We start from the raw sequence: 70,786 nt of genomic DNA on the forward strand, positions 1-70,786 counted from the left end.
TATGATTCCGATGAAGATAGGAAATCAAGTGTAGGGCTCCTTGGTGAAAACATCGATTTTGATACTTGTAGCAATACATATATCAACGTCAATGGATTCAGAGAAGAGAGAAACCCAATCAAGCTGGAAGATTGTCTAACTGGAAACCCTGTCAGTAATGTTTCAGGATCTACTGTATGTCTAGCTGCTTGCACATCTCAGATGCCTGAATACTATCCAAGTTTGACGTGCTCGTTTTTTCGATGAAGGGACACGAACTATCAAGGTGTTACAAGTACAAGCACCAAATAAGGAACGCCAGCAAACTTCAACGAAGAGCAGATCGATTAGCAAGGAAGCTGAAACTTGCTCAGAAGACCGCCGAGATATGTAGGATCTTATCTTCGTCTAAGAAGTTGGTTTCCAGGGATAGAGTAAGACCATTTGAAAAGAAAGTATGGTCGAATCGTTTTGATAGACAGAAGTCTGAAGATTCCTCCCTTGAGGAAAAATATGTACAAATCGTTGTTCATCACAACACAACTTGATTGTGTTGTTGGGAAAATCTTGTCTCATGTGCCTGACGAAAAAAAGACAAGATTGAGTGTTGATTCAGGCTTCAGTAAAGTTTTTCATTCTTTTCTTAGATATGTTATTTTCTGTCTATCAAATAAAATAAAGGGTTATTATCGACAATTCTACTCTTTATAGGGTTTTAGAGTTGGGCGTATACGAACCTGTCAATAGGTTTCGAACCCTACATTCCTTTTTCCTTTTTGACATCCTATATAAGATTGCTTGTTGAGTTAAGTGATTCAATCATACAAATTCAGTTGTTTATAACTGTCCTCAAAGCACCATGTCAGATGGAAAGGATATCAACATGATTTTTAAATCCTCAATCAATGAAAAAGAAAAATCTCATGTTCCTAAGTCCCTGAAAAGAAAAAGAAGGAATACAAGAAATCCCAGGTTGTGCCTTCTAACTCTCAGAAGTTTTCCGATGTTCTTGATGAGTTGAAGGAAGTAAGAAAGGAGATTCGTGAAATAAAGGCTTTTGTATCAAAGTCCGTAGAAATTCAGAGAGCCTTGGTACGACATAATCAGCCAAGACAATTTGTTGATATAAACTCCTATCTTCGTGAACCTTATGTTCCAATGGCTGTTGACAACAAGGAGTTTGGGAATGATGTTGAATTTCTCAAAGGCATTGTCGCCTAGGATGTCTTCTTTTTGGATTAGTTGGAAGAATAACTAGTGCTTTGAATAGCGACGATTGTGACTACACATAGCTATTTTTGTTTTCATCTTCTTGTGTTATTTTTTTAGGTTTATTGGTTATTAAATTCTAAAAATATTTGGAGGATGATGTTTATTGCAATATTTTAATGGTTTGTGATATTGCAATATTTTTATGGGATATGTATTGTTTACATCCGTGAACTTGAAGGTCCCATATTCTAGTCAAAAGTAAAGTCGTTCATGAATCGGTATTCTTATTGATGAAAGGACGAATGGACTTTTGACATATACAAAAGTTAAGCCTATGTAATCATTAATTTGACGGAAAATAGGATAAAATCTTTTGTTCAACAAGGATAAAGTCTATTATGTCGTTATGATGGAAAATAGAATAGATCATTGTATGTTATCCACGGTATTGGTCTTCATTGATCCATTTTATTATGTTTTACCGTGAAGGCTCCATTGTGTGTCTTATGTTGAGCACCTTACAACTAAGTCTATTTACCTTGGCTTTGTTGGTTGTTCCATAAGATGCTATATATTTAGTTAGTACTCCATAAGTTTTATTTCTTATGTTGAGTACATGTACGGTTAAGGTTGTCATATTCTATGATGAACTTAGTCGGGGTTCCATAAGTTCTCTTATGTTGAGCCCAAAATAATTAAATTGATTAATTCGATGATTAGTTTGGTTATTTGTATTCCAATAAGATTAATTATAGGTTATCTTGTAATTAATCTAGTTGAGTTTTCATATATTCCACAAATTCTTGTGTTGAGTATATGAAAGGCTACACTATAATGTTCTTTGGTTAATGTAGTCATTTATTCCGTAAGGTTTTCCTTATGTTGAGTATTTGAACGGTTAAGTTAGTCATCTCCGTGTGATTGACTTAGTCATAGCTCCGTGAGTTTACTTATGTTGAGCACTTTTAATTAAATTGATCACTTTTATGGTTTCATTTAGTTGCGTATTCCGATTTAATTAAACATGGGTTTACTTGTGATTAATTTGGTTGAGTTTTGGATATAGAAAATCATTCATATGGTTTTTGGTGTCCAATAAAAAATCCTTCTTTTCTTTCGAAATTAAGGTCGCTCTTGTTGTTCTCTCGGAATGACATCAAATGGGGGAGAGTTCTTTTGAACTTGTGCTTAATGGTAATATCTTGTGGGGAGTGCGGCTGTGGAATTTTATAGGGATTATATTGTATCTTAAAACTCCTTGATGAATGATGTTAGCTTCGGCTATTAGATTGCATCTAAATTAAGTTGGTATGCATTTTTCTTTTGGTCATGAAATGTCTCTTGTGCAAATTTCATTATGATCCCATTCTTGTACCTTTGCCAATTTTTTGACAAAAAGGGGGAGAAATATTGTAGTTCACACTACAAAAACATATAGTTTTCGGATCATTGTGTAAGGGGTACTGGTTTCCATGATCGAGATGGAGTATTGACTAAGGGGGAGTGATACATATCATCGTAGTATTATTGTTAAAGTCGTGATACAATTGGACTTTGATGTTATATAATAATACTATGACACTATATAATAATGATCGAGAATCTCGATTTCTCTCATTGTTATAGCTACGGATCTTCAACAACGATGGTGCTAAACTTACAACCTTTGGGATCATTTGAGTACTTGGAAGGACGAAGATTTCAAGGAACGTTGAAGATTAGACTATGGAATAGGAGCCACAAAATTTTATCTTTTTTGTATTCCATATGTATTAATAGTTTTGTCACTAAAATTGACAAAGGGGGAGATTGTTAAAGCATAGCTCGGTCAACCTCGCATGCGTTGCTATCTCAAGCATGTTTGTCAATGTTAGTGATCAAAACTATAAGTCTTGATTTCTAGCCTACATAGCTAAGTCTCGGACTAGGATAAAAAAGTGTAGTTGAGCTCAAGGACTTCATGGCAATTCATCATACAACGACGAAGATCTATACAAGGAACCGTGGAACTTCATCAACAAAAAGGTATGTGGAGACTTAAACTTATCTATCACTCAAAATTCTATCTCTTTTGTCTCCTACTTCTTATGAGAAAAAAGTCGTATGCTATATAGACTAGATCATACACATTTGACATTTTGAGCTGAGCATTCATTGCTTATCTTTTATCTCGAAATCGTGTGTTGGTAAAGCGTTTTGCTTTGATCAAGTTTATCTTCACCTAGTGACGAAAGTCATGAAAAGTTTCAATCACTTTGAGAATTGCTCTGACGTGAATCGGTCTGTGAATAACGGCTACATAGTGTCCTTTGAGAATGTCTCAATGATTGAAATGAGAGTTTAGATTACATAACCATGTATTCCTTGAACCAAAGTTTTCGAACTTTGTTGATCAAGAGAAATCGGGAGGATTGTGGAATTGGCTTTCCAAGTCCGCGAACCTAATTCACAGACTCAGTCCACGAACTGGCGGAAGTTCTCTTTCCGAGATTCTCTGTTGAGTTTGGAAAACTCAACCGATTAACTTAAGTCCGCGAACTTGTTTGTGAACTTAAGAAGTTATGATCTAAAGATGTGCTCTGAACATGAAACATTAAATTACTAAGGAATGCTTTATGCAAACCGTGGCTATAATGTTCATGAGTCGATTCAATCGAATCGAATCATCTTTGTTTCAATTGTGTCTTGTGTAGTTACATAAGATCTCATAGCAATTGATCAACTCTTTAAATAGTTCATTTGAGTCAATTGAACCTTGTTCTTCTTCACCATAACTAGTTCAAATGACTCAAATAAACTAGTTAAAGAGTTGTTCAATTTCTATGAGATCTTATGCAACTACACAAGACACAATTGAAACAAAGATGATTCGATTCGATTGTATCGTCTCATGAACATTATAGCCACGGTTTGCATAAAGCATTCCTTAGTAATTTAACGTTTCATGTTCAGAGAACATCTTTAGATCATAACCTCTTAAGTTCACAAACAAGTTCGTGCACTTAAGTTAATCGGTTGAGTTTTCCAAACTCAGCAGAAATTCTCGGAAAGAGAACTTCCGCCGGTTCGCGGACTTAGCACACAAACGAGTTTTGGAAAATTCAGCAAAAATTCTCGGTCGAGAACTTCTGACTGTTCGCGGACTTGGAAAACCAATTCCACAATCCTCCCGATTTCTCTTGATCAAAAAAGTTCGAAAACTTCGGTTCAAGGAATACATGGTTATGTAATCTAAACTTTCATTTCAATCATTGAGAAATTCTCAGAGGACGCTATGTAGCCGTTATTCACAGACCGATTCGCGTCAGAGCAATTCTCAAAGTGACTGAAACTTTTCATGACTTTCGTCACTAGGTGAAGATAAACTTGATCAAAGCGAAACGCTTTACCAACAAACGATTTCGAGATAAAAGATAAGCAATGAATGTTCAGCTCGAAATGTCAAATGTGTATGATCTAGTCTATATAGCATACGACTTTTGTCTCATAAGAAGTAGGAGATAAAAGAGATAGACTTTTGAGTGATATATAAGTTCAAATCTCCACATACCTTTTTGTTGATGAAGTTCCACGGTTCCTTGTATAGATCTTCGTCGTTGTATGATGAATCTCCATGAAGTCCTTGAGCTCAACTACACTTTTCTATCCTAGTCCGAGACTTATCTATGTAGGCTAGAACTCAAGACTTATAGTTTTGATCACTAACATTTACAAACATTATTGAGATAACAACACATGCGAGGTTGACCGAGCTATGCTCTAACAATCAGGCTCGCGAATTTCTATCTGTTTGATTTGCTGATTACATTGAGAAACAGAGATATAACTCTTGGATGTATTTTCCTTGATTGAGTCTGACTGTCTAGTTGATTCTCTTGGAAATATATTGGAGTTGGTTCATACAGATTGCCTAAATGAAATATTGGGTGGTTGTTAGACCCCTGCTTTTTCAAATTAAATATGCATTTCTTAATGGAGATTTAAAAAGGGAAAGTCTTTGTTGCTCAAAATAAAAGATTTGAGGATATATTATTTCCAGATCATGTTCTTAAGCTCGAAAAGGAATTATACGGTTTAAAACAATATCCAAGAGCTTGGTATGATATGTTAACATCCTTTTTACTTCAAAAAGGATTCTCTGAAGGTGGTGCTGATAAGACTCTTTTCACCAAATGGAATGGAAATAATGTACTTGTTGCACAAATTTATGTTGATGACATCATATATGGATGCACCTCAAAAAGTCTCACATATGAGTTGCTAAATCTTATGAGTGGGGAATTCAAAATGAGCAATGTTGTAGAACTATCATATTTTCTAGGTTTGCAAATACAACACAAAAAGACAACATTTTTCTTTCTCAAGAAAAATATGTCAGGAATTTAGTTGAGAAATTTGAGCTAAAGGGTACAACTCCTATGGCAACACCAATGGTAACTACTAGAAAACTTCAGTCTAGTCCGGGTGAAAAATCAGTAGACCAGAAACTGTACCGATCCATGATAGGATGTCTGTTGTACTTGATTGCAACAAGACCAGCTATTGCTTTCAGTGTGGGATGTTGCACTAGGTTTCAAGCAAACCCTAAAGAATCACATCTAAAAGCTGTAAAAAGGATCATAAGATACGTTAATGATACCTTGGATTATGGTCTATCGTATTCTATGGATACGAATAACATCCTTGTTGCCTACTCAGACGTCGATTGGGAAGGATGTATAAAAGATCGCAAAAGTAGATTTGGTGGTTGTTTCTATGTTGGTCAAAACCTTGTAGCCTAGCACATCAAGAAACAAAACTCACAGTCTCTATCAACCTGTGAAGCAGAATACCTTGTTGTTGATACTTGTTGTACTTAACTTTGTGGATGAAGCAAATGCTCATTGACTATGGTATAAATATTCCAACTATGAGTATTATTTGTGATAACTCAAGTGTTATTCGTCTAACAGAAAATCTTGTTGAACACTCTCGTACTAAACACATAGATATTAGATATCATTTTATTCGAGAATTGTATGAGAATGGAGTCATCAAACTAGAATATGTTCCTTCTGAATGAAAACTAGATGATATTCTCAAAAATCCATTAGACCATGCAACCTTTGAAAATCTCCGGAAGTCTATTGGTATTGTTAAGGTACATTAGTACTTTTCGGTTTTCAACTTTTGCTATTGGCACGCATTAGTTAAAACCGATGTAACCTTTCTCTGGTAAAGGTTTCTTTTGTTGTTGTTCTTTTGTTCTTGAGAGAGGATGAAAACACACTGGGGGAGAGTTCTTATTTGAACTTGCTCTTAATGATATATCTTTCTGGGGATAAGAGGCTGCGGAATTTGAGGTAACAAATTTGTTAGTTAATCGTTTTCCTGTTTAAGAAAAGCCTGTTTATATTGCATATATTTTGCTTTTGCTTAACCAAATTTCGGTACAATTGATATGTTCCATCATATTGTATATGAATGTGTGTGTGATTCAATTGTTTCCGGTTAAGAAAAATTGTGATAATTTATTTAGCTTATTGTTTGATATCTTCTTTATTGTTGGGCACCAAGTGTTTTTGCTTAATGAATTTCGGTGCAATTGCGGTGCTATAATGTGTTTGTTTGTTTCAATTGCTTCCGGTTAAGAACATAACTGTGAAAGTCAATTTGTTTTGGTTTGTATGTATTTTTTAAGGCATGACAAAATACATGGTCAGTTGTTTAGTCCAATTAATTCCGGATAAGAGAAACTAAGTTAATTCTGATCTTAGTTAGACTTATTATCAAATTGGAGGATTCGGTTATTCAAGTATCATTGAATGCCTTGACAAGAAAAACTAGTTAACTAACCTAGTGCTTGTCTTGTCTAAAGTGAAAGTTATTGTCTGAATAATTAGAGCCTGATGAGAGAAATAAAGTTAATTCTGATCTTTATTTTGGTCTTGTCGAATGAACCGATTGCATATGTGTTTTGAACTATAAATCATTTTAGTCAATCGGTCTAACAAGGGAATTAAGTTTCTTAGTCAATTTGTTAGACTATTGTGGAAAATTGCTGCGGGCAATTGTTTCCTTGATAACACATTAAATTACTAAAGTGGTATGTGAAACCTTCATGCTTAACTCTTATATGTTGTTTACAAGTCTTTTAGGTTTGTAAGATCCTTTCGGTTTGTCCTTTATTTTCTCGAACCTTTGTCATTTTGTGACAAAAAAGAGAAGAAATATATGGAGTACACAAGTGATTTTTAATCACTAAGGGAAGGACAATTGTGCTTAAAAATTATATCTAACAAAAGAGTAAAGCATTGACTAAGGAGGAGAAACATATCATATTGCTGTGTAGTAATTCTTACTAAAAAAGGGGAATAACAAAGATGTTCGGATTGAATATTTACCTAGCTTACCTTTAGGGGGAGTAAAAGCTTTTGTTATTCAAATATCAACAACGGCATTTATTGATTGAATATATGCAGGGTATTGTGTTGTTGAAACTTAGAATCAAGCGTATGAAGAATGAGTTATTTTGTAATTCGTTTAGCTTCATATGTAATAAGAGTTTTGTCACTAAAATTGACAAATGAGGAGATTGTTAGAGCATAGCTAGGTTGAACTCACCAAGCGTTGGTATGTTAAGTTTGGTTGTCATATTTTAGTATCAAAACTCATCTAGAGTCACTTGATTAAATACTAGAGTCAACTTCGTTTAGGTTAGACTAGAAAGTATATGAATTTTGTGACATACATGTATTACTACGAAGACCTGATGAATGTGAAGAAGCAATGAACTACAACGAAGACATGATCCTTCCAGTTAGGTTAGTAATATTGACTTGAACTGTTTGTTTCCTAACGTATCTTTCAAGTCGTGCTATATTGAAAACATAACTGTAAAGCAGTATATACTGTACATATTGTATAATACTCTAGTTATGCGACATAATAGTATGATCATAGTATTAGGGAATTAGACTATGAAGTATAACACTTATCTTTTGTACTTCGTAGATATGACATCGACATAATCTTGTATATATTTTTATGATTATGTGAATGGGTTATGGTGAAGATTTCATCCTAGGAAACAATGTTTTACATTAGTTTAAACGAAGTACATTCATGAAATTTCTTCGTGAATCGAAAGGGAAATCATTAGGCTTATTGGTCCGACTATTCATTGCAAATCTTTGGATGACCAATATGTGTGAGATAGTAGAACCGATCTTAACCTAGGTTATGTATCTTGGTATAACTAATCACAATGGCTCACTTTTGATTTGGTATGACCGGTTTTTGTTAATTGGTGTAATCAATCATAAGTTATCACCATGTGATGGTATGATCGATCCTGGTAATTGGTGTGACCGATCCTAGTAATTGGTGTGACCGATCATGAGTGTGTATGACCGATCCTTGTAATTGGTGTAACCGGTCCTGGTAACTGGTGTGACCAATCACAAGGAATACCATGTGTAAATGGAACTGATCCTTGTAACCGGTGTAACCGATCCTAATGACTGATGTGACCAACCACAAGTGTTTCCATATTTAGGTATAACCGTTCCTAGTGATTGGTAGAACCGATTGAACCCGTGTATGTGATATAGGTGAACCAATTATAAACTTGTTTGGAAGTGTGGTATAACCGATTCCAAGAATGCAAATCCATGTAAATATGAAATAAGGATTTGTAGTGAAAAGATATCAACATACTTTGAACACGAGAAGTAACTCTTATCATTTATTGTTCAAAGATATCATTAGTACTCAAGGTGATCACGTGCCGAAATAAATTAAGAATCTTCTAATTAAGGTTTTTGGTTTTATATGCTTTAATTACCAACAATTTATGCATATCTCTAGAGAATAAAAATTAGAAATATGCATTTACTAATTAAAGATTTCTATTAAGAGATTCTGGAAATATAAGACAAGCATTTATTGGAATTGTGAAAATCGAATTTTGCCATTCATTGCTTATCTTAAGAATACTTTCGGTTTTGGAAATTCCTTGGTGTCCAAACATCTTTGGTCTATAAATACCTAAGTTTGCATTTCTAGCAAACTATCCTAAGAGCCGTCCAAACATCAATATGTTTTGTTTTTGGTGGAGCCGTCTATTCGAAGAGGAAAGTATCCTAATTAGGTGAAATCTCATACGACTGCTCATTTAAAGACTTCTGTGGGATCAAGAAGATCTACGAGTACCGTTGGTGGGAAACTAGACAATTGCAATGTTATTAGTTTTCAATTGATTTGATTGACTAACGGTTGTTGAAACTTTGATTGCACCTAGTTTGTTGATGCTGGAGAATCTTCTCTCTTGATATAAGATTCACTCAAACTAGATCGAAGTATCGAATGGATCTTTAGAACTATTGTTAGATCTAAAACCATCTTGTGATAATCCATTGTTAACAAACTCCGTTCTGTGCGTGATTGATCAGAAGAGATTCAAGTGGTGTTGTGTAGGTTATTGAAGATTAAAGAAGATTTGAAGACGAAGAAGATTTTTTATTGGTTTTCGTATCTTGTGAATTGTGTGCACAAACCTTGGTCGGATGGGATCCAACTAGAATCCGATCTATTCAATTGATTAGTTGCGTGAAATCTACATTCTCAATATATTTCTTTGAGATCTATTTTGATTGAGTGTGAATCTATACTTGATTATTTCGGTAGTTAAAGTTAGATTGAACTAACCAGACAAAGGAGTTTATTAGAGTAAACGGAAGAGCCTTTGCAAACGACTCATCTAAATCTTGTAGCAAGATTGGTTAGAGTGTTTACCAAACAGATTCTTCCTTTGCTGTTTGGAATACGATCCAAAGGACTTGCTATTCACGTGCGTAACTCTAGAAGTCGAAGGCGCGGGGACGCCGACGAAACTAAGTAGCTAGGGGTAGTATGCTTGGTCTCAACTATACGAAGTTGGTAGGTATTATATTTTGTATAGCGGCTTAATTCTGAGAGTATTCAAAACTGGACTAGGTCCCAGGGTTTTTCTCTAATTGCAGTTTCCTCGTTAACAAAATCTTGTTGTGTCTTTTACTTTGATTTTTGCATTATAATTTTTATTATTATTAAGTAAAATACACATATACGTTAACTCTGCATTATTTGATAGTGATCCTATACTGTTTGGTTATTACAGAACCTATTATCAAGTAACAAATTTGTTGTAGTATTGTCTCGATATTATATCCATATCCAATCACACAAGTTATCTTGTTGTTGTATTGTCTCGATCTCGCATCCATAGATAATCACACAAATAACCGAATTTGTCTCGAATCTGTCCATAGACGATCACATTCGGTAAACGACTTATCGTTTGAAAAAAAGGATTCTGGTGTATTTGGGTACCCTCATCTTTTTAGTACGTATTTGATCTTAGTAGATACATCCATCTTATTGTGATTGATTACGAGACTCGTTTATTGTAGAATTCGTATCTTGAAAAATAGATAACATGTATAATTACTACTTGGTAGAATTCCGATTGGATTATTTAGATACAACTAGATTGCTATTGGATATTAAGTTTTGAGATCGTCCAAGTATTCTTCTTAACAATCAGGTTCATGGACTCTATGTTCTATACACATACTGATTGAGAAGAGGTAGAGACGTAAACTCTATATACATATTGTCAAGGATCATTCAATTGGTCTACTTGCAGTTGTATTTTATTTTGTCCATACAGGTTGCCGAAAGAAAAAGATGGTGGTGTACGTGGTACCCGTGCGTCCTCTATACTATTATTATCAAAGATCCTCAAAGGCTGGGTATCAAAATCCTCGTTGATCAAATGTTTATTATCGACCTCTGGCATGTCGGAATTGTTTAAAGCACCTCCCAAAATGAGAATATGTTTGAGAAAGTGCTTAAAATACCTCTCATATTTGAGGTGGTATTCAACGCACTAAGCAACAACTAGAATTTTGCGCATATTTGACAAGTTGTTTGAGTAGGAGTTTAAAACACCACCAATGTATGAGATAGAAATTTACCCATCGTGGGAAACACAAAAGATCTTATTTTAAAATAGTGTTTATCATTTTAGAATAATTTATACCCACCTGTTATTATGGATGTTTTATAGTGTAGATTAACTTTCCATGATTCTCATATATAAATTTTCTTAATTTATGTTTGTATGGTTACTTGACAATCTAAATTATAAATATACCCGTTTTTAACGAATTCAGTTGGGGTTCTATCCCTAAATGGAAAAGTATTAAGGGATTTGTCCAAGCCACCAAAAAACCTAGTTAAATTTTCAATATTAGTCATTGACTTGTCAAATTCTCATCTCTTAACAAATCATCTTCATGTTATTAATCAACATCCATGGCAGAAACTTAAATCTTTTTGTGCATCTTCAATTTATAATAACAACCAGGAAATTCCCCAAAATCCTAATCCCTAAATATGTTTTTCCATGTCTTCCAAAGCACAAGAAACATCAATATAACAATGATGAACATTCTCCTAGCATGATCAGTATCAAGAGGTGATTTTAGAGAGATAGAAAAAGGTTGTTTACTGTTTTCTAGAGTACGAAGAAGAGAGACGGACAAGGAGATACGTAAACTAGGTTCCACATGTGAGTTATTGACAATTTATCTGGGTTTTTGGATGACTGGGGCAACTCTCTTCATATTTTTCAGGATAGTTCCCCAACTGAATTACTGAAAACGGGACATATTTCCAGTTTTTCCTATAATCAAATACTACATCGCATGTTCATTGTGAGAATCCTTCGTTTTTTTATTGTTGACGGTAAATGGAAAACCTGCAGTTCTGTGCCGAACTGGGTCGGTTTGATTTCGCATCGAGCCGTCTTGAACATTATCTGGTAGTGGTATGGTGTTGGAAACCTAGAAACCCGCATCCTTGGTTTCGATTCAAATATTTTGAACATTATCTGGTATGGTCTTGGAAACTTAGAAACATGTATCCTCCTTGATTTCGATTCTGTTTTAGCCAAAACTGTACCATGACGTAATTGAATTAGGCTAATTCCGGTTTAGCCCAAAACTGTCTGGCTAAATTGGGGCCTATGCCACTTAATTGGGGCCTATAACTACACGACAAAATAAGGTCATTAAGAAATAATTCATAGAAACCCCTTATCCACTATTTATGTTAATGCGTAATATGCCTTTGTTAAATTAGTGTTAATTCAGATAATTAAATAATGTTAAATCAAGTTAATCCTGAAACTAACTTTCACTAATGCATAATCAACACTTGTAAAAAATTTAATTTTTTTTCAAAAGACTCGATCCAGAATCGGTTGGTGTTAGTGATTTTGTAAACCGATTCCGGGTTGAGTTTATGCCGAATGACGATGTAAACCTAGAATCGGAGTTTAATCAATACCCACATAAACCGATTCCGAAAATCGGTGTTTATATATGTCCATATAATCCGATTATGCCTTACTTTCAGAAATAAATATTCATTACATAGTTTAGAAAATTAGCACACTACATATATAAGATTCGGTATGGGAATTCTAGAATTTGACACATCAAATACTCGTCAATGAACCTCCGAGCACGTCGGTACAACGTCCTATATTCTTTGTGGTGAATGAACTTAGTTTTCCCATTACGAATTCTCCGTAGCCCGTTGAAACGTTCTAGCTGAAAGTCAATGAATTCTTAAATGTTAGTATGTGAACTTTTGACATAGGTGTAAAAATGATCGTATTACTCACTTTTTCCTTAAGAGGAGCTCGTGGATGATAGTGGTACACCATATTTCGAACTTTTACGTACTCTCGCATTGCGCTTTTTATGTATTGGAATCGAAAAGCCAAGTCTCTCCATTTACGGTTATTGGGATTCGCGGTACGCCCGTAAAAGAACTCTTTAACTCTCTTCCAAAACATTGAATAGATTTCATTCGGACGTTCACGGAACGTATTAGCAAAAGATTTAACCAGACACAAATCTTCAAACGGTTCTCATTCCATTTTCTAGGCTAAGTGTGTGATGTCAGAGTGGCTCAAAGATATTTTCCTTATATAGATGAAGTCTCTACGGCTATTTTTTTCGAATTTAATGCATACAATCGGATTTTAGATATGACCACATAGACCGATTGTGTCCTTACAAAATCATATAAAATATGCCTCTCATCAATCGGGTTTTTGTAATGCATGTGCAATCCGATTCTTAGCAAAAAAAGCTACAGAACTTTTCTTCATAGAAATCGGATTACCTATATGTACATTAAACCAATTCTTAGCAAAACAAGTTACAGAATTTTTCTTCATAACAATCGGATTTAATATAGGTACATGTAAACCGATTCTGAAACTGAACCTTTGGGAAACTGTTAGAATCGGGTTACATATAGGTACATGTAAACCGATTCTGAATGAAAAAAATGCAAGAATCCTACTTTTTTTGCACACTTTGTAGTTGGTTATTTTATCGCGTCTTGGACAAACACAAACAATTTTCAAAAGAAACCAGATTAAGTCATTTATAAACTAGGAATATAACCAAACATAATTCGACAATAATTTTAAGACAAGACATAAGTTTTGACTCCATAATTATCCATAATTAAAGACATAAACATGAATATAACCATTCATTCATTAACATCCCCACCACGACCACGTCCTCCACCACGACCACGTCCACCGCGTCCTCGTTTACCAGGTTGGGCGCTGCTCGATGCACCTTCAGACATCTTTTTTTGGGGGGGGATCTCTTCCTCTTCTTCTTTGGATCCTCCTCCTCCTCCAGCTCCCCAAACTTCGCACCAGATTTTACATCTTCGAGACTGTTCAATTCATCAATCATCTTTTCATTGGCCTTAACATTTTTCCCTTCCCTTCTTTGTATCTTTGCTTGGGTTATCAAGTACCCGACTCGGCTTCTCTATTTCCATTTTAAAGAACAAACATTCAACAAAAAATGCTAATAACATTAACAAAACCGTAATTGAGTAACAATACGCACCAGGCATTCGAGAGCCGTATCTTTGTCCTCTATCTTGGGACTCTCATCTACTCGTATCACTCGAGTATGCGAAACATTGAGGTACCACGACATGTAACCCGGAATTGCATCATCATCTGTTCGAGATGGACCAAGCAGAGGATATTTGTGAAACGCAATGTCTTCCCAATAACCACATGATGGTAAAGGCTTGTGAACAATGTCAATATCATTATCATATGATTTGGTTTTTTTCTCATTGATTTGAACATCTTGTGCTCCTTTGGGATTTTTTGTACGTAACCACATTATCTTGCGACTCTCGTCGGGTTGTACATTACATATCCTCTTGGGTGAAACAAACTCCACGAATAATCACTTTGCTATTCTCACCCAACCTTCTTTCCTTTTCCTTTAGCCAAATCCTCTTTGTAAGGATCAAAGACAACATCTTTCGTCGTCAAGTTGTCCAACTGGCGTCTCAACTTAAGCTAATCCTTTATTTGGTTCTTCAGCTTACTTCTGTAGGTGTACATGTCTCCATAATACCCGTGGTCCCATTCCTTGTTCTCAAAAGCCCTTTCAACAAATATTGGGAAGTGCAAATATATCCACGCATGCATAAAAGACATATTCTCTCCGATTTGGTTCCTTTGAGCCCTAGAAGCCTTTCTCAACTCGTTCAATGAGTGTGCAAGGATGGAAGTGCCCAAAGAGTATTCGTGAATCTTGTCAAATGGTTGCAACAACTGGATAAAGTTGGCGCTCACACGGGCACCGGAAACGTCGGGGAAGATAACATCTCCCAGGACGTAGAGGACATACGCATTGGTCGTGGCGATGATACATTCCGGCGTCACCTCTTTTCCCTCAGCACGAAGCTTATTTGTTCCCATGAAGTTGTCCCTCAGCTTCGAGAGATGGAATATCCTCTACTTCGACTTGCCTACCAGCATCTCTGACTTGGTCCTCTCCTCATCCCATTGGAACACATCCTTGGTGAACGCGTAAATCTTGTCCCACTCAAGATCTTGCGCGTACTATTTGTGCTTCACGGCTTTACCTTATATGCTTAACCCGATAATGAACTTCGCATCATTTGGAGTTATCGTCAGTTCTCCAAACGAAAGATGCAAAGTATCCGTTTCTCGGTAATATCTCTCGGCAAAGGCGGAACAAAGAGGTTTGTCGTAACCAAAGTCCAAATTCTCGACCGCGGGTATCAACCCCGTAGAATTGACTAGATCGATTACTTCCGGAACTTCTCCAACGGTTGATTCTATTGCTTGCAGTGGCCATTGCCTCATCATACTCACTGACGTTCCTGGCTTCGTAAGACGAATGGCATCCTTGTGATCCTATAAAACAAAACAAACCCGATGGACAACATTCAAAACACTATACATATAGTAATTTTTATGTTACATAGCATAAGGTTTAGGTACTTACTATTGTATAGCAAACGACGGCGGTCCAGCTGCCTTTGTACCCCCATAACATCTGTCCTCCATCACCGGGTAATCCGTAAACGGGATCCTTAGGGCCGCGAGAAAACATCTTCAGTGGGTCGGGCATGTGGTACCCTTTTTTTCTTCTTTGGACCATCTTTCTTCTTACAATCTGTTTACCTTGTTCTTGAGCGTCCCCTCCTTGGACTTGTTGTTGAACTTCTCCTCCTTGGACTTGTTCTTGCACTTGTTCTTGAACTTCTCCTATCTCTTCATCACTTTCATCCCCACCTTCATCTTCATCACTTTCAGTCTCATCACTTTCTTCTTCACCACCTTCCTTGCCACCAATTTCTTCTTCATCGATCTCCTTTCCACCACTTTCTTCCTCATTAACTTACTCATCACTTTGTTCTTCGGAAACTTCTCTGTCACCACCTTCCTGTTCAGTATGTGTATCGGAATCAGATTCTTCATGTGTTGGTTGCTCCGCTTGAGGTGGTGGGTCATTGATGCTGATCCTTTTGGTTTTACTCCCCTTGGCCCTTCGGTGGGAAGCATTCAAATTTTGACCGTCTTTTCGACGAAGTCCCAAAGGCTTAGGAGAAGCAAGGTCATGTTTCCTCTTATATTTCTTTTCGGCTTGCTTTTGTTGGTTGCCCTTGTTTGGCCTGTAGAATACGTAGTTAAGCGACAAACAACAATGGAATCGAATGCATTTTTTTAAAGTCAAGGTACACAATCGGTTTACTCGATATACATATAAATTTCGATTCCTAACATAACAAATAACCAATCGGTTTATTCAAGTGCTCATGTAATCCGATTCTAACAATAAAACCAACAATCGGATTTTTTAAGTGCTAATGTAAGATTCAACTAATCGGTTTTCTCGATATACATATAAATTCCGATTATTGACTAAGCATATAAGAATTCAGAGGCTACACAATCGGTTTATGTGAAAACATATGTAATCCGATTCTAATGAAAAAAAGTTACAGAAACGACGGTTATCCCTACCATACCGAATCGGGCTATTTATACACTAACATTTTCCGATTCCTATTCACATGCAGAATAATCGGTTTATGTGAGCAAGAACATAAACCGTTTCTAAACAGAATCGGTTTACTTGTACACTAACATAATTCGATTCTGTAAAACTCGGAAAATTTTGATTTCAAAAATTTTGATTTCTAAGCGATTGCATGTTACTAAAACTTAGTTTAGAGGGTTGGGTTGATAGAAAAGTACCTAATTCGAGCCATTTCCTCTTGTTGTTGTTCGATTAGAGATGCTTCTTCTCGAGCAATCGTTTTCTTCTTCGGTTTGTTTCCAATTGCTTTAACAATTCCGGGATTACAGTCACTAGGATAAGTGATTCTAGTGGCTTGTTTGTATCTTGATGGTTTCGACATTTTATAGAAGAAAGAAAACGATTAATCGTTTTTGGACCGTCGATAATCGACGATTTTTGGTTTCAAAAAAAAAAAAGAGGGCGTAGAAGAGATTAATAATCGGTTTATGAGATAGAAATAAAAACTGATTTTAGTTTTAGGTTTATTATTAAGAGTTGATGGGGGTAATTTAGCAATATTAATATTTTTTAGAGGGTAATTTTGGTAGTTTCAATAAATTTAGACACCCTTTGTCATTGTGTATAAGGTAGATGAAGTAATCTATATGCCCCAATTTAGCTAGGCAAAACTGTATACCTAATCGAATTAGGTTAATTCTCGTTTGATTTTTGTTAGAGGGAGAGCAAAAAGTGATTCGAGGAGAGCGAAAATCGTACTCGACTCATTAACTAGGAACTATCTAATATATAATTTGATCTCGGACCAAATTGCCCTACTAAATATGCATTAACCGCTATCACATCCATCCCAAACAATTCCACCACCCCGTTCTATTCCACACCACCACCAACGACCTAGAAAGAAAAAAAATTCTCCAGTGTTTCACCTAGTTTAATTTAAGATAATGAAAACTAAATCTAAAACATTCAATTATCACCACCTTTGTAATCAATAAGAACGAAACCCTAGAAAGAAACGAATATTCTTCTTATAACACTTATTCGACATAATTCGTCAATTAGTTTTTCAGATAGAACAGGTTTGTGGTGAAGAGAGTTAGGGCAGGGAAAGTAGATATTAAGTTATGGTCGTATTAACAGATCACAATACCTCCATTTCGGTTAAATAATTTGAGTTATGGTTCTGACAAAGATCATGACGCCCCTGGTACGGTCTCTCAAAATAAAGAATAAATATTAAGGAAGAAAAAACAGATCTTCACCACCACCATCGCTTCTCTTAACATCTAAACAAAGATAATTCTTTTTTATTTTTGGTCGTGGGCGATCTGTTGAGTTACTTGAGTAGATGTACCACGCAGGGTAATTTGGTCCGAGTTGAAATAATGTACTGAATAGGTCTTAGTTGACGAGTCAACTACGATTTTCGCTCTCCCAAAATCACTTTTTGCTCTCCCTCTAACAAAAATCTTCCCGTTTCTCTTTAAAAGAAAAAATCCGAGAGGGTGAAATATGTAATTTTTTCTTTCACCTCACCCCGAGTGACCCACTACTACATCCGATTCCGACCCTCTCTTTCCTCAAATTTTCTTTCAATCTTTGTTTCTCGTTGAGATTCTTTTTTTCTCCCCTCTCGGTTTCCATAAAAATATCTTGGCTTGTTTCGATCAGATCTTAAATCACTAACAGAAAAGAAAAACCCTAAATCTCTGATAATGTCTGGCGCTGAAGGAGCTAGTGTTGTCGGTGAGACTCTTGAACCTATTCTGCTTTCCATGATCTCCATCTTTTGATATAGTTTTATATCTTTTGACGTAGTTTTGTTATAATCTCTAGGATTCGTTGGAATCGTTTTAATAATATGAAATTCTTGATTGGTTTATGTAGATTTATACTGGATTCTTTACGATTTTGTGTTTGTTTTCTTTTGATTTTATAATGTGTGTGAGTTTTTGATGATGAAAAGTGCTCAAATTATTCGAGATTGTGGGTTGAATTATATCTGCTTTGCGATTGAGGATTTTAGGGTTTGGTTAGTTCTTATGATTTGTTGGTACTGTTTGTTGTGGTTGATTTAAAGTCTGTTTGGGTAATGTTAATGAGTTTAGGGTTTGATATTCCCTGATCAAAACTCTACCCAGTGTCTTTCTTTAGGCATAATATGGTACATGAGTTGAGTAGATGGATATGGTAAGGAGTTGATTTGTTAGTGCCCTATAGACAGAATTTCAGACCGGCATAATGGTTATTTGCTTAATACGACGACCAAATTGGAGAGCTTTTTTTTTTTTTAAACCTGTTGTACATCTGAATTATGACGTGCTAAAGTTTCTTTGTTGGCATAGTTAGTTGTGGTCTTATGCTATGCTGTGTACATTCTGTTCTTGATCATTTGCATTAGATTAGTACCAGGCTTATAAGCTGGACGCGCGATCCATGATAGTTTCTGAAAGACAACACATGATTGTTGATGTATGGTTTGTTTGAATACTCATGTAACTTGATTCTACATATTAATAAAATGGCAACAACCTATCTTGTTGATTGTGATTTGTGACTGAGTTAAAGGTGGATTGATCACCTATTCTAGGCATGTTTCTGTGAGTTATAGGTGGATTAAAAGCAAGGAATGTTATTGCCTCTTGTACTTAAAAAAAATACTTTCTATGTGTATCACTGGCGCTATGGATACCATTCAAAGTAATAAGCACCACCAAAAGGGAGGGGCGATTCGGCTGTCCTGTCTAACTATATTGACCTGCAAACAGTACGCTCGCTTGTATGGGTTACCATCTTTGGTTACAACGATGTACATTCTGTTTGGTGCTAGTTGATTATTTAGTTATTCTTTTTTTGGGTGCATTTGAGCTGAAGATTCTTTTTAACATGCCATTGCCTTTCATATAGTTTTCTTTGTGTGAAAACCTCTTTAGGGCAATAAATCTGACAACCCACTGCATTTTACCTGATCAATACAGACTGCTAACATAGTATCTTTGCTGTGTTTTTGTTGTTGTTTAGTTCCTAGAAACTTCAGGTTGCTGGAGGAACTTGAACGTGGAGAGAAGGGTATTGGAGATGGCACGGTTAGTTACGGAATGGATGACGGAGATGACATTTACATGCGTTCTTGGACGGGTACCATAATTGGTCCTCATAATGTAAGCTTTCTTAATATTTTTTCTTTGTTAACTTGCTTCAGTATTCTGCCTGCATCGTTTCACATACTATTCTATTTAATCTTCCCAGATTTTTCTAATTGTCATATTAAGTAGATGTCATGCTATCACCAAATGTTTGTTTTTCATCTTCTTTCATGTCTTTATTGCTTTCCCTGTTTGAAGTGAACTTTTATGCTAGCGCATTAATTACTAAATATTTTGTCCAGTTATGACATATTATTGGATGTTTTGTGATTCTTAAACTACCCAGTGTGATTGACAATTGGATATTCTGTACCCATATTGTCCCTGTTCAGTAGTTGACACGAGTTCAAAATTTTCTTTTTCAGTCTGTGCATGAGGGACGCATTTATCAGTTGAAGCTATTCTGCGACAAAGATTATCCAGAAAAACCTCCAACTGTACGTTTCCATTCACGGATCAACATGACCTGTGTGAATCATGAGACTGGAGTGGTACGTTATCTCTCTCCAGTAAATTTTCTTTTGCATTCGTTTATTTAGTTGAAGTGGACAATACATCCATCTCACACCAAACGACTCTTGCCCTATTTAGACATCTAATGAACTGTTCAGTTAGGCCAACTATTCCTTTCTGCTGTTGGTCCTGAAGCTTTGATTTAATTTTCTGCAGGTAGAACCAAAGAAGTTCGCTATGCTGTCAAATTGGCAGCGACATTACACAATGGAGACCATACTGACACAACTGAAGAAGGAGATGTCAGCCCCAGGCAACCGGAAATTGGTCCAGCCTCCTGAAGGTACTTGCTTTTAGTTGAAGAAAAGAAGATTAGATGGGAGAGGATGAACTAATCATTTGCATATGATGTTAATACCGTTTGTAATACTTCTTATTAAAGTTTAAAGGCGCTTAAGACACCTTTACGGGTTTCAAACGTTTCCCTGTTTCTCTAATTGCATGCCTTATCTGTTTCCTCAACATGTTTGACAACTGTGTTTGAAGTATGCTGTTTGGGCAATGGGATTGTTTCTGTCAATATACTTTTAGCTAGATTATCAATTTTGATTATTTTCCAATGCAGAGCGTTAAGTTAAAATATGTAGGTTACTGGTTGCTATATCATCTTAGTTAATCACGTGTTCAGAAATTTCAGTGTTTAGAACTATGGTTTCTTGCTAAAAGATCCTTATGAGAAGCTAACCTGACCTACATGGCCATAGGGGTTTGGAAATTTTATTGTTCTTTTTGGAGGAGTATGTTCTCCTTCGTTTATTGTTCTCCTTTGTTTTTGTCACTTTTCAGTGTTTAGAACTATGGTTTCTTGCTAAAAGATCCTTATGAGAACCTCCGACCTAGAACGGCCTAAAAGGTGTCAATGGTAATATAGTGGTTTGGAAATTTTATTGTTCTAACTTTTTGGTGGAGTATGTTCTCCTTTGTTTTGTCACTTCTAAAACGGAAAGCTTCCCATAAATTTTTGAACCATGAAATGGTTTCAATAGCCATGGAGAAGTTACAGGACTTGCAGTACTGTTCTTATAAAGTTAAACAATGAGCACCACAGTAATAGTAAAAAAACAATCCTGGTAATTTGAAACAGAATCTAAAACAAGGAAATGGCAAGCAAATATTCTAAATGATCTAAAATCTAAAAGTTCCCCCTGGCTTGTTTTCTTACATGTCAAGTCCTTCAGGCACACCCTCTTCTTGTACATAACCTTCTCCTTTGCCTTCTTGAAGTCTGGGTGTGTCACCTTCATACGACGTTCTCTCAACGCAAGCAAACCGGCCTCAGTACAGATAGCCTTGATATCAGCTCCAGAGAACTCATCCTTAGTCATCACAAACTCTTCCAAGTCAACATCATCTGCCAATGTCATCCTTGAAGTATGAATCTGGAAAATGTGTCTCCTTGTTTGGGTGTCAGGAAGAGGGAATTCAATCTTCCTATCTATTCGTCCAGGCCTTAGCAAGGCAGGATCAAGACTTTCAATCCTGTTTGTTGCAAGAATAACCTTAGCATCTCCTCTTGAATCAAAACCATCCAACTGGTTCAGCAACTCTAACATAGTCCTCTGAATCTCACGTTCACCTCCCGAATGCGCATCATACCTTTTAGTACCAACTGCATCAATTTCATCAATGAAGACAATGGAAGGTGAAAGGTCATCAGCAACCCTGAAAAGTTCCCTCACTAACTTTGGACCTTCTCCCAAGTACTTCTGAATCAATTCACTTCCAGTAACACGCAAGAAAGTAGCTGATGTTGAGTTGGCCACTGCCTTAGCAAGCAAGGTCTTCCCTGTGCCAGGTTCTCCATAAAGGATAACCCCCTTAGGAGGTTTGATACCAATATCTTCATATAATTCAGGATGAGTAAGTGGAAGCTCAACTGCCTCTTTAATTTCCTGAATCTGTGCATCTAGTCCACCAATGTCTGCATACGATTCCATTGGAGCCTTCTACACCTTCATAACAGACACCATGGGATCAACATCATCTTGAAGAAGCCCAACAACATGGTGAGTCTGGTTATTCATAAGAACAGCACAACCAGGTTCAAGTTGATCTTTATCAACAAAAGACATAACCCCAACATAAGAATCAGACGTAGTAGCAGAAGAAACAATAACATGGTTCTCATCAACAAATTCTTCGAGGTTACCAACTTTCATAGGTGTACCTCTTATCGCATCAACTTTAGATCTCTCTTCTTCATGCTTATCTTCTTGTGGTTTCAATCTCTCTTGATTGTTCACAAATTCTTCTTCCATTAACAAATAGTCTTTAATCCTTTCAAGTTTTAATAATCTAAGTTTGCATTTAGCTAATGGTGTTACCGCTGGTAATCTTGTTGCAGCTTCTGATCCTTTTTGTTTTCGCTGTTTGCGACCAACTCTTGTTGGTGGTTCAAAGTGCTTCTTCTCTTTCTTGTTATCAGCACCATCGTTTCTTCAATCTCCTGGTGCCTGCTGATCTTGTCCCTGTTTGTTCATTCCTCCTGGTGTTCCTTGACCCATCTTTCTCGAAGTAAAATTTCTTGAAGACGAAGAAAAATAAAAGTGGTTTCTAGAGAGACAATGGAAATCAATAAAACCTAGCTGAATAAATTTTCTCACACCAAAAAAAAAATCTATGGCTCAATGGCCTTAAATACTAGTAATACCGACTTCTGGAACAATTATGTTGACTTTCCTAACATATGCAAAATTCTTATTATAACTCCAATTGCCATAAGGAGCCTCGGTTAGACTTGGTTTCTAACACTCGAACCATATGGGCCTTCCAGCTATGGAGCAAGCACCCGGGTGCGCACCCTTGACAACCTTACATCCTGGCTACTACTTTTAGTAAAGTTTGACCGGGAGGCGTGGGCGGAGGTAAACCTCTAGTGGGGTTAACTTGAGGATGGTTAAACTTGAACCTTCCGTCATGTCTATTACTAATCCTGCTGCGTCATTGTCAAAATCGAATGCATGAAGCAGGCGAGCAAGCGCCATGTGAAGCATTTGGAGGGCAAAGTCGATCCCTGGACACATCCTTCTTCCTGAACCAAATGGTAGATACTCGAAGTCTTGACCTCTGAAGTCCCATTTTGCCGCCTCACCACCAGAACCACCATTGAGTTGTGGTAAAAACCTCTCCGGCTTGAACTCCAATGGGCTTGACCACACTCGAGGATCACGGTGCAGTTTCCATAGGTTGACAAACAGACGCGTCCCTGCTCTCATTTCATATCCACCAACATTGCAGTCTTCAATAGCCTCGTGGGGCACGTCGAGTGGCCAGCAGGGTACATACGCAGTGTCTCCTTAGCAATTGCTTGGAGGTAGACAAGATCATTGATGTCGTGTTCCTCTACGTTTCTGTCCTTGCCTACTTTGGTGTCAAGCTCATCCTGAGCCTTTCTTAAGACAGTAGGATTAGTGATTAGTAGCGCGAGATCCCATGTCAATGTGACTGATGTGGTATCTGCGCCAGCTGCTATAATTTGCTACAAATTCGACAAAACTTAGTAAACTTGCATATTAGGTGTGCAAACATTAAGAATGATAAAGCAATCCAGAACATAGTAACTCAGTGATTCAGAATTTTGCAGATGTTTTAGGATTAAGAGATTCTCCGAAAATTCTAACATTCACATCGAGTCGCAAGATCTCTTTAGATGCAGTATTTTGATTCTAGTGTAATGGAGACTCAAGTACGAGTCTCACATTTATAGCTTTTTACAGTGCAAAAAGCTAATAAATTGACCATCTTCCTGAACACTTGAGAAATCAGGTTATGAAGTCGTGTGACCATAAACCTCAGTCGGCATACCAAGCTAAGTTTTGGTGACTGTGGTCTAACCAACGATGCTAGTTGGAAAACTGGGGGGTGATTTCAGTTTTATCCGGGATCTATGTTGTGAAAGGCGAGCGCGCACCAGCCGTGCAGAGGGGCGCCTAGCTGATATATGCGGAGCAAAAACTTGAGCATTTACTTTTTCTGTGCGCCTAGGCGAGGCGAAGGGGTTGGCACCTCGTCTCACCTAGCGCCTCACAAAACATAGCCCGGGATAATTGCTTCCTACGTTGCATCTTTAATATTATGGAGAGTTTAAATACATACCAGACAGGTGGCTTTGATTACAGTGTCACGGTTGAAACCAAAGAAGAGATCATCACTTCCCTCATCAAGAACTGTCATCAACACGTCCATGAAATCTTTGGCATCGTCATGATTACTGCCTCCTGCTGCTGAGCTTGATAGTACCGTCTGTTGTCTTTGGTGCCGATGCTCTTCAAGCCACTTTGAAACAATGAAATCCATATCCTTGGCTACTCTCTTCATGCGTTTCTTTTGTCCATCCACATCCAGCCACCCAAGGAATGGAAATGCATCAGATGCAACCGCAGCTCCTGCTAGTGCGAAGAACTCTATGATGGTCTTATGGAGCTTTTGACCTTCTTCTTCCTCTTTACTAGGACCATCCTTGGAGTCACATTCATGATTGCCTTCGCTCTTGAAAAAAATTGGTTTTCCAGCAACCAACTACAACGCCACATTCAAGGTTAGCTGCCCAAATACTTGGCTCATGTCGACTTTAACTAATCCAGCTGCCGCGTTATTTTCTTTTATTTGGTTTTGATTTTGAATCCAGCGTCGATGCAAGTGTTTCATACATTTGCCGATCTCCGAATAAGGAACGTGCTTGAGAAGCTCGAGACGCCTATGCGAGAGTAAATGGAGCGTAGCAATCTTACGGATCTCTCGCCAGTAAGGACCGTACGTGGAACAACAAAACGAGGCGAAAGTGAGGTACTTGTTTGCAGCACCCGATGGGAGGCCAGCGAGGAACCGGTCGTTGGTAGTGAAGCACTCTTTAGACATCTCCCAACTGCTTACAACAAGGGTCGGATACATGCCAAACCGGACTATGAAGATAGGTCCATAAATGTCAGACATGTCTGCAAGCATTTTGAATAGAGGTCTTGATCCTAGGCCATGCACCTGCAACTTCAGGTGGTGACACTGATGATGGTTTCGTCTTCCTCGACGACCTTATAACTGTGATCCATAAATAGTAGAAGAAAGATAACAAAGCTAATAAGCCTGCAATTCCAGCTAACGAGAAGTACTTGTTGATGAACATTATCAGATCCATCATATTTCGATGTGTGTCTGCAGTTGGTTGATTGTGATTATGAAAAGAATCTTGACAAAGCTTGATAGTTTGATAATGGTGTGAAGGGAACTTATTTGGCAACTGGAACTTATACGTTCAAGGAATATTTGTAATTGTATGGCGGAGGATTGTCCTTACCGGGTAGCGGATGTTTAAAAAGGAATCTTGAGTGACCCACACTTGGACTTCAATCAATAAACAGTTGTTTTCTTTCGTGGATAAGTTTTGGTCTCTTTTATTCGTGCGTGCCTGCATTATGACTAAGGTTTAAGGCTTTTTTTTTGTGATCAAGGTTGATGTTTTTCTGTTGGATTAAATTCCGAACAGACGGTATTATCTGCATCTAAGGCTTTTTCTTGGATGGCACTTATTTCATCTGTATGTGACTAAATTTATCTCCAGTTAATTATTACTACGAGTACTTCATAACAAATTCGATATGTTAGGAAGCAGAGTACAAATTTAACTTGAATCCCATGGACACTTGATCGAGTGATCTTTTTGTTTGGAATAGAGAATATAAGAAGACACTCACATCCTGGCTGCTACTTTTAATAAAGTTTGGCTGGGAGGCGTGGGCAGAGGTAAATCTCTAGTGGGGTTAACTTGGGCATAGTTAAACCTGAACCTTCCGTCATGTCTATTACAAGTCCTTCCGAGTCATTGTTGAAATCAAACTCATGAAGCAGGCGAGCAAGTGCCATATGAACCGTTTGGATGGCGAAGTCGATCCCTGGACATATCCTTCTTCCCGAACTAAATGGTAGATACTCAAAGTCTTGACCTCTGAAGTCCAAGTTTGCTGCCTCACCACCAGAACCACCATCGAGCTGTGAAAGAAACCTCTCCGGCTTGAACTCTGACGGGTTTGACCACACTCGAGGATCACGGTGCAGCTTCCATAGGTTGACCACCAAACGTGTTCCTGCTCTCACTTCATACCCACCAATCTTGCAGTCTGCGATAGCTTCATGGGGTACGTCAAGTGGGGCGGCAGCGTACATCCGGAGTGTCTCCTTAACAACTGCTTGGAGGTAGACAAGATCATTGACATCGTGTTCCTCTACGTTTCGGTCCTTGCCTACTTTGGTGTCAAGCTCATCCTGAGCCTTTTTTAAGACACTAGGATTAGTGATTAGTAGCGCGAGAGCCCATGTTAATGTAAGTGACGTGGTATCTGAGGCAGCTGTTATCACTGCATGAATTTTATTTTGAAAATCTTTACAAGTGACCATTGGTATGCTTAGTTTGACTTAAATGGTATCTGAGGCAGCTGTTATCACTGCATGAAATCCTTCGCATTCTCATGATTATATTCTCCCGCTGCTGAGCTTGATGGTATCATCTGTCTTCTTTGGTGCCTACGCTCTTCAAGCCACTTTGCAACAATTAAATCCATATCATTGGCTACCTTTTTCATGCGTTTCTTTTTTCCATCCATATCCAGCCACCCAAGGAATGGAAGATCATCAGATGCAACCGAAGTTCCTGCTAGTTCGAAGAATTCTATGATGGTCTTATGGAGCTTTTGACCTTCTTCTTCCTCTTTGTTAGGACCATCTTTGGATTCATGATTGTTATCCTTGAAAAAAATCGGTTTTCCAGCAACTAAATTCAACACCACATTCAAAGTTAGCTCTCCAAATACTTGGCTCATGTCGACTTTAACTGAACCAGCTGCTGCGTCATTTTGTTTTATTGGATTTTGGCTTTTCATCCAGCACCGGTGCAAGTGTTTCATGAAGTTTCCAATCTCCAAATAAGGAACATGCTTGAAAAGCTCCACACGCCTATGTGAGAGCAAATGGATGGTAGAGATCCTACGGAGCTCTCGCCAGTAAGGACCATATGTAGAAAAACCAAACAGGCCAAAAGTGAGGTTCTTGTTGGCAGCACCCGATGGGCGGCCAGCGAGGAACTTGTCGTTGGTGGTGAAGCACTCTTTAGCCATCTCCCAACTGCTTACAACAACCGTTGGATGCATACCAAACCTTACCACGAAGATAGGTCCATAAATGTCAGACATGTCTGAAAGGATTTTGAACAGAGGTCTTGATGTTAGTAGCTGAGGAAGATGGCCTAATATAGGCCATGCACCTGCAACTTCGGGTGGTGATACTGATGATAGTTTCGTATTCCTTGGCAACCTTAAAATTGAGATCCATAGATAATAGAAGAAAGATAACAAAGCTAACAAGCCTGCAATTCTGGCAAAAGAGAAGTTGTAGTCGATGAACATTTTCAAATCCATCCAATTTAGATGTCTGTCTGCAGTTAGTCGATTATGATAGTAGAAGAAAATAATAAAGCTGTAGTTTGATGAGGGTGTGAAGGCTATGATTGAAGTAATGAACTTATTTGGCAACTGGAACACATGACTCCATAATTATTTTTTTTTACTACTTTTGGTTTCAGGAATATTTGTATGGCGGAGGATTGTGCTTATCGGGTAACGGACAATCTTGAGTGACCCACACATGGACTTTAACCAATAAAATCTGGAGATTTGTTGTTTTGTTTCGTGGATAAGTTTTGATATCTTCTACCTTGCGTGCCTGCGTTACCGGTCTATAAGGCTTCTTGAAGGGTACTATAAAGAACGATTCATTTTGTGATTAAGGCCGACGGGTTTGTGTTTACCATCTTAAGCAATAACGGGAAAGAATGGCGTTGAAGATTATTAGTCCCACATTGTTTGGGTTATTTAATCTAGCATTTCTAGGAGCGATTCCTAAAGAATTAGGTATGATTAATAAAACAAAATAGGGTCATCCAAACCTAGAATGAAGTCATCTCTTATCTCTGATTTTTCGAAATGGCAAATGTATCATCAATAATCGGTAAATAATACTACAATCGGTAGTTTAATTTGATCAACATTTTTTTTTGTGTTACAAAAATGATAATCGGAGGTTAATTATATAATCGGTTGGTAATGTACAATGTAATCAGTAGGTTGCTTTGGTTCACTACCGTTTAGAGAAGACGATTTGGGGTATATGTTGAATGATCCAAACTTTTGTGGATAGGAAACCCTAGACGACGATTTCATGGAAGAAAACGAAGAACCACACGAAATCGAAGTTAATAATGGATCAAACATACATGTATTGTGTCAACAAACTCTAACACCCATGATGTGTGCGTTTGTGTGCGATTTTAAAAGTGAAAATTCGATTTCAGCATGCATTGAATGCCATGAACGACCATAATCGGTAGATAATGGAGTACCATATCTACCGATTACAAGAAACTGCATCCAAAATATCTACAATCGGTAGTTTTATGAAGGTATAAAACTACCAATTATGAAAAATACCCAAATTGGAAGTTTTAATTTTTCATAGTCGGTAGTTTTCTAAATTTACTTAACTACTGATTTTCAAAGTTGCCCCAAATACAAATTTCTCCAAACTTATAATACTTGGTTTGTTTCATCTTTTACAATCAGTAGATTAGTAGAAAAACATTAACCTCCGATTATGGTAGTCGTCTCAAAAACAAATTTCTCCAAAAATGAAAAGTTTGTAATTCTTCTTATTTCATAATCGGTTGTTCATAAATTCATTTATCCTCCGATTATAGTTGTCGCCCCCTAAAAAACTTAAAAATTTCGAATTTGACAACCTATAATAGGTTCTACCGTATTCACATTTATCTACGATTTGTTTGTAATCGGGTGTTGGGGAATGAATAATACTTCCAATTATTCATTTTTTTTTACACAATAGCCGTAAACTTTTCCATATAAAAATCGGTAGTCTAGGGTCGTATATTACTACCGATTACCTTATAATCAGTTGTCTTGTGTCGTATATGATTACCGATTATAATACAATCCGTGGTAAACGTCTATATCGTGCTTCCGATTAATATTGCCTAACTTGTTGTTATCATTCGTAGGCTATTATAGCGGTTGATGACGATTATTATTTGAGGCCTGATACTTCCCTACACTATGCAAACGATTTGGTATACTTATGACTACTATTTTTTTTTTTCTTCAAATAATGTATGTTAAACACTTATGCTTATAAGGTTTGTTTTGTTATATGCGCATTTAGTCATTTGGAAGTAAGGCGGAGGAAAAAAAATGACTTATTAACAAGGCAAAAGATAAGATATGTGTGGTAGTTTTGTTAGAGCACTGCTCGGTCAAACTCGCAAGTGTTGCTATCTAAAGCTTGTTTGTCAATGTTAGGGATCAAAACTATAAGTCTTGATTTCTAGTCCACTTATAGATATGACTCGGACTAGGATATATTGTGTAGTTGAGCTTTAGACTTCACGACATTCATCAATTGAAGACGAATAACTACTAAGGAGAGCTTGTGGAATTTCATCAACAAAAGGTATGTTGAGATTGAAACTCATCTATCACTCGGAAAATCTATTTCTACTTTATCTCCTATATTGAGACAAAAGTCGTATTGCTATATAGTATTCGATTATACACATTTGATATTTCGAGCTGAGTTTAACTCTCTTACATATTTCTCGAAATATGTGTTGGTAAGCTTTCGCTTCAACCAAGTTCATTTTATATTCTTGACGAAAGTCAAAAGATGATCATGTGAAAATTACCTGGTAATATCTTACATGATTTGTGTGATACAGTCATTTGATGTAGACTTGGAATGTTTCGTAATGATTATTTCAATAACTTGAAAATTGCTTTGATGCTAATAGTTCGTGAAAACAACTATTGTCATCCTCTAAGAATGTTCCAATGATTAAAATATAGTTTAGAACACTTAACCACAATTGGGTTATAGACATGGTATGCGTACTTGCATATATGTTGATCCAAGACTGGTGTAGTATGCTGTCAGGACCCTGCTTTGGGTTGCCAAGTTCAGTTAAGGGACACCTGGATTATGGGGTGCTAGTAGTATGTTTAGTTTAATTAGTAGTTAATTAATCATTATTATTAACTGCTAAGTAGGATTATTAGAGTGTGTGTGAGTGGCGTACGTGCACACCAAACCTTATCATTTATATTCCCTTCTTTGTTTGTAGAACTTATCATGAAAATTAATCAGTAAAATTATCTTTTCTCTCTCAAATTCTATTATTCCCAATCCAATCTATATCCTTAAAGATTTTGAGTTGTTTCTGTGCTAATTTGTAAGGCAGGTCCTTACAATTGGTATCAGGGCACTCTTTCCTGAGTGACCTTACCATGAAGAGTCGAGAAGAAATTGTAGAATCAACCAGTAGGTTTGATATCTTGGAACAAACTCAATATGAAGCTAGAAAGACAGTATACTGATAAGCACGAAAGTGCTACATTTTATACCCATATTTATATTAGCTAGGACTCAATATTTTGACTAATGACACTATTTTAGTGCTTTTGCAGAAAGTACAAGTGAATTCGATCATCCAGCGAATAAACATCAAAATGTGAGACTTAATGGTGAAGCGAGTCGATGTCAGCACACTATTGGTCAAGAGTGACTTTATTATTGTTAGTATAAGAATGGAAGAATATCACCTTCATGACCACGTGCAAATGAAGAAAAAGGAAAGATTAATATATCTTGTCCTTACATAAGTTCTCTTATTATATTTATATAAAGAATCTGAAGGAATATTTGAAGCCAACTGACGTCATTTTGCAAATACAGTTAAGGTGGGACCCATCACATGCAAGAAAATATCATGCTTTCTAAATGAAATTCATATATTATGGAAAGTGGAGATTCGGTGATACTTTACAATGTCTCGTCATATTATGACACGCGGCACAACATCATTGGGTGAATTTATATTTTCATGACATGTGGCAGACTTCTATTGGGAGGTGATGTGGCAACGAAGAAGAAAAACGTGAATTCATTTGTGAGTTATATTTATGTGTTGTTTCATAATATACTAGGGGGGCCCGGCCACAGAGCTGGAAGAGAAACAGGAGAAGGATTTTGGAGTTTTGTTTTCGATTCTTCGTTTATCTTTAGCGAAAGTTTGATTTTAATATGTTTATGATTTTTGAGAAAGCCATGGCTAGCTAGAGCTATGTTAGGGTTTGGGTAGAAACCAATTTAATTGTGCAAACTCTACATTTATATGCTCAATAATGATTTAAATGACTAGTAGATTTTCTTCATATAGCTTGGTATTTTATTGTTCATGTGATTTTCTTGATTATTTATGCTTTTGAATTGATATTTCGTGCTTCGGTTAAATCCCTAGACGTGGTATGCAAGGATAGATAGGTGATGCTTTAGAATCACTACTCATGAAGCGAAGAAAACTAGCGCAGAGAAACAATATTTGGAAATGCATGGAATAGATTTTTAAAGATTAGTATAGTTTGCATAATTAATTGGTGGAAAGCGAAAATCCTAACAACCTTCTATCATTCTGTTTTTTCGTTAAAATTATTTATTGTTTCATTTTGTTTCAAATTTCTGAAAACTCATTAAACATTATCTATTTGATTATTTGGTCTTGGTATTAGTTAGAAGTAGTATTTTCACATTCCTCATGGAAACTACCTGTACTTGTCATTGTTCTACTAGTGAGACATTGTGCACTTGCAGTATTTTAGTGTAGGTTGCCGAACCTACCGTATACTACGAATTATTTCATCTGAGAATGAAGTCTATTAATCTACTCTTGGATAGGAACTCTCCAGATAGAGATTTCAATGACATTCTCATTTCCATCGCCGAGAAGAAGTTGGAATCACTACCAGAAATTGAGGATCTGGAAACTATGGAGAGGGAGGAGGAGATTGCCATAGAGAAAGTAGTAACTGATTTTAGTCAAATCCCTTCAAATTCATCAGAAGTAGGAGATGCATCTCTCTATTTGGAATTGATTAATTCGTCGTTTTTGTTCGATGAAGAAAAAGACGATTCATCCAGCGATATAGTCAGATTAATTCCTTTTATAGTCGACGGAGCTGGTGATGTAGGTGAAACTCAGAAACGAGATTCAAGGTTTCTAGCTTACCAAGAAGGTAAACCCTTCATCCCTAGAACTGAATTTGTGGTGAATTTTCAAAGTAAAAGAATTGCAGCTCAAGAAGTAAATGGATGTGATATGTTAAATCTGGATTATAATTATGAATTTCGTCAGTTTGAGGATCAGAAGATTATTGATGAAGATAACCTTAATCAATTTTCTCTTAACTCCATTAATTCTATCAGGTTGTATTTCATTACTCACCTAACTCAGATTACTTGTATGGGTAATGTTATGTCTAGTGCTTAGTGTACTCGATTTTTATTTGATAGAGGAAGAGTATTTAATTGGTCTAATTTACTGGATTTATACACTGATGATTTTGTTATTGAGCAGAAATCAGATTTGGGTACCATTTGTATTTGTTATTTGAGTGTTCCAAGGTGTTTGAGTTTGTTAAAGTTAGAGAAAAGTATACTCCCAGCAAGCTGTTTGAGGAAATGGCACAACAAGATAGTGCTCCTTGCTCTATTTTTGGACTTCATGTGACAGAAAAAGGTAAGCCTATCATTCCTGATACTAAAATTGTGGTGGAATTTCAAAGTAAAGATGAACTTCAGCAATTTGGAGATTGGAAGTTTATCACAGTTGGTAACCTTAATCAATGTACATCTTACCTATTCAGATCATTCAAGTGATACAAACTGGATTCAAGGTTTGAGAATTCAGTTGTATTTGTGTTGATTAAAGGTGAAGACAGTTATTATATTAGATATTATTGTCACAATACAAGTAGTTCTCGTCTCAGTTTGGGTATACTTATTTTTATTTCTATTGTTCTTAATGGGTTGAATTCCCTGGATACTTGTGATGGAAAATCTGATTATGAGCCAAATTTGGAAGTTGGGTACCCTGTGGATGTGTTATTTGAGCACTTGAATGTTTCTAAGAATGTTAGAGTTGGTGTTCACTAGGATAGAGCGATTCTTCAGGTAACAAATGAAAGTGAGTCCAGCATTGCGAGGAGTTGGAGTAGTGAAGAATGTTCATATTGTGGCTTAGATTGTGCTGGAAGGGTGTTCAAGGGAGGAAGGTGGTTAGGAACTGACTACGGGCTGATCCAAATGGTTCCAGGTAGTGGTGTAGCATATACAGCTACAACTTTTGTGAAGATTTCTAGAAGTTTTCATGAAATTTTTTACCCATCTGCTGCTGAGACAGCAAAATTCATGGTTGTTGCGAAACTGGGATGGGTTGTATTTAAAATGCCTGGGGGTGTAATGGTGAATTCGAGCAGAAGAGAGAATGCTATTTCCCTGCAACACAAACAAGGATTCTCGGATGCTACAGAAATTGTGTATGTTGAGTTGCTGAGGATTAGTGTGAATAAGCATGAGCATAAAGAGATACTTCACATTCTGGGAATGGATAAATATTCAACCATGCTTCATCGGGTAATTCTCACAAAGACAGTAATATATGTTTATATTATGTGGCCGGAATACCAATTGTTTTGTTTTTGTTTACGGGGTATGGGAAAGAGCAGTAGTTATGAATGGGTTGTCACTGAGTTACAACCTAGAGTACCTAGTTCTATGGCTTGTAGCTATAATCCTTGGTGTTCGGGCTGGAAGGAAGTCATTGTAGGGGTGGTGGAAATCAAGAAGATGTTTATGGTGGTTAATGGTGAGGAGAGCAGAATCACTCCGTTGCGGGAAGAAATGTTTAAAGGAGTTAATTATTCTTGCACTCACCTGGAAGTTACAGTTCTGAAGTTAACAGTCATGGTGACTCAAATATACAGTCTTATAGAAGGTAATGGAGTTAATTGTAACGACATGCTTGGTACAAGCTTGGTACAGAAGAGGGTTGGACCAACTGAGTATGTACATAATATTACAAGTGCCTTCTCGGTTATGGAAAGGATAAGATCAATCTTCTTATCCTCAAGTATCTGGTTCAGTGGAGAAATGGAAAGTGACTCTTGGGTCAGTCATAAAAACATCAGTCAGCTGTGGAGGGTGGATTTCAGGTCCTTGCAAGGGTTCTCGGCAGACAATGTAATTTCAACTCCCGATTCAGTTAGATGTGATATCACCAGGGCTATTATGCACCGTTTTGAAGAGGTAAGAATAATTCTTGTGACTACATTACATGGCTTCCTAATTAACTTACTACACATCAGAGGCTACATACTTCTTAGAAGGTTTTTGCATGAATGTATACCACACTAGTTACTTCTCTACATGTCAGCACAAACCAGCACTCTCATACAGCTGATCCAAGGGAGGAAATGAATTTATCCATCTCACACACTGGCCTGGTAGGATGCTTCCTTGTCGTAGTTTTGTCTGTTCCCTACAAGAGTGAATATGAGAAGTCGACTTTGAAGCCAAATTCCTCATCAGTTCAACTGATTGGCATCAACATGAAACTGACTTGCTATACCAATTCTGAATGTGTTGCTGTCACTAAGAAGATGAAATTGTGTTATGTGTCTTTACGACCAAGAAGCGATTAAGACAGCAGTCTTTTATGGAATTTTTCGAATGTTTAATTTTGCATACACAGATTCTGGAGTGATTCTTGGAAAGAAACCATATCAGTTTGCTCAAAACCAACATTTTGTTACGAAGGGCTACAAGCAACTGAAGGCTAACAAATAAGAAGTTATCTTCCCAAAAAAGGAGTCGCATGTGACAGTTTTTGTGTTCGGGGAACAAGAAGGTCTAAGACTACATCTTCACATACAAGTTCATTGCGAAGAAGCTAACACGAACATGCTCGTTTATACTACAGCCACGCTTGATGCCTGCTGTTTTCAGATGAATGGTTTCCATATTTCCATGGGCCCGGGTATCGAAGTTGTGAAGTTCACAATTCCTATTATATTCGAGATAAAGCTGCTAGTAGACAACAAGTATGCTCTTCGTGGGTCGAGCTCAGTTCATATCCTTGAGGACAAGGATAATTTGAAGGAGTGGGATTTGTCAGGACCCTGCCCTGGGCTGCCAAGTTCATTTAAGGGCCACCTGGATTATGGGGGTGCTAGTAGTCTGTTTAGTTTAATTAGTAGTTAATTAATCATTATTATTAGCTACTAAGTAGGATTATTAGAGTGTGTGTGTGAGTGGCACACGTGCACACCCAACCTTATCATTTATATTCCCTTCTTTGTTTGTAGAACTTATCATGAAAATTAATCAGTAAAATTATCTTTTCTCTCTCAAATTCTGTTCTCCCAATCCAATCTCTATCCTTAGAGATTTTGAGTTGTTTATGTGCTAATTTGTAAGGCAGGTCCTTACATATATATACCCGCACGCGTACTGGCGAGGTCAGGTGAGGTCAGGTGAAGTTAGGGAGCCTTGGTATGCGTACCCGTGCGCATACTGGCGAACTCAGTTGAAGTCCGAGAACTATTGTATGTGTACCCGTACACGTACTAATTCAACTATTGTTTTGGATGTGTGGTAGTATGCGTACCCGTACGCGTACTGTCGGACACAGTCCAAGTCCGGCTACTTAAGTATGTTTACCCGTTTGCATACTTAAGTGGGTTAAAGTTCTAGAATCGGTTGTGACATGAACTAATACATTTATGTAATAAGGAATGAAATCACTTGCAAACCGTGGCTATAATGTTCATGAATTGATTCGAGTGAATTAAACAGATTTTGCTTCAATTGTGTTCTTGTATACTTCTATGAGAATATAGCAATTGAACAACTCTATAACTAGTTATATTTGAGTCATTTGAACTAGTTGTGATTAAAATGAATAAGGTTGATATGAAAGTGTTCATATGGCTAACTTCGGTTAATTATTGTTGAGCCAACCTAGTGTACACGTTTAGGTACGGTTACCCATATCTAAATGAAGGTACATTTTATTTGTGTGTAACAAGCTAAGTTCATCTAACGGTGGAGAGATATTGCTTTGGTTTCAAGCAAACTTAGCTTAGCTTTTAGATCAGGTTTCATCCAACGGTGAATATTGATTGCTTTGTTCCAAAGCTATCAAACCCTGATTTGAAGACTATATAAGGGAGAACTCTAGAAACTGGGAAACCTAATCCCCCTTTTTGAAATTACCATAATCGGAGGATAATCTAACTTGTCTATCTTCCGATTACAAGTTGCCCCAGATTGAATCTTTGCCAAAATCCATAGATTTAGAGGGAACAGAGACTACCATAATCCTTATGTAGTCGAATTTTGGAACTCATATAATCGGAAGTAGATAAAGTTACTCAATGTTCCGATTATAAAAATCGGGAGTTTATGGAGTCCACCATTAACTTCCGATTAACAGTGGCCCCAAAATAAAATTTTCCTAAAATCTTATTTATTGAATTTTGAAATTACCATAATCAGAGGATAATATAACTTGTCTATCTTCCGAATCCAAGTTGCCCCAGATTCGATCTTTGCCAAAATTCATAGGTTTAGAGGGCACAGAGACTACCATAATCCTTATGTAGTTGTATTTTGGAACTCATATAATCGGAAATAGATAAATTTACTCAACGTTCCGATTATACAATCGAAAGTCTATGGAGTCCGCCATTAACTTCCGATTGATAGTGGTCCCAAAATAAAATTTTCCTAAAATCTTACATTTATTGAATTTTGAAATTACCATAATCGGAGGACAATCTAACTTGTCTATCTTCCGATTACAAGTTTCTCCGTATTCAATTTCCCCAAATCCATAGGTTTTGAGCGCACATAGACTACCATAATCCTTATGTAGTCGAATTTTGGAACACTAATAATCGGTAGTCTATTAGGTTCATTAATCTCCCAATTAAGAAAATGGTGTGTTGATGGAGTTAACTTACCTTCCGATTATGGTGTTTTTGGGTACAAAAGACAAAGTTTTTTAAACTTAGTATAATTGGAGGCACAATATATATGAAATCTACCGATTAAAGTTGGTCTGACATTAGATTGAAAAAAAACTCAAAATCGGTAGATAAATAATATAAATATCTTCCGATTCTGATAAAAATTGGACAAATTCTCCAGAATCAGACTTTATTTATTATATTTGCCTTCCGATTGTAACCCCACACTGACAACATTTTTTAAATTTTCCCAGAATCATGAGATATTTATATAAACTTTACTACCAATTATGCATAAAAATTAACAGTTTAATGTTTCGTCATGTTAGTCGCTTGCAAATCATCGTTAAATTCATAAAGATAACTCAAAAACCATTCATAATCCATAAACCTAACCATTAACCATCCATAAACTAACAATTCATAACCCACAAACTTATAATCCGAAATAAACTTTTAAAACAACATAATCCAAACTTTTAAAACAACATCGAACAACACATTAAGAGCTACTTTTTATTTTTAAACTTAGCTAAAGTTTTAGAACGCTTTGAACGAGAAGAACGAAGACCATCATTTTCACCATCATCACCTTCAGCTTTCTCAACATTGGCTTCAGCTTGAGAGCTCGATGAAGCCTCATATCTCTTTTTCGTCTTTGTTGTTCTTTTCTTGGGCAGGTTCTTCATGACTTTCTCCCCAAACTGAACTGCATAATATTCATTATCAAGGTTATCAACCATGTCTCTGTGCTCTTTTATCTTCTCCATTGGCACAAGCTCTCCGGTGTTTATGCATCCAACGCACCATTGGGACAAAACCTTGAACCTGTTCACCTGTTTGTATATATAACATAACATAAGATCAAACGGTTATTACTAAGATATTGAGCCGTAATATTAAAAGAAAAGAACGCAAGAATACGCGCCAATCTATCATAACCATTTGGATTCTCTTTGATTACACACATATAAGGGACTGCGGCCGAGATAGTCTTTGATTTAAGTTCACGGATTACTTGAAGATGAGAATGCTTCTGATACCTTGGAGAATTTTCATCACCTCGGGTGACAGGTCTACTAGCGCGGACCAAGTAATTCATCTTATTATTCCATTTTTCAGTAACAGATGGTTGGATGTTGTAAACCATCGTCATAGAGTCACTGTTAGAAGTGCACTGATCCAAATCCAATTTGCATCTACCATGGATAGCATCCATTGGTTGGAATTGTACATAACCATGTTGTCGCATCACCCTTGAGGCGTTGTACATCAGAAATCATGTGGGGAGCCACAACGGTCCAAAATAAAGGGTCAAATTGGACCGACCAGCTATATGTCCACTATCTCGGTATCCCTTGTATGGATCAAAGAATACGTATGAGGACTGCATCGAATCCAAAACCTCCCTCATGCGAACCAACTGCTGCTCCTTTGTCCTAGAACGGTTGTCATCGAAGACGTACTTTGTTCCTCTAGGATTATCTTTCTGCCACTCAACGTTCTCTAAGGACAATTCCAGGATAGGGAAGTGGTCATAGATCCATGTTTATAAGGATAAGAAATTGAGTATTAGAAAAATACCTGGAATTCCTCGCCTCGACGCCTTTATCAAGAAAAACATAACTATTAATAGACTAATAGAGTTAATAAAATAAAATACCTGGAGTAGGCTCACGTTCCCAGCAATTTGGCTAGTTCCTCGCCTCGACGCCTTTCTCAACTCTTCCATCAAGAATGCATGGCATGTAGTGCCCCAAGAGTACTCATGGACTTTATTTAGAGAATGCAATAGTTGTAGAAGGTTAGCGTCGACCCGGTTGCTACTAGCATTTGGGAAAATAACACATCCCAATACACATAGAAGATATGCGGTGTCCGCGTAGTTCACTTGATCATCAGTTAAAGTTCCTTCCTTTTCTTTCTTCAAGGTGCCTTTAAACATAGTCATCAAATGACCCATGTTGGACTGTCTAGTTCTGTAAGCAGCGTATCCCCCAAACTCAATTTTTGATGTCGCATCATCCCAACCAAAACACTTTTTAGTCAAATCATAAAGTTTTTCCCAACTACAAAGCTTTGTGTAACTATACTTCACAGCTGTTCCATGGTCAGGGAGTCTAAGAATTTGCAAAGCATCATCCAGGGTAATCGTCATCTCCCCAAACAGCATATGAAAGGTGTCGGTCTCAGGATAAAATCTCTCCACGGACTCCGATATAGCCACCCGATCATGTTCCAACATTGAATTCTCGGCAACAGTATACAACCCCGAGTTTTTAATAATTTGCTTGAACCTTTCACATTCATCGGATAAAGGCAAATCCAACATTTTTGTTGGTGCGGCGGTGGGTTTGAGTAGACGAACAACATATTGATGATACTATTAAACACACGACAAATAAGAAAATAATTAGAATAATCCTTAATACTATTACGAGCAAATCGACAATATGTTAATAAAAAGATACGATCGTTACCTCGATTTCGAAGATTTCTTTGGCCCAGGAGTCTTTGTATCCAAATAACAATTTTCCTCCATCCTCCGGCAGCCCCAGGATCACGCCTTCTGGAATATCCTCCACCTTCAAATGTGATGAGACAAGGTGTGTTTCTTTCTTAGCGATTGGCTTCCTTGTACCATCTCCTTATGCACCACTTGGTTGTCCTTCTTCTTGAACTCTTGGCACTGGTTCAGTTGGTTGAATTTCATCTTCGACTCTAACTTGTGTGGCACTTGGTTCTACACCTTCTTGAGTTCCTTGTTGAGTTATTGGTTCTGGAGTTTCTTGTTGAGTTACTGGTTCTTCACCTTCTTGACTTCCTTGTTGAGTTTCATCTTGAGCACTCTAATTTCCTTTAAAACTCCTATCTCTCCTTGCACTAGATGTTACTTTCTTACCCCCTTTTCGAAGAGGCCCAAAAAAAAGGACAATTGGTTCGTAAGAATCTGTTAACAAACTACACAATCAGAACATACAAAAAACCAATATCTACCGATTATATTCGGTAGAATGAGTTCAACAATATCACATGAATAACTATAATCGGAAATAAAATGACATTCTTAACTACCGAATAAGTAACAACCGATAGATGTACAATATAATTTGCTACCGAATATGCATCAATTTGAGTTTAGGAACTTCTTCTTTGTTGAGTCAACATAATCAGAAGTAACTATTCATACATATCTTCCGAATATGCATCAGAAAATTCTTAACTTGTTGAGCCTAACAATCGGAAGCAAATAAGCATAAGTCTCTACCGAATATATTGCAGTTCCAAAATCCGTTCAAATTCAAAATCTCACAATCAGAAGTAGGTGAAATTACTTTATTTTTCCGATTAATGCGTCACTATATCTTATAATCCTATAGTATATTCGGCAGTCAAACAAAAATTTTGTTAGAGAATTGCTCGGTTGAACCCACCAAGCGTTGGTATGTCAAGTTTGGTTGTCATATTTTAGTGAATCAAAACTCATTTTAAGAGTCGCTTGATTATGTACTAGAGTCAACTTCGTATAGGTTAGCTTGAAAGTATTGGGATATGAGACACTACAAGTATTGCGAAGACCTGAAGAAGTGAAGAAGTAAGAAGATACAACGATAACATCAGCCTTCCACTTGAGGTTAGTGATATTTGACTTGAACTGTTTCATTCCCTAACGTATCTTTCAAGTCGTGCATATTGAAAACAAAACTGCGAAGCATGAACACTCTAGATAGACATAGTATTAAGGAATACAATATGAGGTTTATTGCTTAACCATTAAACTTTGTAGATAAGACATCGACATAATCGTTTAAATGCTATTGTGATTATTTATGGGTATGAGGTGAGGATTTCATCATAGGAAACAATGTTTTACATGTGTTTTAAGGAAGTAAGTTCATAAACTTGTTTATGAATCGAAAAAGGAAATCGCCAGACGTTATTGGTATTTTATTCATTGCATATCTTGTGAACAACCAAATGTGTGATTTAGTATGACCGCTCATGACTTGTTTGTGTTCTTGGTAAAACTATTCACAAAGGCCTGACTTATGTATTGGTATGACTTTTATTAGTGAAACCGATCTTAAGTAATCACCCGAGATGGTACGATCGAGTTTGTGATTTGTGTATGACCGAATCTGGGTAAAGGGGAACCGATCATAGTAAGAGGTGCAACGCAGCACAAAGGGGAATCGATCCTTGTATGAGGTGCAGCAAGTTTTTAGCAGAAAGGGTAATCGATCCTATAGACATGTGCAACACGTTTTTAGGCAAAGGGGAACCGATCCTATGGACATGTGCAACACATATAAGTTAGATACCATATATATTGTGGGGAACCGATCCTAGTACCTAGTCAACCGAATTTTGGAAATCTAGTGTGACTATGCACAGTACTCACATGGAGGTAGAACCGAAACTTGTTTTGGTAGAACCGTTAAACCCATGATTTGTGATTGAGTGTTCTTGATCAATCACATAGTTCTTGAAAGTCAGATGAACCAATTCTAAACTTGTTTAGAAGTGTGGCAAATCGGTTTCAAGGTTGTAAGTATGAAAGAGGACTTACAAAATAAGGATGTCGACATACTTTGAACATGTCTTGTAATGTTTATCTTTTATTGTTCAAAGTTATTCCTTAATAGCTAAAGGAAGAAAATCCCAGGATCGAAAGATAAATAAGTTAAAAACCTTTTATTTAAGGTTGTTAATTTTATTTTAGGAAAATGAGAATTAGTATTGTGCATTTACTAGTTAAAGGTTTTCCAAAGAGATTTTCGGTCAATATTTTCTTAACAATTACTTTGGTAGTTGAGAATAAGATAGATCTAAGAACCTGACGAAGGAGTTTATTAAGATAAACAGAAGAGCCTTTGTTGAACTCACATCACTTGGTTGAAGAGAGTTGATACCAAACATATTTGTTGTTCCTTTACTGTTTGGAGTACGAACCAAAGGAATTGTTCCAAGTACGTGACTTATTCATAAGTTGGAGGCGTGGGAATACAGACGAAACTAGGTGAACTATAGGTTTAGTTGCTTGGTCTCAACTATACGAAGTTGGTTTAATTTTTTGCAGCGGCTTAATCATGAGAGTATTCAATTCTGGACAAGGTCCCAGGGTTTTTCTGCATTTACGGTTTCCTCGTTAACAAAATCTTGCCGTGTCATTTACTTTTATTTTCCGCATTATAATTTTTTTATTATAATTAAAGTAAATTACACAAACGTTAATTCCTATTTACTTGATAAGCAATCCTATTGTGTTTGGTTAAGTCCGAACCTTTTTATCAAGTAAACATACTTCGTTGTTGTATTGTCTCGATCTCGTATCCATAGACGATCACACGAAGTGTGAACCAATTAGTTGCACTGTCTCGACTCAGTCCATAGACAATCACTTTCGGAGAAAGGACTTATAGGTAGGAATTTTTTTAGATTGAGGTATATTTGGGTACCCTCGCCTTTTAAAATTTAACTTCTGATTATGGCGATTTAGGGTTCAGTGACAAACAACGTTGTACAATCGGTACAAAACAAATAAACTTAACTCCCGATTATGGTCGAATTTCTTGAGGATTGAAGAACACGAGCACAATCGGGAGTTAAAATTCATAACTAACTCCCGATTCTGGGTAAAAAATTGAAAATCCTAGAAAATTATTTCATCAATTCAGCGAACTGAAGCAATAGAAACCAAAAGAATGGTAGAATCTTACCTAATCGAGGACATTTTAAGTTGCTTGAGAGTTTGACTATCAGAATCACCTACATCAGGGACTTCATCTTCCTCGCGTTCTTCGCATTCTTCGCTTTTTCCGTCATTTTCAGTAACTACTTCTTTGAATTTTGATTTTTCTCCAATTTTTGGATCGTCACTGCGACATACGTTTTTCACTTTAGATCTTTGGGTTCATTAGGTTTAGTCATTTTTATAGAGAAGAATCAACAATGATTTGATTCGCGATAATGACGATGAACTGAAGTTGGATTGAATAAGGGAAATCTTTTTTCCTCTTTGTAATCGGTAGCAAGAAGAAGAGTTGAAAAGAAAAGAAGAGAAATGAAATTAGGTTTTGGTTGGTATTATAAGTCAAAGGGTATATGGGTAATTATACAATCGGTAGGGTTTTGACCATCTATTTATCTAACGATTTCGGTAGTAGTCCCAAATTCAATTTCTTCAAAACACACGAAATTTTGAGTTTCTCGACTCTAACAATCGCTAGTTTAGCTATGTCCATTTTCTAACGATTATGAATGATGCCCCAAATTCGAAATTGCTAAAAAAAATGAAACTTCGAGTTTTCGCTAATTTTACAATCGACAGTCTAGGGATGTTTATTAGCTAACTATTGTGGAAGTAGCCCGAATTTAATTTGAGAGGAACAAAAAAATAATCGATTGCTATAAACGAAAATTTAACTACCGATTGTGTAAGGGTATTTAGGTACTTTCCGAGCCATTAGTACATCCCATAACACCAACCCTTGGTTGGGAATAAAAAAGTCGCCCCTAATTCTTTCGGGGTCGCCCCTAAAAATGCTTGGTTATTTAAAATCCCGCGGTTTAAAATTCTTAGGGCCACTCCTCTGATTGCCAATTGGTTTTAAGTTGGATGTCAATAATCTAATATCTTATCAGAATCGGAGCATGCTATTTGTGCTATTTGTGTTGTGTCGAGACCTCTACTCCACTCCACGTCACCTCACCTGATCACTTGATTTATTTATAGCGTGATCACCTGATTGGGCCGACCGACCGGAGGGCCCGTAGGGAGGGAGTTTCTTTTATGGCCACTTTTTTGTCAAATGGACCCTAACAATTTGATAAAAAGATTACAAATATTTTTGTGTACAATTTCGATATAGTCCGTTGGATCAGATAACTTAAAAATACGGGATTCATGGGAGGCGTTCATCTAATAAGGGATTTTCTGTGTGTAGATTCTGAAAATGCGGGGGTCTAACAACCACACCCAGCAATTAGTTTGGAAATTTGAGAGGACTAAATCCAATATACTTTCTAGAGAATCAACTAGACAGTCAGATTCAATCTAGAGTAAAGTATATCAAAGAGGTTAATATCTCTAACTCTTAATTTAATCCGCAATCAACAAATAGAAATATGCGAGCCCGAATGAATATAAGAGGAGTAACTTGAACAGTACCAAAGACCAATGTTCAAGTGTCAATCAATTTAACTCAACAACCCAAGGTCGGATATTCTAATTGATTGAACTTAACGCACAAACTGTGATATTTAAATTATATAAAAAAATATAATGCGGAAAAGAAATAACACAGACACCAGAATTTTTGTCAACGAGGAAACCGCAAATGCATAAAAACCCCGGGATCTAGTCCAGATTGAACACCACACTGTATTAAGCCGCTACAGACTCTAGCCTACTACCAATTAACTTCGGACTGGACTGTAGTTGAATCCTAATCAATCTCGCACTGATTCAAGGTACAGTTGCGTTCCTTACGTCTCTGATCCCAGCAGGATACTACGCACTTGATTCCCTTAGTTGATCTCACCCACAACCAAGAGTTGCTACGACCTAAAGTCGAAGACTTGATAACAAATATGTCTCACACAGAAAAGTCTATACATTGAATAAATCTGTCTCCCACAGAAATACCCTAGGGTTTTTGTTCCGTTTTTTGATAAATCAAGGTGAACAGGAACCAATTGATAAACCAGACTTATATTCCCGAAGAATAGCCTAGTATTATCAATCACCTCACAATAATCTTAATCGACTAGCGAAACAAGATATTGTGGAATCACAAACGATGAGACGAATATGTTTGTGATTAATTTTATCTTGCCTATCGTAGAAATTAATCTCGAATCAATTATTTCAATTGAAATCAATACGATAGAATCGGGCAAGATCAGAACACGCAACTACAAAGAAAATAGTTGGATCTGGCTTCACAATCCAATGAAGTCTTTGAAGTCGTTAACCTACAGGGTCTCGATAAAAACCTAAGGTTAAAGGAGAATTGACTCTAGTTTATGCAACTAATAACACACAACAGGTGTGGGGATTAGGTTTCCTAGTTGCTAGAGTTCTCCTTTATATAGTTTTCAAATCAGGGTTTGCAATCCAAGATACCTTGGTAACAAAGCATTCAATATTCACCGTTAGATGAAAAACTTGATTCAACCAAGCTAATATCTTTCAACTGTTAGATCGAACTTAGCTTGTTACACACAAATGAAATGTACCCTCATTTAGGTTTATGTAACCGTACCCAAACGTGTACACCATGTTGGTACACAAATAGTTAACCGAGGTTAGCCATATGATTACTCTCATATCAACCTTATTCATCTTAACCATAACTAGTTCAAATGACTCAAATGAAACTAGTTAAATAGTTGTTCAATTGGTATATTCTCATAGAATTATACAAGAACATAATTGAAGCAAAATCGGTTTGATTCATTCGAATCAATCATGAACATTATAGCCACGGTTTGCAAAGATTGCATTCCTTATTATTTAAATGTTTATGTTCATGTTCATAACCGATTTCAGAACTTTAACCTTCAAGTATGCAAATGGGTACGCATACTTAAAATACCCGGACTAAGATTGGGTTTCTCCAGTACGCAAACGGGTACGCATACTTTCAATCCCAGTAGAAATTCTCGGACATGAACCTGTACGCCAACTGGTACGCATACTTAGGTCCCGAATTTTTCAAACCAACAGGTACGCAAACGGGTGTGCATACTATGGTTCCCGGACATGGATTACATATGTGCAAGAGTGCACAACATGACATATCCAATAATGGTTAAGTGTTCTAAACTCTTATTTCAATCATTGAAACTTTCTTAGAGGATGACAATAGACGTTTCATACACTATTAGCATCAAAGCAATTTTCAAGTTATTGAAATAATCATAATGAAACATTCCAAGACAACACCAAATGATTGTATCACACAAACCATATAAGATGTTACTCGGCAATTTTCACATGATATAAGATGAACTTGGTAGAAGCGAAAGATTTCCAACACATATTTCGAGAAATATGTAAGCGAGATAAACTTAGCTCGAAATCTCAAATGTGTATATAGAAAACTATATCGTAATATGACTTATATCTCAATATATGAGATAGAGTAGAAATAGACTTTCCAAGTGATATATGAGTTTAAGTCTCCACATACATTTTGTCGATGAAGTTCCACAAGATCCCCTTAGTAGTTCTTCGTCTTCAAATGATGAACGCCGTGAAGTCTAAGCTCAACTACATAATCTATGTCCTAGTCCGAAACATCTATAAATAGGCTAGAAATCATGACTTATAGTTTTGATCACTAACATTGACAAACATGCTTGAGATAGCAACGCATGCGAGTCCGATCGAACAATGCTCTAACAGATTCGATATTGTTCGTTGGATAAGATGACTTTGAAACACGGATTTGATGGGAGCCGTTCATCTACTGTTACAATTTCCTCTTCCACTTTATCGTCGTTATCATTAATTTACTGTTGATTTTCATCATCAGAAATCTCACCTTCTTATACATCTACAACAATCGAAATCTCTGTTGCTCCCTCTTCTTCTTTACCCATCAAATCTCTAGGGTTAATAAATAATTGACTAGATCCAATTACGCTCATCAATCTATTTTAATTTATCACCACTCACCTCCTAATTGATGTGTATTCTTCCAGCTTCAAATCAATTTCAGTTCCAATTCCGGATTACATAAGAAACCCAGCAATCAATCCACAAATTCCAGTTAATGTTGATGCATTCGTTTCTCATCTCAATACAACAACAACAGATTCAATCCGTCACTGCCTGCAATAACAGCAAGACCACAGAGAAATAAATAAAACAAATCCCCAAATTCCATTGATGTGTTGCTGCTGTATGGCTTGATAAGAAAATGACGATGAAAGAAAATGAAACGCGGTGCTTGGAGTTGTTCGTATGGCTTGATAAGAAAATGAAACGTGGTATATACCTTGACACGTCACCCACTATTTTCTTAACTTAAGAGCTTTAACAACTTTTGGATCATGTGACATGTCCGTACACTGTACGGATTCAATTTATGCAACTTATCCTGACCACATGATTCAATTAGTTGATGACAGCTGTTTATCACCTGTCATAACTACTCTGTAGTGATGATTCAACTTATGTTTTGTAACTTTCTCTGTCATGTCACAAGTTTATATAAGTCCTTGGTCAGTGTCTTTTCCTGTAACTTTAACATTCAATGAATCACATTTCTTACATGGTATCATATGTCAAAACGGAATTTTGACTTCTCTCTCTGATCCTTACCTGCAACAACCTTCAACACCACCATTAAACCTGAAACTAACCCTAACAATGGTGAGAACCACTCAAAAAAATATTGCATCTTCTTCCGCTGTCAGTAACAACTCTCTCAACATCAACAATTCACAGTTTTTTCCACCATTATCATCACCACAACATCAACAACAAACTTCTTTACCTTCTTCTTATTCTCAACCGCCATTAACACCACCACCTGTAACTCCACAATCATCACCACAACCGTCTTCTTCTACTCCACAACAATAACATCTTCATCACACACCAATACAGGTTCCACAACATGCATTACCTTCTCAAAACCTTCATCGTTTTTACTTTCCTCAAATACAAACACAACAACCTCAATTAAAACCTTCTTTTTACAATTAGTTTGGTTTTCAGAATAGATTTACAATTCCTTTCCAAAACATCAACAATTTTGTTTCAGACAAGTTGGATGGCTCAAATTATCTTTTTTGGAAAGATCAGATCTCTTCCATTCTTATCTGTAGAATTTTATGGCTTTGTTGATGGAACTGTTCCACCTGAATCTCCTATGGTGATGATCAACAATACTCAGATTCCAAATCCAAACTATCTTGAGTGGTTACAGATTGATAAATTTGTTGGATCTTGCATTAACGCTGCAGTTGCAAGATCGTTTTCTTCTGGATTACTTGGTAAACACACAACAAGAGAAAAATTGCTGCACTTGGCGAAACTTTTCAGTGATCAATTTCTTGCTCGTAAATCTTTGTTGAGATCTCAACTTTACTCAATCAAGAAATGCTCTTCAACAATTTATGATTTTCTTCATCAAATCAAGACAATTTCAGATTGTTTAGCAGAGATTGGTGAACCAGTGCAAGACTCCAATCTGGTAATGTATACTCTTAATGGTCTTGGTCGAGAGTTTATTCACTTTGTTGTTAGTGTTCAAAACAGAGAACCTCCATTATCTTTCTCTGAACTACGATCTCGTCTCCTCAATCATGAACAATTCTTGAAAGAACAATATTCTGATTCCTTGTCTACATTAATCTCAGATCCAATAAACTCTGTTTTCTTTGTTAAGAAACATAATTCTTCTTATAACTTTAATTTTCGAAAACCTACAACTTCATTTCCATCACATTTATCACCTTCATTATCAACTTCTCAAACACCTACATCTACTTTTCCTCCTGGTTTTCATAAAACTGAGTTTAATCCTACACAGAAGCATATTATAGACTATGGAGAAATTCCTTGTCGGATATGTCATAAACAAGGTCATCAGGCAAATCGATGTAGATTTCGCTATTCTCCTTCAAGAAATAGTACTGCTCCTCCACAAAAAGCATTCCTTGGTCTTGATCTCAATACTGGAAGTTGTTCTTCTTCTCCTTGGTCTTCTAATGAGTTTGATTTTAATGTACAATTTCCTTCTGATACTGCTTACGAAAGTGAAGGTTATTGGAGTCACAGTAATTCTGATCCAATTTGGATCCCTGACTCAGGAGCTTCTAGCCACATGACAAATGATGCTTCCATATTACAGAACACCAATTCTTATTCTGGCACTGAACAAGTTATGGTTGGAGATGGTAAGTTATTCCCATTTCATTAGTAGGTTCTTCTACTTTATCTACTCCATCTAAGCAGTTTAATCTACAAAAAGTACTTTATGTTCCTCATTTACAATACAATTTAATGTATGTGGCTCAATTTACTAAAGAAAATAATCGTGTGTTCTTGTTCTATCCTTGGGGATATGAAATCAAGTCATTGAGGAATAACATTATCCTTGCTAGAGGGAGAATGCAGCATGGACTATATCCTATAATATCTGGTCACTCTGCTTCACATACTATTACTCAACAACATGATGTTGCTTCACATCATAGTACTGCTTTTACCACTTTAGTAGCTTCTTCAACTCTGTGGCATTCAAGACTAGGCCATCCTGCTCAGAAGATTCTTCATAAGCTTGATACTACTACTGACATCAAGTTATCTACCAAATGTCCTTCTATTTGTGGCTCTTGTCAGTTAGCTAAGAATAAGTGTTTACCTTTTCATGCTACTGGTAATATTTCTAATTTACCATTTGTGTTAGTCCACTGTGATATTTGGGGTCCTTCTCCTGTACAATCTCATTTGGGATACAAGTATTATATTATTTTTATTGATGATTGTACAAAATTTTCATGGATTCATCCAATGAAGAATAAATCAGACAGTGTTTATTGCTTCGAGTTGTTCAAGTCTCTTGTTGAGAATCTGTTTACTGTCAAGATAAAATATTTTCAGTGTGATGGTGCTCTTGAGCTTGTTAAAGAACCATTTAGAGATTTTCTGGATTCTAGTGGTATTGATTTAAGAATTTCCTGTCCATATCTTCATCAACAAAATGGCTCAGCAAAGAGGAAACATAGACATATCACAGAGATGGGAAATATTTTATCTTTTCATGCTTCTCTTCCAAAGAAGTTTTGGTTTGATTCCTTCTTAGCAGTTGTTTTTCTTATCAACAGACTTCCAAGTAAGCTTCTTGACTACAAATCTCCTTATGAAGTATTATATAAGTCAAAGCCAGATTATTCTCTTCTTAGAGTATATGGGTGTTTATGCTATCCAAACTTGGTGGCTTATAGGAAAGATAAGCTTAGTCCAAAATCAGCTACTTGTGTGTTTTTATGATATAATATTCATCATAAGGGCTACAGATGTATGGACTTAAGCATTCACAGGATATATGTAACTACTCATGTAGTCTTTGATGAGAATAAGTTTCCATTTGCTGCTTCCTGCCCTTCTTCAGAGATTTCTTCTCAAGCTTCATCTACAGTTGCTCCTTCTATTGAGTCAACTCCCATTGTTGATCCTTCACCAGAACAGTCATATAGCAATGTTGAATCAACTAGCATTGTTGATCCTACATTAACTGGGTCAACTGTCATTGTTGATCCTCTCACAGTTGAGTCAACTAGCATTGTTGATCCTACAGCAGATGGGTCAACTGTCATTGTTGATCCTCTCATAGTTGAGTCAACTAGCATTTTTGCTGCTTCTCCAGCTCCTTCTGGCATGCATACAAGATCTGAGTCGGGTATTCATGTACCAAAACCTTTGTCTAAAGATTTTGTAGCTAATAGTACCCTGAAGCATCTCGTTCCTCTTGCTTTTACTACTTTACTTAAGCCACCTCCTGAACCAAATACTTTTAAGGAAGCATCAAGTTACCTGTTTGCGTAAATGCTATGAAAAATGAATACACTGCATTACATGAGAATGATATCTTTGTTCATGTTCCATATTATCCTTCAGTGAATTTTCTTGGATGCAAATGGGTTTACAAAACAAAACTCAATGATGATGGTACTATTGAAAGACATAAGGCTAGACTAGTTGCTAAGGGGTATCATCAGGTAGATGGTATTGATTTTGAGGAAACTTTTAGTCATGTTGTCAAAGCTACTACTATTAGATGTGTTTTGAGCTTAGCTCTCTCTAACAACTGGAGTATGAGACAACTTGATGTGAGCAATGCTTTTCTCCATGGGTACCTAAAGGAGAATGTTTACATGGTGCAACCACCTGGATTTGTTGATCCAGAACACCCTATACATGTGTGCCAGCTCAAGAAATCATTATATGGACTTAAACAAGCTCCCAGAGCTTGGTATGAGCGTTTTGGTTGATATATGCTTAAGTGTGGCTTTATTAATTCTATTTGTGATACTTATATGTTCATTTATCACAAGCATTCAGACAGAATTATTCTCTTGGTGTATGTGGATGATATTATTCTTGTAGGCACCTCTGAATCTTTACTTGCTTCTTTTATTACTTCTTTGAAGTCTGAATTTGCCATGAAGGATGTTGGAACCTTACATTACTTCTTGGGGATTGAAGCTATTTTGGATTCTTTTGCTAGTAAGATGTGCTTATTACACAGAAAAAATATTTTATTGATCTACTCAGGAAACATGATATGTTAGGTTGTAAACCTTGCAAAACTCCAGTGGGGTCTGGTCCAAGGGTTTCTGCTTATGATGGTGACCCTCTCAAAGATGCTGCCTCTTATAGAAGCTTAGTAGGTGGACTTCAATATTTGACACTTACTAGACCAGATATTAGTTTTGCAGTAAACTATGTGAGCCAGTTCATGCATAACCCTACAGATGTTCATCTCCAACTTGATAAACGTATTCTCAGATACATCAAAGGTTCTCTGGGTCAAGATCTTACTTTGGGTAGTGGGAATTGCTCAGAACTTACTTCCTATTGTGATAGTGACTGGGCTGGTTGTCCTGACACAAGGAAATCCACCTCAGGATATTGTGTTTTTGTGGGAGGTAATTTGGTTTCCTGGTCTTCCAAGAAACAACACACCATTTCTCGATCCTCTACAGAGGCTGAATACAGAGGACTTGCAAATGCAACAGCTGAAATTCTATGGCTTTCTTATCTATTTGAGGAATTATCAGTCTACTTATCTCTTCCCTATCGTCTCTTCTGTGATAATCTTGGTGGAGGCAGCTTAACTGCAAATCCTATTTTTCATGCTCGCACTAAACATATTGAAGTATACTATCATATGATTCGTGATTTGGTTACGTCTTGTTTTATGAAAGTTTCATATATTCACACTCTTAGTCAGATAGTAGATCTCTTCACAAAGGGATTGTCCAAGTCACAGTTTGCTTTACTGAATAACAAACTGATGCATGTTGTACGTGCATCAGTTTGAGGGGGATGTTAGATCATGTGACATGTTCGTACACCGTACGGATTCAATCTATGTAACTTATCCTGACCACAGGATTCAGTTAGTTGATGAAAGTTGTTTATCACCTGTCATAACTACTCTGTAGTGACGGTTCAACTTATGTTTTGTAACTTTCTCTGTTATGTCACAAGTCTATATAAGTCCTTGGTCAGTGTCTTGTCATGTAACTTTAACATTCACATTTCTTACAACAACGAAAACAATTTTTGTCCCACCACTCTTTTTGTTATAGTGTGGTACCGAGTAAATTAAACAAAGGTTAACATGGCTGAGCATAGGGGTGTTGTTTTCATAACGTGATATGCCGAATTTGAGCTTTTCATTGTGAACACCATTTTGCTTCTTTTCTTATACCGGTGATCAGATTTGCTCGTAGTTTCGTTTTTTTTTTAACAGTCCCATAGCAACGGCGTTTGGTTTTTCTTCGGTCGGCCATCCCCTGACATCGGTGTTCTAGTTTATTTATCATCCAGAGATGCTCAGGGAAAAGCACAAACTTTTTCTTCAAGAGCTTGGACCACTTGAGGTACTTATGATTCTCAATATCTTATTTTTCTGGTTGATTGGTAAACCTAGAGATGGTGCTAAATTATAAGAATCTAAGGATAACTCAATAACGTGTTTGTTAATCTTTGGGATAATTTGCGTTACCTCCTCTCCCAAGATCGTTAATTTGAATTACCTCCCCTACAGAAATTACATTAGCAAGACCTCTCTTCATTAATATTTCCGTCAACTTTTCTGTTAGCTGAGGTGGCAATGGTGAATACGTGTAAAAATTATACACGTGGAAAAAATAATACCCATTAGGCTTAGTCCTATGGACTAGATATCTAGCTGCTAGATTGACCATCCACGTCAGCATGGGCAACTTCCTAAGTCCTATGGGATGGCTAATCTAGAAGCTAGATTAGCGGCGGGACCACCATATAACGCCGAACCGTTCGGCGCTTTAAATCTCAGCCGTTAGATCAGAATTTTCTCCCAGCGCTGAACGGTTCAGCGTTTAGACCACTTTTTGAGCGCTGAACGGTTCAACGTTTCAATCTCGCTGATAGTTGGACTGCGAGCACCTGGTAGGAAAGAGAACCATCAACTATCACTGTTAACCTTTTTCCAACACTTATTTTTTGGTTTGCAACATTTTTTGGCCAATCTAGCACTCCAATTTAGCCCATAAGAATTAGCCTTATACCTTCATCTTCCTCGACTAAATTTCACCCAGAACCGTCAAATCCTTTTGGAAAAACCAATTTCACCTCGCATCTAAAAACCAACTACTAAAGTAATGAAACTACGATCTTAAATCTCTAGCTTCACTGATTCACACTGTTAAACATGATTTACAAAACGAGAAGAAAATCATCAACTCATCCAAATCGGGAAGAATCGCAAGACACAACAAACTTAGATTCACTGGGCACAATTTTTAATGGCGGCTAAAAATGGACGGGATCAACAAGAAGTATAATTTGTAGCAGGTAATATTCATCTTGGTGGAAAAGAGTTTTGGCGTTTTGGGATGTAAAACAAAGTGAAATGAACAACCCCATTACACTGTATCGGTTGTTAATGGTAGTGAAAAGTTTCTAATGGCAGACCACCTAATTGCCATTAGCTACTGTCTGACAAAGATGATTTGGGCTTTCCACGAATTCCAAAAGATCCAAAACTTTTGAATCAGGGTGCTTGCGTATTTTAATTGTGGCAAATTTGGTTTGGCATTTGAGTTTCATTCTGCAAGTGAGATGTTAGCGATGGATAAGATGAAGAAAGTACAGTGGGTATTTAGGGAAAATGAAGATCCACGTTTGAATTTTGGTCCAACAGTACAAAGTAGGTGACTCAACTAACCGGTCTAGGACGGAAAATGTACCGAAGGGAGGTTTTGCTAATTTAATTTCTATAGGGGAGGTAACTCAAATTAGCGATCTTGGCAGGGGAGGTAACGCAAATTACCCCTTAATCTTTTATGTGCTTATGGCTATATTGCAACAATATCTAAAAGGCATGCGGTTCTCGTTGTTTTCCGCACTTGTCTATTTGTGGCAGGATTTGCATGGTCCTGGCTGGGGTTCCTCTAGGATGGTTAGTACCTAGTGAGATATTCCAACTTGAGATAAGATCAGCAACTCAAAATATCAATGCTGTGGTGAATATGTTGCAGTGAAGAGTAGATATTTTCCTATGTCAGAATTTTCAGCATACTCAACAGACGGCAGTTTATCGAACTGTCAAAATGTTATGGCTGTAAAGGATCCAAGGGACAGTAAAATTTATTTATTACTTCATAATAAAATTTGATATTTATTATAATAGGAAGCTGAGTACAAATTTGCCTTGATGAGTGGATGTTTTTTTTGGAGTATGAGGAGAAACTTACTTCTAGTACAGTTTGGCTGAGAGGCGTGGTCGAAGGTAAACTTCTAGTGGGGTTAACTTGGGGAGGGTTATACTTGAACCTTCCGTCATGTCTACTATTAGTCCTGCCAAGTCATTGTCAAACTCGAATGCATGAAGCAGGCGAGCAAGCGCCATATGAACCGTTTGGAGGGCGAAGTCAATCCCTGGACACATCCCTCTTCCTGAACCAAATGGTAGATACTTAAAGTCTTGACCTCTGAAGTCTAAGTCTGCTGCCTCACCACCAGAACTACCATTGAGTTGGGGAAGAAACATCTCGGGCTTGAACTCTGATGGGTTTGACCACACTCGAGGAGGATCGCGGTGCAGTTTCCATACGTTGACCAACAAATGTGTGCCTGCTCTCACTTCATACCCACCAATATTGCAGTCCATGATTGCCTCGTGGGCTGCGCCGAGAGGGGCAGGAGGGTACATCCGGAGCGTCTCCTTAACAACTGCTTGGAGGTAGACAAGATCATTGATGTCGTGTTCCTCTACGTTTCTGTCCTTGCCTACTCTGGTGTCGAGCTCATCCTGAGCCTTTCTTAAGACAATAGGATTAGTGATCAGTAGTGCGACCGCCCATGTCAATGTAATTGACGTGGTATCTGAGGCAGCTGCTATCATTTGCTGCAAAATTGACAAAACTTAGTTAACAGGTGTACAACATTAAGAACGTTTCGAACAAACTTACAAAACCGCGATAAAGCCATCCACCACAAATAACTCAGTAATTTGGAATTTCACAGATATTTTAGAATTAAGAGACCGATTATCTGAAAATTCGAATTCTTACCGCACATTAAATCACACGATCTCTTCAAATATAACAAGTACAAGTCTAACATTTATGCATTTTGCTCTTATATGGTACAAAAGCTAACAAATTGAGTATATTCACGGTTATTATAAATAAGCGAGGTACTTGTTGGAGGCACCCGATGGGCGGCCGGCGAGGAACCTGTCGTTAGTAGTGAAGCACTCTTTAGTCATCTCCCAACTGCTTACAATAAGGGTTGGATGCATACCAATCCGGACCATGAAGATAGGTCCATAGTTGTCAGACATCTCTGCAAGAACTTTGAATAGAGGTCTCGACCCTACTAGCTGAAGAAGATGACCTAATATAGGCCATGCGCCTACAACTTCAGGTGGTGATTCTATGATGGTTTTGTGTTCCTTGACGACCTTATAACTGTGATCCATAAATAATAGAAAAAAGATAGCAAAGCTAATAAGACCGCAATTCTAGCTGACGAGAAATACTTGTTGATGAACATTGTTAGATCCGTCATATTTCGATGTGTCTGTAGTTGTCTGATTGTGATACCAAAGATACTGGTGTTAAGGCTCTGAAGTGATGAACTTAATGGCAACCGTCACACCTGATCTATAAATTAACAAAAAATCTCGAGGGATATTTGTGAGGATGAGGAATGTACTTATCCGGTAATGGAAGTTCAAAGGGGAAAAATTGAGTGGACTATATCGACTATCGTACCAGAATTTATATGCAAATGGATAGGTGACCGTTGATCAACTCAACTTACTCCTGTTTCAGGACCATCTATGGATATTTCTTCAAGAGTTTAATTCTTGTTTCATTTTTAAGGTAGAGTCCAAATTTTAATTTGTAAATCTCCGAATCTTTGGTTTTGCCGATAAATTATAAAAAAAGATCAACCTTTTCTCGATATGGCTTTCATCGACTTTCTCAGTATGGCCTATAATGCCCGTTGGAAGAGAAGAACTGTCTTGCAGAGCTTTGTCGATCAGGTTATGAGATGAAGATACGAATAACGTGTATGTTAAACTTTCCGGTGGAACAGACGGTATTGCAAGTTGCAACAATATTTAAAAGATATGCGTTTCTCTCGTTGTTTTCTGCATTTGTCTATTTGTGGCAGGATTTGCGTGGTCCTGGCCTGGGTCCTCTAGGATGGAGAGTACAAATTTAACTTAAATCCCTTGGACACTTGATCAGGTGATCTTATTATTTGGAATAGAATATGGGGAGACACCCTTACATCCTGGCTGCTACTTCTAGTAAAGTTTCGCTGGGAGGCGTGGGCGTACGTAAATCTCTAGTGGGGTTAACTTGGGCATGGTTAAACCTGAACCTTCCGTCATATCTATCACAAGTCCTGCCGAGTCATTGTTGAAATCGAACTCATGAAGCAAACGAGCAAGTGCCATATGAACCGTTTGGAGGGCCAAGTCGATACCTGGACACATCCTTCTTCCTGAACCAAATGGCAGATACTCAAAGTCTTGGCTAGGGGTGCACATACCCTACCCATACCCGCCAACCCTACCCTACCCGCCAGTTTTTTAACCGTATCCTACCCTATCCATTATTTGGCGGGTAGGGTGGCGGGTAAAGATTTTCTTAACCGCTAGTAAACGGGTAGGGTGGCGGGTATAGGCCATATCCTACCCACCCTACCTAGGGGTGCACATACCCTACTCATACCCGCCAACCCTACCCTACCCGCCAGTTTTTTAACCGTATCCTACCCTATCCATTATTTGGCGGGTAGGGTAGCGGGTAAAAATTTCCTTAACCGCCAGTAAACGGGTAGGGTGGCGGGTATAGGCCATATCCTACCCACCCTACCCGTTGTGCAGCCCTAGTCTTGGCCTCTAAAGTCCAAGTTTGCCGCCTCACCACCTGAACCACCATCGAGCTGTGAAAGAAACCTCTCCGGTTTGAACTCTGACGGGTGAGGATCACGGTGCAATTTCCATATGTTTACCAACAAACGTGTGCCTGCTCTCACTTCATACCCACCAATATTGCAGTCTATGATAGCCTCGTGGGGTACGGCAAGTGGGGCAACAGCGTACATTCGGAGGGTCTCCTTAACAATTGCTTGGAGGTAGACAAGGTCATTGAGGTTGTGCGCCCCTACGTTTCTGTGTTGGGTGCAATAATCAAAAACAAAGAAAAATCAAATAAGCAAAAGTTTTTGATACTTAGCTCCTTTATAATGGAAGTGATTGCTTTGACGAAACGAACAAGCTCCCCGTGTCTCCGCGATAGCAACAAGGCAAAACTTTGGAAAATAGAGTGAGTCACGTGTTCAACACGCTGTCCTTAAGACATTAGCGCCCGGCTACACTCAAGAGTGATGCTATAGCCCTCACAGGACGGATATCTCCAGGATAAAACACCCTAATACACCTACTACTAGCATACGTAGTAGATGCTCAACTTGAGCTTGGCAACTCCGAAAAAACCGTTAAGGAAAATCGCGAATGATTAAAAACCGTTATAAAATATTTTCCCTTAGGGGTCCCTCTAAAATATAGAGCAACCCATTTCCCATAGATTTTACAAAAGTAGTGAATTTCTTTATATAATTGACAAATACAACTTAAGAAGAAAAACTCCCCGATGTGGGACTAAAAGCTTTATATAGTTTCTTAAAACTACTAAAAATTGGAAACTCCACGATGTGGGACTAAAAAGTTTCATTCACAAAATAAAACAATAAATTATAATTTTTTATTAAAACTTTAAAAAATTATTTTTTTATTAATCATTTTCCAACATTCTGTTCTTCCCTACTTTAGCGTCAAGTTCTTTCTGAGCCTTTCTTAAGGAAGTAGGATTGGTGATTAGCAATGCGAGAGCCCATGTCAATGTAAGCGACGTGGTATCTGAGGCAGCTATTATCATTTGCTGCAAAATCCACAAAAATTAGTTAACTTGCATATTATTAAGTGCGTTTCAAATTAACTTGAAAAAGTATATAAAGCCATCCACCACACAGTAACTCAGTAATTCGGAAATTCACAGATATCTTATGATTAAGAGATTCTCCGAAAATTTGAATTTTTACCATAAGACTTATTTGCTCCATAAACCATAAGACTTGTTTCATTTGCTCCATAAGACTTATTTGTTACAATTTCATTGGGCGTGGGAAGTTGTCTAAGTATCTCGACTGAATATCGGCGTGAGGCCATTTTGCTTGCTACCAAAGAAAATAGATACATCACATTCATTGCACTGCAGTGCCATGACCGTTTGTTAATTTATCTTGTGATTTTGAGACATTGCTCAGTCATTCTAGTTCGACAATAGAACATACTCGACACAGATTATATGTCAGACTTCTTATTTGATAAAGCATTTCAGTCATTCAAGTTCGACAATAGAACATACTCGACTTAACAGAATATATATGTCAGACTTCTGAACTTGTCAGGTTCTGGACATTATTACATTTGCTAAGAGCGCAAACCATGAGATCAAGCATTATAGTGTTCATATTGCAGATTTACTGCCATAACACAATTGGCACATCACTGGATGTTATTTTGTCCACTAGGGTGGATCTTCATATGGATCTGGCACTTATGCACAGGAGAATGTACTCGTCTTCCCTTAGAATTAGAAATGAAACAGGCATTTTACCACGGTCAGTACCGTGCCAGTTCCAGTATGAGATATTGTCAATAAACACAATGGTCACTCTGTAAATAGAGTCTAAACTCCAAATTTGATTACTTTTACCAATGCTGAACATGTATTGAAGAAGACGATGTTTTATTACGCATTAAAAACCCAAAAAGTTGAACCCTACATTTTTTCTTTACTTACAAATTCAGTATTGAACCCAAATAAGTTATGAGCACTACTACTAACTAACTAACTGGATCCAGATCTTATCACTTCTTTGGAGATTTAGAAGCAACAGATTTTCCTGGAAATTTAGGAGTCTCTGCCTCAGCCTTTCCGCTCTTCTTTGGTAACAAAACGGCGTTAATGTTAGGAAGAACACCGCCACTAGCAATTGTAACACCAGCAAGCAATTTCCCCAATTCTTCGTCATTCCTTATTGCTAAACATAAATGTCTTGGGATTATTCTTGATTTCTTGTTGTCTCTTGCAGCATTTCCAGCCAATTCCAATACCTAAAAACACATTTCAAAATTAAAATACACCAAATTAGAATCAAAATCAAAATCTATTGAAAACCCATATGCAAAATGAAGAACGAGACTACTGGAAATCAAAATCCATCGAAAACCCAGAATCAAAATGAAGAACGAGGCTAGTGAAGATTAGGGGGTTTTGCTTTTTCTTACCTCAGCAGCGAGATATTCAAGAACGGAAGCCATGTAAACAGGAGCACCAGAACCAAGACGTTGAGAATAACGACCTTTCTTCAAGAAACGAGTGATTCTTCCAACTGGGAATTGTAATCCAGCTTTGGATGATTTTGTTACTGCTTTCTTTCTATCACCGCCTTTTCTTCCTCCCTTGCTAACAACATTGGCACTTGCAGTTCCTTCCATTGAAAACCTAAAATGATGATTCTGAAACTAGGGTTTTGAAAGAGAGAGAATTTCTGTAAATCGTTGAGAGATGGATGAGATGGTCTGGTTCGCTGGTTATTTATACCGAACACGAGACATGGATGTCGATTGAACTTTTGCCTTTTGGTATTTTCTTCTCTTGAGATTACTAATCCAACGGTTGATGCAACTTGTTTAGTTGTAGAAACCAGCGATACGTGTGCTTCGTTATTAACCAATAAGATTCTGTTCAATATGTTTCTATTTAGACTTTTAGTATTCGGTTCCCTCTAGATTTAATCTAACGGTTGTTAGTTTATACTTTATATAAAAACAGCGATCCGTGTGCTCTATTGCCAACCAATAAGATTTATTCAATATTTAACACAGGGGAGTAGGAATTCGGTTCTTTTAGAGCGTCCACGTGGATAAAGGATAATGTGATGGGAGATTGCAGTTTCGATCCTCGTTTGTGACAAAATCTGGAAGCATTTTAAACTGCACCTTTTTTTGAACCCTGAACTGAACCTAGCATTAAGAAGTGATTCAACGTGCAAACACTCGTTCCCTGCAATTATAACCTCTTTCAAACGCTACCAAAATATTATGATTGCAAAGAATCCAAGGGATAGTACAAATTTATCTCCAGTTGGTTATTACTTCATAATAAATTCAATATATAAGGAAGCAGAGTACAAATTCACCTTAAATCCCTTAAGACACTTTTCAGGTGAACTTTTTCTTTGGAATGGAACATGGGAGACACCCTTACATCCTGGCTACAAATTCTAGTAGAGTTTGGCTGGGAGGCGTGGGCAGAGGTAAATCTCTAGTGGTGTCAACTTGGGCATAGTTAAACCTGAACCTTCCGCCATGTCTATTATTAGTCCTGCCGAGTCATTGTTGAAATCGAACGCATGAAGCAGGCGAGCAAGCGCCATGTGAAGCGTTTGGAGGGAAAAGTCGATCCCTGGACACATCCTTCTTCCTGCACTAAAAGGTAGATACTCAAAGTCTTGACCTCTGAAGTCCAAGTTTGCCGCCTCACCACCAGATCCACCATCTAATTGTGGAAGGAACCTCTCTGGCTTGAACTCTGACGGATTTGACCATACTCGAGGATCGCGGTGCATTTTCCATAGGTTGACCAACAAACGGGTGCCTGCTCTCACTTCATACCCACCAATACTGCAGTCTGCGATAGCCTCGTGGGGTACGCTGAGTGGGCCAGCAGGGTACATCCGGAGTGTCTCCTTAACAATTGCTTGGAGGTAGACAAGATTATTGATGTCGTGTTCCTCTATGTTTCTATCCTTTCCTACTTTGGCATCAAGCTCATCCTGAGCCTTCCTTAATACTGTAGGATTAGTAATTAGTAATGCAAGAGCCCATGTTATCGTAACTGATGTGGTATCTGCGGCAGCTGCTATAAGTTGCTGCAAAATTGACAAAAGTTAGTTATCTTGCATATTAGGTGTGCAAACATTAAGAATGTTTCAGACTAACTTGAATAAGATTACAAAACCGTGATAAAGCCATCCGCCACATAGTAACTCAGTTGGTAATTAGGAATTTTTCTGATATTTTCTCATAAAGAGATTCTCCAAAGAGTCGAATTCCTACCGCACATTGAGTCACAAGATCTCTTTATATGCAGTATGAGTCTCACATTCATCATTCGCATTTTACTTTTACAGCACAAAAGCTAACAAATTGAGTATATTCTTAAACAGTTGAGGAATCAGGTTATTATTTGCATATGCTGCCCAAAATCGGGTAATATAGCTTAAGAAATCATGTATGGCCATGAAACTCAGTCCACCAAGCTAACTACTGAAGCTGTAACTATGTGGCTGTGGTCCAATCTTTGATGCTAGTTGGAAAACTGAAGGGTGATTACAGTGCTTATTATGTTGAATATTATGGAAAAGTTAACTACATACCAGACATGTGGTTTTGATTACAGTGTCACGGCTGTAACCAAAGAAGAGATCATCATTTTCCCCATCAAGAATTGACATCAACACGTCCATGAAATCTTCCGCATCGTCATGATTACTGCTACCTAGTACTGCTGAGCTTGAGAGTACTGTTTGTCTTCTTTGGTGCCGATGCTCTTCAAGCCACTTCGCAGCAATGAAATCCATATCCTTGGCTACACTTTTCATGCGTTTCTTTTGTCCACCCACATCCAACCACCCAAGAAATGGAAGAACATCAGATGCAACCGAAGCTCCTGCTAGTGAGTAGAATTCTATGATGGTCTTATGGAGCTTTTTACCTTCTTCCTCCGCTTTGTTATGACCATCCTTGGAGTCATATTCACGAGTGTTGTCGTTCTTGAAAAAAATTGATTTTCCAGCAACTAACTTCAACACCACATTCAAGGTTAGCTCGCCAAATACTCTGCCCATGTCAACTTTTACTGAACCAGCTGCTACGTCATTTTGTTTTATTTGGTTTTGACTGTCTATCCAGCGTCGATGCAAGTGTTTCATGCAGTTGGCGACCTCCAAGTAAGGAACATGCTTGAAAAGCTCAAGACGCCTATGTGAGAGTAAATGGACGGTAGAGATCTTACGAATCTCTCGCCAGTAAGGACCGTACGTCGAAAAACCAAACAGGCCAGAAGTGAGGTACTTGTCGGCAGCACCCGATGGGCGGCCAGTGAGGAACTTATCGTTGGTGGTGAAGCACTCTTTAGCCATCTCCCAACTGCTTACCACCAGGGTTGGATGCATACCAAACCGGACCATGAAGATAGGTCCATAAATGTCAGACATGTCTGCAAGGATTTTGAATAGAGGCCTAGACCCTCCTAGTCCTCCTAGTAGCCGAGGAAGGTGGCCTAATATAGGCAATGCGCCAGCAACTTCAGGTGGTTGTACTGATGATAGTTTTGTATTCCTTGACAACTTTGAGATCCATAAATAATAGAAGAAAGATAACAAAGCTAATAAGCCTGCAATTCTGGCAAAAGAGTAGTGATCGATGAACATTTTCAGATCCATCCTACTTAGATGTCTCTCTGCAGCTTGTCGATTGTGATTATGAAAGGAATCTTGACAGTACAAGTAACAAAGTTATAGTTTGATAATGGTTTGAAGGCGCTATGAACTTAACAATATTTTTACTACTTTTGGTTCAAGAAATATTTGTATGGAGGAGGATTGTGCTTATCGGGTTAAAGAGGAATTAGTGACCCACACATGGACTTTAATCAATAAAATCTGGAGATTTGTTTTTTTCTTTAGTGGATAAGTTTTGATCTCTTTTATTCATGCGTGCCTGCATTATGACTAAGGTTTAAGGCTTTTTTCTGATCAAGGCTTTTTCATACTTGGAGGGTAGAGATCTTACGCAGCTCTCGCCAGGAAGGACCGTACGTGGAAAAACCAAACAGGGCGAAAGTGGGTACTTGTTGGCAACACCCATGGACGGACAGCGAGGAACTTGTCGTTGGTAGTGAAGCATTCTTTAGACATCTCCCAACTGCTTGCAACAAGGGTTGGATGCATACCAAACCAGATCATGAAGGTTGGTCCATAATTGTCAGACATGTCCTCAAGGATTTTGGATAGAGGTGTAGACTCTAAAGCCGAGGAAGATGGCCTAATAATGGCCATGCACCTGCAACTTCAAGTGGTGATACTGATGATACTTTCATATTCCTTGGCGACCTTAAAATCCATAGATAACAGAAGAAAGATAACAAAGTTAATAAACCTGCAATTCAATGAGCGCCTTTTCCTTGAGAAACCAAACATAATAAGTCTTCACAGAAAATGATCCAGTCAACTGTTGGAAAGGTTGAGGATGGATCCTGACCAATTGAATCGAGCAACTGCACACTTACTGTAGACTCGTCATCGTTTAAATGCTTTCGAAGCTTCAAGTTCTAGCGGCAATCAATTAGGATTCCTGATAATGTAACTTGCACTAGAACAAAATTTATTGCTAGCTAATTTGAAGATCGTCGGAAATGAAAAACTTAAAACGTCATCTAGCCAGAATGAGAAGGCCGCCGGACTCGTCCACAATTGAGAATTCCTTACTCTTGTAATAAGTTGAACGATTTTTTCAGGGATCATCGTTTTATTATGCCACCTTCCCTATAGTTATAGGGGTGTCCTAAAGTATTGAAATGACTAACCTACCTTTAACCTAATTTAATTTAAAACCAACCCAATAACCACATATATATATATATAACCACCACCTCCTCCCACCACCATCTCCCACCATCGCCGATTACCACCACCACCACCAATCACCGATTACCACCACCACCGTCCACCACCGCCGATTACCACCACCACCATCTCCGATTATCACCACCACCAACCACTGATTACCACCACCACCACCAACCACCATCGCTGATTACCACCACCACCACCTCCGATTATCACCATCACCAACCACCGATTACCACCACCACCACCGCCCACCACCGCCGATTACCACCACCTCCTCCTCCGATTATCACCACCACCACCCACCGATTACCACCACCACTTCGATTACGACCACCACCAACCACCACCGCCACTATATATATATATAGCTTAAATTAAAACATTAACAAAGATATTCTCACAAACCCATTACTTGTCATTCGTTTTTGGTTGAATAAATGAGAATTAATCATTAAAATGAGTTGAAAATGGAAGTTGCAGAGAGGTTTAATGGAGGGTTTTTTTTCAGAGAAAAGTTCGGTTATCACGAATTAATTTTTTCTTAACCGAACTCAGAGTTCGGTTGATTTGCAAAAAATACTTTTAACCGAACTCCTTGTATTAGAACAACACAAGTCCATAAGTTTGGTTCCTTCGCAAAATAAGGATATCACTGAATTTTAGTTTACGAAAATAATGAGAAGTCCACAAGTTCGGTTCGTTCGCAACAATGTTAAGTTTTCTTTGTAACCGAACTCTACCTTTGAAACTTCGTAACCGAACTCTACCTAATTCGCCAAGAAATAAATTTCGTAGTAACCGAATATTTGCCTAATTGCATATATGCATATATAAGCCCAGTTCCGCTGATTTACAAAATATGTTGAAGTTTGCGAACCAACCGAACTTCTAACACTAGGTTACTTTTAACCTGCAGTTCGTTTGGGAACTTGGTTGCGTTGAAGTTTGCGAACTAACCGAACACACAAGATATACCCAAATAAATTGTTAAGTTCAAAGTTCGGTTACCTACCATTTTATCGGGAGCGGCTACGATGTGGTCGGGCCACATACTTCAAGTATGTGGCCCCTCTTTATATTTTGACACATATTGTAAAGTAGAAAAAAATGTTTAAAAAATGTTTTATTACACAACTGTTTAACTAAAAAAGAAATTAACTTCCTACTTTTTCTCAAAAAGTGAATGCTTTACGGGGATTTAGAGGGGGCGGGTTTTTAGGTTATACAGGTGTCAAGAAATAAAGATGGGCCACGTACTCATTGTATGTGACCCGACCACATCGTAGACGGAGCGCATTTTATCCTAGGTAACCGAACATTACACTGTACGACCAAAACCTCCATTAACGAGCGAGTTCGGTAACCTGCATGTTTGGAAAACGTAACTGAACTACACTTTCAGGTGTGTTCGGTTACATGTTCTTGACATATGGTAACCGAACTGACCCAAATCTATATAAAAATTTTCATTTTTTTTGAAAGTTTGGAGCAATTCAACCAACATTATCTAAGTTTGAAGCACACCTGGGTACCCAAATACCCTTCCTCCGGTTGTGGTTGGTAAAATCCATCGTTTTTCATGTTTTCCTTCTTCATCTTCTCTAACTTTACTCTCTCAATAATTCTACTTCTTTTAAAAAAAAAACATCTGAATTTTTAATCTTACTAATTATCTTTAACTTAATCATCTCACTAATCATTACAATAACTATTATTAACACTAACTAATCATCACCCAAAATTAATCATGAGGGTAATTTAGGTATTAATATAAATATCTAGATAAGGGGTGACCTAGATTTACTTCTAATGTCTTTACTCTTTACCCAAAATAAAACCATGGTCCCCCAAAAAAATCATGGTCCCCAAAAAATCGTTCAACAAGTTTGCAACACAAACCTTGGGCCTTGGCAGTTCTCGAACCATATGGGCCTTTCCAGCTACGGAAGTTGGAATAGTAGAGTGTCTTTTGCATGTAGAGTGTCTTTTGTATAAAGGGCAGGTTCATGGCATCGGTGACTATCTCCAGTTGGTTATTACTTCATAATAAATACAACATATAAGGAAGCAGAGTACAAAATTCACCTTAAATCCCTTGGACACTTTTCAGGTGAACCTTTTTTTTTGTTGGGATGGAACATGGGAGACACCCTTACCTCCTGGCTACAAATTCTAGTAGAGTTTGGCTGGGAGGCGTGGGCAGAGGTAAATCTCTAGTGGTGTCAACTTGGGCATAGTTAAACCTGAACCTTCCGCCATGTCTATTATTAGTCCTGCCGAGTCATTGTTGAAATTGAACGCATGAAGCAGGCGAGCAAGCGCCATGTGAAGCGTTTGGAGGGAAAAGTCGATCCCTGGACACATCCCGCCATGTGAAGCGTTTGGAGGGAAAAGTCGATCCCTGGACACATCCTTCTTCCTGCACTAAAAGGTAGATACTCAAAGTCTTGACCTCTGAAGTCCAAGTTTGCCGCCTCACCACCAGATCCACCATCTAATTGTGGAAGGAACCTCTCTGGCTTGAACTCTGACGGATTTGACCATACTCGAGGATCGCGGTGCATTTTCCATAGGTTGACCAACAAACGGGTGCCTGCTCTCACTTCATACCCACCAATACTGCAGTCTGCGATAGCCTCGTGGGGTACGCTGAGTGGGCCAGCAGGGTACATCCGGAGTGTCTCCTTAACAATTGCTTGGAGGTAGACAAGATTATTGATGTCGTGTTCCTCTATGTTTCTATCCTTTCCTACTTTGGCATCAAGCTCATCCTGAGCCTTCCTTAATACTGTAGGATTAGTAATTAGTAATGCAAGAGCCCATGTTATCGTAACTGATGTGGTATCTGCGGCAGCTGCTATAAGTTGCTGCAAAATTGACAAAAGTTAGTTATCTTGCATATTAGGTGTGCAAACATTAAGAATGTTTCAGACTAACTTGAATAAGATTACAAAACCGTGATAAAGCCATCCGCCACATAGTAACTCAGTTGGTAATTAGGAATTTTTCTGATATTTTCTCATAAAGAGATTCTCCAAAGAGTCGAATTCCTACCGCACATTGAGTCACAAGATCTCTTTATATGCAGTATGAGTCTCACATTCATCATTCGCATTTTACTTTTACAGCACAAAAGCTAACAAATTGAGTATATTCTTAAACAGTTGAGGAATCAGGTTATTATTTGCATATGCTGCCCAAAATCGGGTAATATAGCTTAAGAAATCATGTATGGCCATGAAACTCAGTCCACCAAGCTAACTACTGAAGCTGTAACTATGTGGCTGTGGTCCAATCTTTGATGCTAGTTGGAAAACTGAAGGGTGATTACAGTGCTTATTATGTTGAATATTATGGAAAAGTTAACTACATACCAGACATGTGGTTTTGATTACAGTGTCACGGCTGTAACCAAAGAAGAGATCATCATTTTCCCCATCAAGAATTGACATCAACACGTCCATGAAATCTTCCGCATCGTCATGATTACTGCTACCTAGTACTGCTGAGCTTGAGAGTACTGTTTGTCTTCTTTGGTGCCGATGCTCTTCAAGCCACTTCGCAGCAATGAAATCCATATCCTTGGCTACCCTTTTCATGCGTTTCTTTTGTCCACCCACATCCAACCACCCAAGAAATGGAAGAACATCAGATGCAACCGAAGCTCCTGCTAGTGAGTAGAATTCTATGATGGTCTTATGGAGCTTTTTACCTTCTTCCTCCGCTTTGTTATGACCATCCTTGGAGTCATATTCACGAGTGTTGTCGTTCTTGAAAAAAATTGATTTTCCAGCAACTAACTTCAACACCACATTCAAGGTTAGCTCGCCAAATACTCTGCCCATGTCAACTTTTACTGAACCAGCTGCTACGTCATTTTGTTTTATTTGGTTTTGACTGTCTATCCAGCGTCGATGCAAGTGTTTCATGCAGTTGGCGACCTCCAAGTAAGGAACATGCTTGAAAAGCTCAAGACGCCTATGTGAGAGTAAATGGACGGTAGAGATCTTACGAATCTCTCGCCAGTAAGGACCGTACGTCGAAAAACCAAACAGGCCAGAAGTGAGGTACTTGTCGGCAGCACCCGATGGGCGGCCAGTGAGGAACTTATCGTTGGTGGTGAAGCACTCTTTAGCCATCTCCCAACTGCTTACCACCAAGGTTGGATGCATACCAAACCGGACCATGAAGATAGGGCCATACTTGTCAGACATGTCAGTAAGGATTTTGAATAGAGGTCTTGATCCTAGTAGCTGAGGAAGATGGCCTAATATAGGCCACGCACCAGCAACTTCAGGTGGTGATACTGATGATAGTTTCGTATTCCTTGACGACTTTGAGATCCATAAACAATAGAAGAATGATAACGAAGCTAAGAAACATGCAATTCTAGCTAATGAGAAGTACTGATCGATGAACATTGTTAGACCCAACATATTTAGATGTCTGTCTGCACTTGGTCGATTATGAGTATGATAAGAAGACAGATACAGGGCTAGTTAGATATGATCTTGTTGGCAACTGCAAGTGATATGACGTCGTATTATTGACTACTTCTGGTATAACTGTTCAAGAGATGTTTGTGTGGTGGAGGATTGTGCTTATTGGATGGCCCATAGATAGACTTATAGTCAAAATAAAATAGTGTGAATGAATGATTAAAGTAAGGATGATTAAGAAATTACCTTAACATCTTTGGATTGATAGTAGATGAAGTGAAAATCACCAAGGATCCCCGAAAAAACTACTTGCAAACCCATTGATTTTGAATTCTATCAGACCCGAATTGGATTATGTAAGAGTGATCGAATCGGATTATTATGTAATAATGAAATAAAGGAAAATTAATCCCGATAGAGAGAAACTAACAAAAGAAGATTGATGTTCAACTCTTCATCATTCTTCACTTCATCATTCTTCACTGCAAGTTGTAAATGATTTGATGTAATTCTAATTATCTTGTTGCATTTTCCAGCCAATTCAAATACCCGGAGAAAACATTAAACCCAGACAATCTTTCTATCAGCCATTTTATCAAACACTTCAAACGAAACAACATTATGAACTCGAAAATGAATAATCAGAGAAATATTAGATTAAAGACCCATTTCAGGTATCAAAAAGAAAAAATCCATCATAGTTACCTCAGCGGTCGTGGCAGTAGATTCAGTAACCTCCTTTGTAGGTACACATTTCATCTTCCACCACGTGCCCACAAAGACACACGTGGAGGACATGTGGCTAAGGGCATCAAGATATGATATCACGCATGGACAGCCAAGAGTCTTTATCCTATCCCTAGAAAGATCTAAGATCTACGGCTGGGGATAGTAAGACTGACGCAGACAAGACAGGGGCAGAGGACAGCTGTCTACCGCGGACAGACATCTCAACTACCCGCATTAAATACCCTCAAACAGCATACGTGTCAGTCAGCCTGTATTGGAAGCGCAGATAATACTGCGTATCCAGACAGAACACGCAGATGCAGCCGAGAACACGAAGACTTCTGTGTGATCGGCACAAAACACAAGAGGATAAGGTTATAACGGGCTTCAGAAGTGGACCCCACGTAACCTCCCTACAAATACCCCTCTCTCCCAAGTGAAGAGGGAGGCCGAAAAACATTGAGAGGAGAAGGAGAGAGACAGAGAGATAGATAAAGTGAAAGTGAAGTTCCTCCTGCTACGCAGGCTTATATTGGTCTCAAAGTCATTCGACTATTTCTGTAACCTTCATACATATAATGAAAAACCCAAACCCGTAGACAGAGATCTGAGTGATGAATCATATAAGTTAATCGTTTCATCTATATTCATGCATTTATACTTTATATATTCAATTCGATACTTATGGTATATCATGTTCGTACACTTTATATTTCATCCACTATTTATCTTATTGTATGAGCGAAGAACAATGATTGTAGTTGATGAGACGAGGAAGAGTATAAGAACTCTGAGTCAAGGATTCGACATAACCTATCCATTCCCCTCAGTCGCAGCTTATTTACTGTATTGTCATGAGTCTGCGCGCATTATTTGTGAATACTCAGATGACACCAGATCTTTGTGTTCACAATCTGGCGCTAGAAACAGGGATCTTCATCCCGGTAAAAGATTTATCTTCTCATGTGACTTGTTTCATGCTTCGTTTTCTGAAAATAACGATGTATGGAACACTACGATTTTTTCCGTTCATGATTTCAAAAACAAAAAATTTTAACAGATCCGCGTTTATCTAGGTAGATCTGATTCTTCATGCATTTTCTAAGTTTTCACGTCTTTGAAAATCAAAATTATGAACAGATCCCCGTTTATCTAAGTAGATCTGATCTTCATGCATTTTCTAAGTTTTCACGTCTTTGAAAATCAAAATTATGAACAGATCCGCGTTTATCTAGGTAGATCTGACTCTTTGTGCATTTTCTAAGTTTTCACGTCTTTGAAAATCAAAATTATGAACAGATCCGCGTTTATCTAAGTAGGTCTGATTCTTCATGCATTTTCTAAGTTTTCACGTCTTTGAAAATCAAAATTATGAACAGATCCGCGTTTATCTAGGTAG

The 70,786-nt window shown here is 37.6% G+C and overlaps 8 protein-coding genes and 2 pseudogenes across 9 annotated transcripts; 2 read left to right on the plus strand and 8 right to left on the minus strand.

Moving 5' to 3' along the window:
• Positions 1-18,197: 18,197 nt before the first annotated feature.
• LOC113307830 (ubiquitin-conjugating enzyme E2 variant 1D-like) lies at positions 18,198-20,850 on the plus strand. Its single transcript, XM_026556289.1, has 4 exons — positions 18,198-18,377; positions 19,653-19,792; positions 20,143-20,268; positions 20,447-20,850. The coding sequence occupies exons 1-4, from the start codon at positions 18,347-18,349 to the stop codon at positions 20,585-20,587; spliced, it is 438 nt and encodes a 145-aa protein (XP_026412074.1). The 5' UTR covers positions 18,198-18,346; the 3' UTR covers positions 20,588-20,850.
• Positions 20,851-21,448: 598 nt separating this feature from the next.
• Positions 21,449-22,794, minus strand: LOC113308372 (annotated as a pseudogene).
• A 303-nt stretch (positions 22,795-23,097) lies between these two features.
• LOC113308371 lies at positions 23,098-25,441 on the minus strand (annotated as a pseudogene).
• A 485-nt stretch (positions 25,442-25,926) lies between these two features.
• LOC113307793 (cytochrome P450 CYP82D47-like) lies at positions 25,927-27,686 on the minus strand. The gene is made up of 2 exons (XM_026556246.1): positions 26,726-27,686; positions 25,927-26,684 (listed from the first exon to the last, which is right to left on the minus strand). The coding sequence occupies exons 1-2, from the start codon at positions 27,679-27,681 to the stop codon at positions 25,994-25,996; spliced, it is 1,647 nt and encodes a 548-aa protein (XP_026412031.1). The 5' UTR covers positions 27,682-27,686; the 3' UTR covers positions 25,927-25,993.
• Positions 27,687-32,035: 4,349 nt separating this feature from the next.
• On the plus strand, positions 32,036-35,585 carry LOC113310831. 2 transcript variants are annotated; one of them, XM_026559628.1, is made up of 2 exons: positions 32,036-32,599; positions 32,751-35,585. In XM_026559628.1, exon 2 carries the CDS (start codon positions 33,479-33,481, stop codon positions 34,586-34,588), a length of 1,110 nt encoding a protein of 369 aa, XP_026415413.1. In that variant the 5' UTR covers positions 32,036-32,599; positions 32,751-33,478; the 3' UTR covers positions 34,589-35,585. Both variants share the same exon structure in this region, with proteins under 2 accessions (XP_026415413.1, XP_026415414.1).
• A 2,897-nt stretch (positions 35,586-38,482) lies between these two features.
• On the minus strand, positions 38,483-39,535 carry LOC113312550 (protein MAINTENANCE OF MERISTEMS-like). Its single transcript, XM_026561294.1, has 3 exons — positions 38,867-39,535; positions 38,788-38,809; positions 38,483-38,709 (listed from the first exon to the last, which is right to left on the minus strand). The coding sequence occupies exons 1-3, from the start codon at positions 39,533-39,535 to the stop codon at positions 38,483-38,485; spliced, it is 918 nt and encodes a 305-aa protein (XP_026417079.1).
• Positions 39,536-54,692: 15,157 nt separating this feature from the next.
• Positions 54,693-55,919, minus strand: LOC113312552 (cytochrome P450 82A3-like). Its single transcript, XM_026561295.1, has 2 exons — positions 55,722-55,919; positions 54,693-55,343 (listed from the first exon to the last, which is right to left on the minus strand). Exons 1-2 carry the CDS (start codon positions 55,917-55,919, stop codon positions 54,693-54,695), a joined length of 849 nt encoding a protein of 282 aa, XP_026417080.1.
• Positions 55,920-59,261: 3,342 nt separating this feature from the next.
• LOC113307713 (histone H2A, sperm-like) lies at positions 59,262-60,124 on the minus strand. The gene is made up of 2 exons (XM_026556162.1): positions 59,811-60,124; positions 59,262-59,636 (listed from the first exon to the last, which is right to left on the minus strand). The coding sequence occupies exons 1-2, from the start codon at positions 60,018-60,020 to the stop codon at positions 59,391-59,393; spliced, it is 456 nt and encodes a 151-aa protein (XP_026411947.1). The 5' UTR covers positions 60,021-60,124; the 3' UTR covers positions 59,262-59,390.
• A 480-nt stretch (positions 60,125-60,604) lies between these two features.
• Positions 60,605-63,154, minus strand: LOC113313498 (cytochrome P450 CYP82D47-like). The gene is made up of 2 exons (XM_026562283.1): positions 61,964-63,154; positions 60,605-61,456 (listed from the first exon to the last, which is right to left on the minus strand). The coding sequence occupies exons 1-2, from the start codon at positions 63,029-63,031 to the stop codon at positions 60,809-60,811; spliced, it is 1,716 nt and encodes a 571-aa protein (XP_026418068.1). The 5' UTR covers positions 63,032-63,154; the 3' UTR covers positions 60,605-60,808.
• Positions 63,155-66,222: 3,068 nt separating this feature from the next.
• LOC113310848 (cytochrome P450 CYP82D47-like) lies at positions 66,223-69,288 on the minus strand. Its single transcript, XM_026559649.1, has 3 exons — positions 67,594-69,288; positions 66,592-67,086; positions 66,223-66,544 (listed from the first exon to the last, which is right to left on the minus strand). The coding sequence occupies exons 1-3, from the start codon at positions 68,653-68,655 to the stop codon at positions 66,392-66,394; spliced, it is 1,710 nt and encodes a 569-aa protein (XP_026415434.1). The 5' UTR covers positions 68,656-69,288; the 3' UTR covers positions 66,223-66,391.
• Between the last annotated feature and the right edge of the window lie 1,498 nt (positions 69,289-70,786).

This window comes from Papaver somniferum, chromosome 9, assembly GCF_003573695.1.
Source record: "Papaver somniferum cultivar HN1 chromosome 9, ASM357369v1, whole genome shotgun sequence".
Taxonomy (NCBI): Eukaryota; Viridiplantae; Streptophyta; class Magnoliopsida; order Ranunculales; family Papaveraceae; genus Papaver; species Papaver somniferum.

Coding starts and splice junctions, on each gene's coding strand:
- LOC113307830 (XM_026556289.1), top strand. CDS start 18,347: ATGTCTGGCGCTGAAGGAGCTAGTGTTGTCG. Junction 19,793..20,142: donor CCATAATTGGTCCTCATAAT/GTAAGCTTTCTT, acceptor TTTCTTTTTCAG/TCTGTGCATGAGGGACGCAT. Junction 20,269..20,446: donor TGAATCATGAGACTGGAGTG/GTACGTTATCTC, acceptor AATTTTCTGCAG/GTAGAACCAAAGAAGTTCGC.
- LOC113307793 (XM_026556246.1), bottom strand. CDS start 27,681: ATGTTCATCGACTACAACTTCTCTTTTGCCAGAATTGCAGGCTTGTTA. Junction 26,685..26,725: donor AATGCGAAGGATTTCATGCA/GTGATAACAGCT, acceptor AGTCAAACTAAG/CATACCAATGGTCACTTGTA.
- LOC113310831 (XM_026559628.1), top strand. CDS start 33,479: ATGGTTCCAGGTAGTGGTGTAGCATATACAGCTACAACTTTTGTGAAG.
- LOC113312550 (XM_026561294.1), bottom strand. CDS start 39,535: ATGTTGGATTTGCCTTTATCCGATGAATGTGAAAGGTTCAAGCAAATT. Junction 38,810..38,866: donor GGAACGTGAGCCTACTCCAG/GTATTTTATTTT, acceptor TTCTTGATAAAG/GCGTCGAGGCGAGGAATTCC. Junction 38,710..38,787: donor GTCGAGGCGAGGAATTCCAG/GTATTTTTCTAA, acceptor AATTGTCCTTAG/AGAACGTTGAGTGGCAGAAA.
- LOC113312552 (XM_026561295.1), bottom strand. CDS start 55,919: ATGGATCACAGTTATAAGGTCGTCAAGGAACACAAAACCATCATAGAA. Junction 55,344..55,721: donor GTATGCATCCAACCCTTATT/GTAAGCAGTTGG, acceptor TCAATTTTGCAG/CAAATGATAGCAGCTGCCTC.
- LOC113307713 (XM_026556162.1), bottom strand. CDS start 60,020: ATGGAAGGAACTGCAAGTGCCAATGTTGTTAGCAAGGGAGGAAGAAAA. Junction 59,637..59,810: donor TTGAATATCTCGCTGCTGAG/GTAAGAAAAAGC, acceptor ATGTGTTTTTAG/GTATTGGAATTGGCTGGAAA.
- LOC113313498 (XM_026562283.1), bottom strand. CDS start 63,031: ATGGATCTGAAAATGTTCATCGATCACTACTCTTTTGCCAGAATTGCA. Junction 61,457..61,963: donor TAATCAAAACCACATGTCTG/GTATGTAGTTAA, acceptor TCAATTTTGCAG/CAACTTATAGCAGCTGCCGC.
- LOC113310848 (XM_026559649.1), bottom strand. CDS start 68,655: ATGTTGGGTCTAACAATGTTCATCGATCAGTACTTCTCATTAGCTAGA. Junction 67,087..67,593: donor TAATCAAAACCACATGTCTG/GTATGTAGTTAA, acceptor TCAATTTTGCAG/CAACTTATAGCAGCTGCCGC. Junction 66,545..66,591: donor TTTCCCTCCAAACGCTTCAC/ATGGCGGGATGT, acceptor CAAACGCTTCAC/ATGGCGCTTGCTCGCCTGCT.